This window comes from Lithobates pipiens, unplaced genomic scaffold (assembly GCF_037356315.1).
Source record: "Lithobates pipiens isolate NorthernLeopardFrog02 unplaced genomic scaffold, aLitPip1_a1.2 Scaffold_8, whole genome shotgun sequence".
Taxonomy (NCBI): Eukaryota; Metazoa; Chordata; class Amphibia; order Anura; family Ranidae; genus Lithobates; species Lithobates pipiens.
Genome location: NW_027507903.1, coordinates 480,546,922 through 480,619,010, shown reverse-complemented (window position 1 = coordinate 480,619,010; position 72,089 = coordinate 480,546,922). Strand labels below are relative to the sequence as shown.

At 44.7% G+C, this 72,089-nt stretch overlaps 2 protein-coding genes across 3 annotated transcripts in view; one reads left to right on the top strand and one right to left on the bottom strand.

Annotated features, from left to right (window-relative positions):
* Window positions 1-7,675, bottom strand: part of LOC143960341 (uncharacterized) — an 8,625-nt gene extending 950 nt beyond the window's left edge. Inside the window, exons 1-2 of one of the 2 annotated variants that reach the window (XM_077468818.1) lie at window positions 7,572-7,675; window positions 1-1,345 (exon numbers count right to left, since the gene is read on the bottom strand). The exon at window positions 1-1,345 is cut by the window's left edge and continues 950 nt beyond it. In XM_077468818.1, coding sequence (XP_077324944.1) covers window positions 238-1,197 — 960 coding nt within the window. In that variant the 5' untranslated portion in view covers window positions 1,198-1,345; window positions 7,572-7,675 and the 3' untranslated portion in view covers window positions 1-237. Of the gene's footprint in view, window positions 1,346-2,183; window positions 2,649-7,571 lie in introns of those variants that run through there. The other variant, XM_077468819.1, reaches the window with a different exon arrangement.
* Window positions 7,676-23,993: 16,318 nt separating this feature from the next.
* Window positions 23,994-52,398, top strand: GPR19 (G protein-coupled receptor 19). Its single transcript, XM_077468817.1, has 2 exons — window positions 23,994-24,145; window positions 47,095-52,398. The coding sequence occupies exon 2, from the start codon at window positions 47,117-47,119 to the stop codon at window positions 48,362-48,364; it is 1,248 nt and encodes a 415-aa protein (XP_077324943.1). The 5' UTR covers window positions 23,994-24,145; window positions 47,095-47,116; the 3' UTR covers window positions 48,365-52,398.
* The last annotated feature ends 19,691 nt before the right edge of the window (window positions 52,399-72,089 follow it).

Genomic DNA, 72,089 nt, shown 5'->3' with positions numbered 1-72,089 from the left:
TTTAAGTGCACTTACCTCTGAAAGATAATGTGATAGGGAGCAAAAATCCTGTGCTACAAGCCACAGATGGAAGCAGCCAGTCTCTAACTCCAAGTAATGCCACCAGCACTGACACTTAAATGGCCCAGCTGTAAGGCTGTGGAACTACTTTGAAACCAAAAAGTCAGAGGTTAACAGTTTTCATCTGAGGCTTCGTACACCTTTTCGAGAGATGGTCAGGCTTCCAGCTGCAGAGGCTTAGGTTTTATAGCTGAGGGAATGAGGCCCCAACCTCCTGGAATCAAGACCAGCTTCCTCCAGGGCAAACGTTAGCACCCGACTGAACTGGAACTGGGTGAGCGGCGTGCCGTTCTCGTGGATAAAGAAGTTTCTGCCGCCTTCTGGCCGGATCTCCAGATACTTCTTCATCCTGCTCACTGGGCACAGGAACTTGTCCTCCCGCTTCTTCACCTCAACCCACTGACTCTTATTTGAGCGTGATTTCTGCGTTTTGCAGAATACCGAATTGCGCTCCATGATCACATCCTTAAAGACTAGGCCTGTGCCATCTTCATCCTTGGACCTGGCCGCCAGCTCCTCCATGTCAAACTGTCCATAGAAGGCCAAGGTGAAGACGGCACAGAACAACCTGCTCTCGTTGTTGTCAAAGCAGACTTTCTTGGTGGCGTAGAGCACGGCGCCAAGCATTTCAGGAGTCAAGAGCTCCCCGGAGTCACCGTTACTCTCCGTCTCTGCATTGTCCTCCATCTCCTTATTCCTCCAGCTGGTTAACATTTGCTGGATGATGAACTGCTTTGTGACATCTTTCTTCTCCATCATCTGCAAGCAAAAAGAAATGCCAGCCAATGTGCTGACAACCTTTGCCCTGCTATGCCCATTGGCGATTAAATGCTCAAAGAAGTCCACCATGACTTTCTCAGCTTTGCACCAGCCTCTCTCCCGCACAGACTTCTTAAACTGTATCCAGCTTTTCCATGAGGAAAGGTATTTCTCCCAAGTCCGAGGGGACAGAATGGAATTCACCAGGTCCTGAGCTTCATGGTTGCACCCAGGCCTAAAATCCAATGTGCCTTCATCAGATATGGTGACAAGGTCCTTGTGCCCGCTGTAGTTTTCCGCTCGTTCTCTGGATGCTCTGGGATAATCGCTCGAACAGGATGCCCCCGAAGTGGACATGTCTCGGAGATCGCAGTTCATCAACTTCAAGAAGAACAAGGGTAGCTCCGATGCAGATGTTTGCCAGTTAACATACCAACTGCAGTGCTTGACAGTCCCATAAGCGTAGATGCTGCGACAATAGGTCCTTGGAATAGGGTGACAGACAGGGTTTTGTCTCAATTAATCCCTAAACGATTTGGAAGCAAATAACAGTATTTGGTTACAAGCTATAATGATGCAGATGGCAGCAAAGCCACAGGGATGCAACTATGATAATTGGAAAGATACAAAGGCACAAGGTAAAACAATGGATAGATATAATTAGATAGCTAGATCAAATAAAGCTGCCCATACATTATACACATTTTCTTATTCAATTTCCTTTAGATTTACCTTCAACTATGTAGTGCAAGGACCTGTCTGATTACATACAAATTAAAAGTGTTTAGTTGTGACCTCATATTATATGGTTTTGGTAAATCTAAAAAGGAAAACTGTACAAGAAAATTGTATAATGTACGATCAGCCTTAGAAAGATAGACTAAGATACGGTAGAGAGATAGACTAAGATACGGTAGAGAGATAGACTAAGATACGGTAGAGAGATAGACTAAGATACGGTAGAGAGATAGACTAAGATACGGTAGAGAGATAGACTAAGATACGGTAGAGAGATAGACTAAGATACGGTAGAGAGATAGACTAAGATACGGTAGAGAGATAGACTAAGATACGGTAGAGAGATAGGGGAATGGGAACATTTGTCATGGGAACAAATTGACATAATTCAGTAAATAAAAAGGTTTAGTCCACTTAAAGATATTTCTGCTATATGTGGAATATGGTAGGTAGTCCTGCGCCTCTTGTTGCATCCTCCATAGTACTCAGATGCAAACATTTAATCACAGAGGAATAGGATAATTCTTTAATGACATCTAAAATAATGATTTATCAGTTTTTGTCTCAGTAACCCTTAAAAAATTATTTTCTTGCAGCCATGTGACACTCCCTGGAGATGAACTTACATTATTGGTGCATGAGGTGAATCGCATTAGTCACAGTGAGCTTCGGACATCCCCTGTAAGGTTGTGTCCTGGGGTACACCAAGAACAGCTAGATTCCAGACTTTGTTGTGTGCTGCGCTCTGACAAAGCCTTATACTTACAACGTTCCTCTCAGTTCCATGAGGGCCCCCAGGGGCCACAGGTGGTGATGTACAAACAATACACTGACATATGGGAATTCAGAGCTTTAACCCTTGGCAGTCTGGCACAATTCTATCCCTTAATCACCCAACTAATTAACAATCAAAATAGGAGAAACACATCACCGCATGTTAAACTCTGAAAACCATTTATATCACACAGGAGACTTTAAAATTACTCAGCAGCTCGACCTTAACCCCTCGCTTACAAGGGTCTTCTTCACTGTGTATTGAAGTCAACATGTCACAGATGGGATTGCTGCAAACAGGGGTTAATCTGATATTAGCTAGAGACTGAAAACCTTCCATGGTGATCTGGCCCCTTACCTAGAATACACACATGCTTAAGCGTTTTAATAAACAGCTGTAAATATAACAGAGTTGAAATAAAGTCGGTCTGATTTAATAAAAGCAAAAAGAAGCAGCACGACGTGATAAAAATCATGCAGACATGATAATGGGCACAGAAGCTGGGCAGACTTGGGAAATTAGCACAAACATGGTGGGAACCCCTCATAATAGGCACAGCAGGTGCTTAGACCCAGGAACTCTGCACAGGGATGGTGGGAGCCTCTAATAATGGGTACAGCAGATATGTAGACCTGGAAACTCAGCACAGGGATGGTGGGAGACCCTCATAATGGGCAATACAGGTGTGCAGACTGAGGAACTTGGCACAGGAATGGTAAACCCCTCATAATAGGCTCAGCAGATTTGCAGATCCCCTAACTCAGCACAGGAATGGTGGGAGCACTTCATACTGGGTACAGCAGGTGTGTAGACACTGGAAATCAGCTCAGGGATGGTAAAAATGCCTCATAATGGGCACCTGTGAAATCAGTGCAGGGATGGTGAGAGTCCCTCATAATGGACACAGCCAGTGTACAGAGCTGCGGGTGCAGTGCAATGATGGGGGGGGGGGACCTCTCATAATGCTTACAGTAGGTGTGCAGAGCTGGGAACTTAGCACAGGGTGGTGAGAACCCCTTATAGCAGGCACAGTGGTTGTGAAAACCTCAGAATTCCGGACAGGAATGATAGGAGACCCGCATAATGGACAGCAGGTGTGCAAATCCAGGACCTCAGCATAGAGATCTGAACAACGGAGACCGGGTTAGAACATTTTAAAGGGAAAGTGAGTGTGAAGTATAAATTAAACATACACTAATGGAGTGACTCAGAGTATCATCCATAGGCGTGCACAGGGGGGTGTGCCTGGGCACACCCTAAATTCTACTTCGCAATCCCCCTATTGCTTGGGCTTCCCTCTTATCTCTCTCTGGCTGCTGCACAGGAAATTACAGGATGGAGAGTGGGGGAAGGGGCTAGTAAATATGTCATTTACCAGCCCTACCTTTTCTAAATGAACACACTGGCTCACTGTGTCCATTCATAACTGAGGCATAGTAAACAGTTTTTACTATGCTTCAGTTTGTGAATGAACAGGAAGCCGCTCAGCACAGAGCACTTCCCTTTCGTGGCAGGATCATCAGGGATTATTTTACTGAAAGCTTCAGATTTAAAAAGATTGGAAACCATTCTTGAATTGACATTAATCGTTAAGGATTATATGAGATTATAGTGGATTTTTTTTTTTTAATACAGTTTAAAAATGTTTTAGAGCTTTTATAATTGCTTCATATAAAATTTTGTAATTGAAAGGGAACACGGGGGTGGTTTACTAAAACTGGCACACACAGAATCTAGTGCAGCTGTGCATAGAAACCAAAGTGTCTAACTTCAGTTTGTTCAATTAAGCTTGGACAATAAGCCCTGGTTCACACTGATGCAGCTTTCAAATAGCACTACTTCAGCACAATTTCAAGGCCGCATATCAGTGCAATTTGCACTGCCGATTTAATTTCAGCTTGTGACTTCATTTAACAGAAGTCTATGCAAGTAGCAATGAAATCAGTAAAAAGTAGTGCCGCAACCTTTTTCATAATCGCCGCAACATGAGTCGCAGCGATATGAACGGTTCCATTGCTGGCAATGGGGTGCAACTTGTCATGCATTTTGGAACCATCAAATTGCATGACAAGTCACACTGGTGTAAATGGGGGCTTAAACCTAAAAGTCGATTGGTTTCTATATACAGCTGCACTATATTCTGTGTGCTTCAGTTTTAGTAAATCCCCCGATAGTGTTTTTGTATTTATTTTATTTATTATGTCTAGGAATACAAAACAAAATATGCAGGAAGGTAAAAAAAAAAAAAAAAAAAAACTTCTGTGTGCAGTAGTCCCCCTAATACTTACCTGAGCCCTCTTTCGATCCAGCAATGTCCACAAGAGCCTTGCCTCTCCGGGGACTCGCACTCCTGATTGGCCACTGTCTCCTGCTGCTGTCAATCACAGCCAGTAAGCGAATCAGGTGATGGAGGGGGCAGGACCAAGTTCCATGTGTGAATGGACACAGAGCCATGGCTTGGAAGCCCCAACAGTAAGCTGCTTGCTGTGGGGGCACCTGGCAGCAGGGAGGAGCCAGGAGCCCGACGTGGGACCTGAGAAGAGGAGGATCCTGGCTGCTCTGTGCAAAATCACTGCAAAGAGCAGGCAAGTATAACTTTTTTAAAAACCAAGGCTATAAATATTTTTAAGTATTTTATGTATTATTAGTTTCTATTTCATATTCATCCAATAGATGGAGCTATATGTTCACAATTTCATCTGGCAAAGGCTTTGAAGTCACACTTCTCTGGTGCAGAGTCACTCTGCTACTTTTTGTTCTGGCTTTACTACCGGCTAGATTTCCTCCCTGCCCTCGTTCATTGAATACGGCTTTGAAATCATGCGACATCTGAAATCGCACAATTTCAAAGCTGCATGTCAGTGCGACTTGGAAGATATCAGTGTGGTTTCATGCACAAATGTCTGCAAGTTGCACATGAAATTGCCAAAAGTAGCGCAGGAACTACTTTTTCCAAATCAATGCGGCACCGCAAAAAAAAAAATCGGTGCTGTGCCGATTTGAACAGTGCCACTGCCGACAATAGGGTGCAACTTGTCATGAGGTTTGAAATGTCGCTTGGGTGTGAATGGGGGTGATCCAGAGTTAAGCCTCATGCACATGTAGGTATATAGGCATAAAATATACATAGAGTAAAAAAAACTGCATCGGCATTTGCCCGCACATTCGTGAAGGACATGTTTTTAAAAAACATGTTTGAGAAAACATGCCATGCATGTGGGTAAACGCAGATGCACTGTACAGGGGTGTAAAGCTATTTACTTCTATGACGGGCTCTACACCCCACTTCCTGCTCCCCAGACACAGAAAAATAGAGCTTTTTTATGCTATCCATAGTTAAAAGAGAAGTATGGGTTCACAAAAAGCAAGCATACATGTTGATCCCAACATTATTGTTAGGATCCCTGCAGAGCTCTGCAACGTCAGCCGATGGAGGGCTTTAGCCCGCTGTTGGCTGGATCTGGGACACAGGAGTGAAGCCAGCCTTTTGAATGGAACAAGGGGCAGTGCTGAATAAATCAGGGCAGCCGATGAAGAATATTTGTTTTTCTGGGCATGAGATAAACCGGTGGCGTATTTGTTACCTTAATGCCTCGTACACACGATCGGACTTTCCGACAACAAAACCGTGGATTTTTGTTCAAAGGTTGCTGGCTCCAAGTAAGGATATGCTCAGGCGTGTTCGCATGATCCACACGCAGAGCCCGCCAGGAAGTCGGCGCAGCGCTAATCACAGGCAGCGAGACATTGCCCTGATGTGCGGCTGCAGAGATCAGGCAATGTCTCACTGCCTGTGATTAGCGCTGAGCCAACTTCCTGGCGGGCTCTGCACACGTGCTGTGCGAACATGAGCTCATCCTTGGCTCCAACTTGTCTTGCATACACACGGTCACACAAACGTTGGCCAACAATTACGAACGTAGTGACGGACGGCGCACCGATAAAAAGGAAGTTCAATAGTCATGCAATCTCTCCATTATGAACGCTAGTTTTACAAGACCGAGTGTTTTCGGCTTGTACTTGATTCCGAGCATTCGTGGACTTTTGTGCGACTGACTTGTGTACACATGATCAGAAAGTCCGACAACAAAGTTTTGTTGGTGGAAAAATTTGAGAACCTGCTAGCCAACATTTGTTGGCGGAAAGTCCGACAACAAAAGTTCAATGGAGCACACACAGTCGGACTGTCCGCCAACCTCTCATCAAACATTTGTTGGCGGAAACTCCAACAACAAACGTTCGATGGCGCATACACACGGTCGGACTGTCTGCCAACAACTTCACATCAAACATTTGTTGGTGGAAAGTCCAACAATAAACGTTCAAAGCAGCATACACACAGTCGGACTGTCTGCCAACAAGCTCACATCCAACATTTGTTGGCCGAAAGTCAGACAAACATTCAATGGAGCATACACACGGTTCACATCCAACATTTGTTGTTGGAAAGTCTGACAACAAACGTTCAATGGCGCATACAGACGGTCAGATTTTCTACCCACAAGCTCACATCCAACATTTGTTGCCGTAAAGTGCGACAAACGTTCGATGTAGCATACACACAGTTGGACTTTTCAGCAACAAGCTCACATCCAACATTTGTTTTCGGAAAATCGTACCGTGTGTATGCGGCATAACTCTCCCCAGCTTAGAGTTGCCGCCTCATCCCTTTAAACCCGAACACATATGAATTACACAGGTTCTGAGGCTAATGTCATGCAGATAAGACACCAAATGAGTTTAACTATCAACTTAATCAGCCACAGAAACTGTAATTAATGTGTTCGGTTTTAAAAGGATGAGGTGGCCACCCTACCCCCGCTGCACATGTTTCATCCACCAACCCGTACATCACTATAGGACTTAGCTGTAACATAAGGGGACAAAGGAAGGAGCTAAAGCATGGTGGGGGGTGCACCTGACACTCCCAGAAGTGTCCATTGTTAAAGCCTGCAGTGCTGGACAGAGGGGGAGGGAGTAAAGACAGCCTACAGGAAAGGTAAGTACAATCCCTCTGGTTGGAAAGCTGCTGCAGCTATGACTGTTACGATTTAAGATGGTGCTAGACACATGGTTGAGCCCTTCATGTTTTATTGAAAAACAAGCAGGAATACAGACACAGGAAGTTCCTTAAAGCCGACCTTCAGTCATTTTTCCATCTTCCCATCTAATAAATCTTTTGCCCTTGCTGGTTTAACTTTGGATAGTAAAACATTTTTTTTTTTCTGCCAGTAAATACCTTATACAGCCCACTACGTCTCTCTTGTCTGGTGATTTGCCTAGGCTAGAGACTTCCTGTTCATCTCTCTCTCTCATTAACTCTCGTGAGAGTTTGCCAGCGAGGGAGGTCCTGGATGTGGGAGGAGACTGCACAAATACATGTGTATTCATCAAGAGAGAGGAAATGTGCAGGAAGTGGCCGTCCGTCTCCAGGAAGTGAACAGACAGCAGCTTCAGCTGCCCACAGTCAACATGGCTGCAGCCAGGCTTAGTGGAGATTTCTGCAGCATATGTAGGAAGTACAGAATCGCAGTATGTATAAAATGATATGCAAAGTGGTTGGAGGGAAGCTTCAGAATGGCAAAGATGTTTTTATTAAAAATTATGTGAGCCAACTGCAGTTCCTCTTTAATAACCATGGAGTTTCACTAGGAAGAACATTCCGTTCAACTAAAATTAAACAACAGCACCACCTAGAGGCAGAACTAATAATCACACTATAATGTATCAGAATACGCATTGCTTCTATGTCTGTATAAACAGCATGCTAACCTGTTGATACAAAGACCTGATGCCCATTAAAGTGGTTGTAGGCCCGCTAAAAAAAAAAGAAAAAAAAAACCTGTAAGGCAAAGCCATAATGAGCTGGCATGCACCGCATACTAGCTTATTATGAAATACTTACCTTCAGGGCTGGTGCAAGGACTTTTGACACCCTGGGTCAGGGATATGTAATTAGCGGACCTCCAGCTGTTGCAAAACTACAAGTCCCATTTAGGGTTGCCACCTTTTCTTAAAGTCACAAACACTTTATCGGTGCACACCATTTTTTTTTATAGTATAAACTATCGATATATTTTGCTATTAAATAATATTTCTAATCATATGAAGTTAATAACAAGACAGAGTCCACGGAGTCCACCTTTTATATCTGAACTCACAGAGTTCCCGTTCACTGTAAGGGGGGACTCTGCAGACTCTGATGTAAGGGAGAACTCTGGGGACTCTAACATAAGGGATGCTCTGGGAACCCTGATTTAAGGGGGGGACACTGAGAACTCTGATGTATGGAGAGGACTCTGATGTAAGGGGAGAACACTGTGGCCTCTGTTGTAAAGGAGAACTCTGATGTAAGGGGTGCTCTGAGAACCCTGATTAACCTTAGTGTACTCTCTCAGAGGCAGGAGAGAGAAGGGGTAGACTTCAGTCACAGACACGGAGGGATGGTGAGTTCACTCACCCTTTGGCAGTCAGCACCTCTCATCCAAATGTATCTGAAGCTGCTGGGCTTCAAATTTTTGGCCCCCACTTTCCTTTTCTGAGGCACAGCACCAGGCATTGGAATGTGGGCAGACAAAGAGGGGTAGGGGTGGGGGGAAGAGGTGCAGATTGAGCCCTCTCTCCTCTCCTGTCTATGTGTGTTTTTTTGGGGGGAGAGGGAATTGTTAGTGCTACGCTTTGGGCTGTGTGAAAGAGAGTGTTACAGACACTCTCAGCTTAGATAACTGTAGCCAGCAACCCTGCTGGGAGGCCATAGTCCAGTTTAAATAATGTGTCTGGGTCTCAGACAGTCTGAAACCTGATTCCAAACCCGAACTGTCTGGGCGAATCCTGGACAGGTGGCAACCCTAGTTCCATCATGCTTGTGGCTGTCAGAGTCTTGCTGTGCCTCATGGGACTTGTAGTTCTGCAACAGCTGGAGGTCCGCTAATTGCATATCCCTGCCCTAGGTGAAACCTCATTTTGCCACCTCCCTCCTCTTGGCTCCACCCCTGACTTCACCCCCTTTGCCCTGCCCATGTATAACCCACTTTTTAATGATGCACCCATCAAATGCAGCCTCACCAGAGGCCATCAAATGCAGCCTCACCAGAGCCCATCAATGCAGCCTACCAGCTCCTATCAAATGCAGCCTCACCAGCGCCCATCGATGAATGTTTGCTTGCTTCCATTCATTTGGTATTCGGGACACAGACACAGTCCTCCGCCGCTGCTGCACCTCTGACACTATGTGCGAACAGAGTGGCGGCTGCCTGCTGATGCTGAGACTTAGTTGCTTGCTGCAGAGAGAAGAGAGTAGGAACACCAAAGGCTGGGCACCCTAGGCAGCAGTGTGCCCTAGGCAGCTGGCTTGTTTGACTAGTGGTAGCACTGTCCCTGCTTACCTTAGAACGAAGCGCCGGGATCACCTCCCAGACACCAGTGAGGGTGCTGACATGTTCCCTCTGCATTTATTCTGGGTTCGTGGCTCTGGCGCTGTGAGTGGTCAGAGTCATGATGATGTCACTCCCACGCATGTGCGAGAAAGTCCTCTTTCTGGCAAGGAGCTCTGATTTTCTGATCTGCCGGACCTTCAGAGTACATGCGCTACTGATGTCAGCAGCTGCATGCAAAGTGATAATCTCCTAAACCGTACAGGTTTAGGAGATATTCATTTTACCTACAGGTAAGCCTTATTATAGGCTTTACTGTAGGTAAAAATGTGAAAGCGAGGTATACAACCACTTTAACAGAATTTCGCCGAACACCCTTGATAATGATAGTGAGGGAAAAAAGTATTTGCTTTCCTGCTGATTTTGTACGTTTGCACACTCAAAAAGAAATGATCAGTCTATCATTTTAATGGTAGGTTTATTTTAAGAGTGAGAGACAGAATAACAAAAGAAGATATCCAGAAAAACGCATTTAAAAAAAAAGTTATCAATTGATTTGCATTTTAATGAGTGAAATAAGCATTTGACCCCTTCACAAAACATGACTTAGTACTTGGTGGCAAAACCCTTGTTAGCAATCACAGAGGTCAAACGTTTCTTGTAGTTGGCCTCCAGGTTTGCACACATCTCAGGAGGAAATTTGTCCCACTCCTCTTTGCCGATCCTCTCCAAGTGATTAAGGTTTCGGGGCTGATGTTTGGTAACTCGAACCTTCAGCTCCCTTCACATATTTTCTATGGGATTAAGGTCTGGAGACTTACTAGGCCACTCCAGGACCTTAATGCGCTTCTTCTTGAGTTTCTCCTTTGTTGCCTTGGCTGTGTGTTTTGGGTGATTGTCATGCTGGAATACCCATCCACGAACCCATTTTCAATGCCCTGGCTGAGTGAAGGAGGTACTCACCCAAGATTTGACGGTAAATGACCCCATCCATCCTCCCTTTGATGCAGTGAAGTTGTCCTTCCTCCTCCTCCAAACAGGGCGAGTTGAGTTGATGCCAAAGAGCTTGATTTAGGCCTCATCTGACCACAGCACTTTCACCCATTTCTCCTCTGAATCATTCAGATGCTCATTAGTGTCCCTGTACATGTGCTTTCTTGAGCAGGGGGACCTTGCGGGCGCTGCAGGATTTCAGTCCTTCAAGTGTAGTGTGTTACCAATTGTTTTTTTGGTGACTATGGTTCCAGCTGCCTTGAGATCATTGACAAGATTCTCCTGTGTAATTCTGGGCTGATTCCCCACCGTTCTCATTATTAAAACACCACAAGGTGAAATCTTGCATGGAGCCCCAGACCGAGGGAGATTGACTTTTATTTTTTGTTTCTTCCATTTGCGAATAATTGCACCAACTGTTGTCACCCCCTCTCCAAGCTGCTTGACGATGGTCCATTAAAGCCTTGTGTACAATCTTGTCCCTGACATCCTTGGACAGCTCTTTGGTCTTGGCCATGGTGGAGAGAATCTGATTGATTAATTGATTGCTTCTGTGCACAGGTGTCTTCTATAAGGTTAACAAGCTGAGATTAGTATGAAGTATTAAATCAATTTAAGTTAGTGTGTTCAAAATGTATGTATGTATGTATGTATATATATATATATATATATATATATATATATATATATAGGTATATATAAAATAATTTTAAAAAATCCTCCATTATTTTTTTTGTATGAAAATTCAGGCTACTCAATCTAAAATCATGCTCCTTTTAACTACCCTGTTCTTGACAAAAAAACTAAAAATCATGGGCCCTAGTTTTAGGACAACTCTAGGGTCCAGGACAGTTAAAAGGAGCTTACATAACCCCAGGGGGCATTACAAGTCAATTGAATCCCAAAAAAACACTAAATCTCACTTTTTCTATTGACTCCTATGCATTTCACCAAAATAGTGAATGCAGCTGAAATGTGCTGATTTTTCTCTGAAATTTGCAAGCAATTGTTCTCAGTTTTACTTGTTCCTACATGCCATAAATGTGTGTTAGTGCAATGTGTATGGATTGGAAGGGGCCCAAGTCCTCAGTGCAGCTTCAAAGGCTAGCATCTACCTTGGTCATGGGCTGCTGTGGTCATCAGCTGTGCTGCATTCACATACCTCCAAACATTTTGAGATGGGAATGAGGGAAACCTATCAGCAAAAGTATGCAGGCATAGGACCTTGCCATGCTCCCTTACAGGAGAATTGTACAAAAATACAAAATTGGTTAAACTCGCAAGTGTTTTTTTTTTTTACCACTACTATTCCTTTATATTGGCTTTTGGAATTTACAAATGCAGCAATTTAGAAATCAAATGAAAGGTTTAGCGCTGGAAAACACTTTTTGATAGATAAAAAGTGCATTTTATATACATCTATAATAGATCAGACCAAAATGAGGGACAAATGAGGAGGAATGAGGGACAGAGGGACATTGCTACAAATCAGGGACAGTTGGGAGCTATGCATTCACTATACATATTTTTTCATCTGAGATCTGTTTGTAAGCAGGTTGAAAAAGTCAGTTAGGTGCTGTCCTGGATTGGAGGGTAGACAAGCCTCAGCCAAAGACCCCATTTGTTCCTAAGCCCACGCTCTCCCAGAATCATCCACGAAGGATTCCTTAGGAGAGACTGATCTTTGACCTAGAGGAGGAGTTGCTCCCATGTCCAAAGCCTGAGGTCCCTCATCCATGTTCCTCTCTCCCACAGGAACCTCAGACTGCTATTTCAGCCCTTATAGAGCGTACTTGATACAAATATTACCGGCCACCTCATGCCTATCTGCCGCAAGGGTCACTTCACTATAATACTCATATTACCGGCCTCGCTCAGTTACTGCATTATATGGAGAAATATGCGAGTGCCTGATACCGCAGAACATTTCTCTATGTTCCAGAACAATTGTTATTACAGTTGTAGGGTGAGAAGCCTAATATCTATAATAGCGCTGTGTGGGAGAAAATGTTTGTTCCCAAACACATGCGGTGGTTTTCCCAACAAAACCAATACGGTATGTGGAGGCAGAGTTCCACAGGCTCTATAAGTACTACAAAACCGGACACCATCTCTACGTGGACCGGGTGAAGATCGTGAAACCTGATGGTCATGCATCATGTCCAAGAATTTCACACCACCTCGGGAGCACCAGTTTTCTTACCAGAGCCCGACTATTATGTTTAGACTGTTGCCATTGTTATGTGTATGTTAAAGCACTTTATTATGTTACTGTAATTGTGTTGTGATTTCTTTCAGGCTTTGAAATAGCCAGTTAGGTGCTGATCTGATTGGGGGGGGGGGGGAAGTAGGAGTTAATGCCCTCCCAGTTCTATGTTATCTTGGTGGGTTTTTCTGGGTCTGGCCCACTGGTTCTGTGTAAAATAAAAGGGACAGGATACACGGACACTAACTTTGCAGGTATGCCGGGGCAGCACATAGCATGTAGATAGGATTAGGGAAGTAGAGAAGATGTATGGTTTTGAACGCTGGACTTTGTAATTGCCTTTCTGAAACGTTGTCCTTGTCTGATCTGAAGTTACTCAAAGTGGTGTAATGCAAGTAACCGACACTCATAGGCTACAGAGTGGGTATTCAACACACTGGGGTATAAAGACATCAGTGTAGAGTTGAAGCGGTGTCAAGAAAGACGCAAGATTTTAGTCTTGTCAAGGCATTTGGTATACTTAGTGAACACCAGAAGAGATGTATGGGTGTATGTGGGTCCCAATGTAAGAACCCGTCAATGAATTATCATCAAAATCCCCAACGATAAAAAAAGAAAAGGTAAGAAGAGTCCTCATCATTCTTGCTACAGCTCATAATAAGGAAGATTTGTAATTGACTGGATAGGGGCAGTATTGTACTCCAAACCACGCTATCCAGGGGTCAGCAAAACATCAGTAAAACTATTGGGCCTCATGTACACATTGTGTTAAAAACACTGCTTTTAGGGGCACCAGGCATTTTTTTCTGCCTCTACATGCATCTAAATCCCACTGTCTTGCATCTAGGAGTAGCAGCAATTTGGCAGAAAAAACACTTAACGTGTGTAAACGTACATTGACACTGGGAAGTGTCAAATGCTTGAGCATTAAATCATTTCAATGGCCAGAATAAATTATTATTCTGTCCAATGAAATGAATCAATGTCCAAGTGCTTGATGTGCCTAAATGCATCTAGGTGCATTTACATGCATTGTGCATTTTGTTTGCTAAACACTTCTGCCAGGAGGAAAGGCGTTTAGGAGAGCTGATCAAAAGCCTTCTTCATGAGGCCTTGTGATGTAGGGGGACTAGACAATCTGCATTGTGTAAAATTGGCTATACACGGCTCCGTTTTTTTCCTTCGGCCAGTCGGCTGAAGGAACACATTGAAGGTGGCTGGGGTAATCTTCCCGCTGTGTCATTGTATTCTGACAGCAGGACTCCTCTGACATCAGAATACACTAATCAGTGCTGCAGCTGACTAGCTGCATGCACTGATCGCATGAAATTAAACTGACAGGCCCGTTCATGAAAGGTGATTCAATACATTGACTTCTCATGAACAGGAATGGCCATACATGGATCAAAATTTAGTTGGTTCCCCATGAACCAGATGAATTTCGATCCATGTATGGCCAGCGCAGGGACAGTCTATAGTATATGGAAAAAGACAGAGCCTGGATGAGACCCCCACTATGTAGTGGGGAGTCTATATACTGTATAATGTAAAGGCAATCTATTGTGAATGAGAAGGGCAGCACCTAGATGAGGACTCCTCCAAGTAATATGGAGGCAGTCTATAGTGTATAGAGAGAGGCAGAGCTTGGATGAGACCCAGTAGCTGTAGTGGGGAGACAGTCTATATATAGTGTAAAGGCAATCCATGATGGATGGAGGTGGGCAGAGCCTGGATGAGACTCCTCCATGCAATATGGAGACAGTCTATAGTGTATAGAGAGGGGCATATCCCCCCATGTAATATGATGCAGTCTATATAGTAGAGCCTGGGTGACACCCCCACAATGTAGTGCTCAGATAGAGAGCCTAAACGAGCCCCCTCCGTTAAGTCTAGAGACAATCTATTGCAGGGTTTCTTAACTAGGGTTCTTCTGGAGGTTCCTAGGGGTTCCTTGAGCAATTTTTGCCTCTCAGATAAGTTCTCACAAACACCATTGATATTTTTAGCTATCGTTAGGGGGGTAAATCTTCCCAGTGACCACAAGTGTAAGGAGCATTACTCTCACTGGCCATCACACTAATGTATCATGAGTTGATATAGTAATTTTTAGCAATGGTTTTCTGGGACCGGAAAGGGGCAGAGCCTGCATGAGACCCCTCTTTATGGCATTGAGGCAGCCCATTGTGTACAGAGAGGAGCAGAGTCTGGATGAGACCCCTCCATACATATAGTGTCGAGACATTTTATAGTGTATAGAAAGGGGTAGATTCTGGATGAGACCCCTCCATATGTTTGGGCACTGCATACTGCATATAGAGAAGAAAAGGGCCTGGAAGGGTCCTCCTTCTTGTAGTGTGGAGACAGTCTATAGCAGGTTTTTCTCAACCAGGGTTACATGGAACCCTAGGGTTCCTTCAGAGGCTGCTATGGATTCCTTGAGCAATGAGAAATTTCTGCCTCTTCAATAAGTTCCCACTGACACCATTGATCGTTTTAGCCATATGTAAGGGGGTAACTCTTCCCAATGACCACAAGTGTAAGCAGCAGTCTTCCCACTGACTGTCACACTAATTTATCACAAGTTGTAGATATAGTAATTTTTATCAGTGGTTCCCTGAGACGGAAAAATTTATTTAAGGGTTCCTCTGTGTTGAAAAGGTTGAGAAAGCCTGGTCTGTAGCAATCTTTCTCAATCTTTTTACTTCAGAGGAACCCTAAAAATTAATTTCCTTTACTTTGGTGATCAATTGGAAAATTACGTCCCTTACAGCTAAAAATGTCTCTGTTGTCATGCCATTGGCTCTGCCATGTGGCATAGGTTTTGAAACTATACAGACACCAATAGGTGACAGGTCTATACCCTTTGAGAGACAGTCTATAGTGTATAGAGAGAAGGACTGAGCCTAGATTAGACCCCTCCTTTGGTGTGGAGACAGTCTATAGTGTATAGAGAGGGCAAACCTCCATGTAGTGTGGGTACATTTTATAAGTTATTTAGAGGGATACAGAGCCTGGATGAGACCCCTCCATGTAATGTGAAGGTGAAAGCACTCTATAGTGCATTAAGAGAGGGGAAAAGCCTGGACAAGTGATGTGGAGACAATCTATGGCAAAATTTCTCAATTTCTCAACCCCAGAAGAGTCATTCCATTTTTTTGCAGGTGTCTAAGAACCCTTGCTAAAACTATTGGTGGTCAGTTGGAAGAAAAAAAAGGGTTCCTGCCATCCTGCTGCTGGCTCAGTGTGCCACCCTTTGGGCTCCTTCCGCTAATCTCATGTTAGTAGAAGTCTGGTGACAGACGATTTGCGCTTTTCAACCTCCTGCTTTTCCGATCGTTACCGCTCTTCAGTTTGTGTTTGTGGGTTCGTATTTCTATTATGTATTTGATTTTCAGTGCGTTCTTGTCCGCTCGTATCCGATTTTCAGCTCTGGCCTTTGTTTTTCAGTGCTTTTTGTTAGTTTGTTCTGACCAGCCGACTGTTTTGAAGCCATGAGGACCCTCACACCAGATCAGAGGGTTTATAACTACCGTCTGGCCAGAGCCAAAAGAGTGGTGGAGAACGCTTTTGGGATAATGGTCAGCTGGTTCCGCCTATTTCTTATGCCAATCAACATGGCGGAATATAAACCTAACCATATAATCCTAGCATGCTGCATTCTACACAACTATTTAACCACTACAATACAGGGCACTTTCGCCCCCTTCCTTCCCAGCCTAATTTTCAGCTTTCATCGCTCTCGCGCTTTCAGTGACAATTGCGCGGTCATGCTACACTGTACCCAAATGAAATTTTTATCATTTTGTTCGCACAAATAGAGCTTTATTTTGGTGGTATTTATTCACGACTCCGTTTTTAATTTTTTGCGATATAAGCGCAAAAAAGCGGAAATTTGGAAAAAAAAACAATATTTTCTTTTTTCTATTTTAAAAGAAATCCAATAAAATCAAATTTTGTCATAAATTTAAGCCAAAATGTATTCTGCTACATGTTTTTGGTAAAAAAAATTCCGTTAAGTGTATAATAATTGGTTTGTGTGATCAGGGACATATGTACGCAAATGATCATGTACATATGTGTGCAGGTGATCACGTACATATGTGTGCACATAATCATTGGGACAAGTGATTTCCAAATTAATGATGTTAAATATATGTTAGTTTTGATCACTAATTTCTGATTTTACAAAGTGTTTTACATATCAATAGAGAGTAGTGGCCACAAATGATTGGGACAAGACTGAAAAATGCTCGGGTCAGAATGATAGTCTTTTCTATTTATTAAGATTCAATTTGCAACAGTCATGAGCTGCAAATTGTGTGTGATTGATGAGCCAAAAAATAAAACTATGTCTTTTTTTCATACACAGGAAAGTCTCAGCCAGGAGGAGGCCGTGGAAAGTGGGAGCCAGGATGTGGCGGGGGTAATTGGCAGCCAGGAGGTGGCCGGACCCAGTAGCCTGCCTGAATCCCATTTCCCTGACCTCAGCCTTCCACAAAAAAGTGCCAGGAAGAGGAGTAACCTGGAGGAGGCAGCACTTGGCCTAAGTCTGAAGGCTACTGCGGCCCTCAGAAATCCCCCCAGTCTTCAAGAGGACTATGCCTACATGACAGCCTGCAAAATGCTGGAAATGGAGGAGGGCCAACACCTCTTATGTGAGGAAGTGATCTTGCAAGCCCTAAATAGGGGGTTCAGGGGCAAACTCACAAGCCAAAGCCACGTTTTTGAATTGAACCATGGTCCTCCTCCTCCACCTCCTGCCACAACTCCAACACCAGAGCCACAGCCTGGAAGGAAGCGTGTAAGGAAGACAAGATAGTGATGGCCTGGGTTCAGTCTGGTCTGACAAAAGATGCAGGCCTGGGGACATATATGTCGTTTGCTGCTGTTCTTGATCTCTTGTGGTCCTGGACCGGATTGTGCTCACTATTATATGGACTCCTCAGGCCACCAATTTTGGCTGGCAAATAGTTGATGTGTGCTCTGGGGTACAAAGGCTTTGCCAATTTCAGCAGTTTCTCCGTTTCTCCAGCATTGCCTTTCTCTTTATTTTGTTATGACCCTGAATAAATGGCTATTTATTTTTCACAAATACTTGCCTATGTGTTTTACTTCAAAAAGGACAGTTTGTTTGTGAGTAGGCAGGTACAATTCCTAAATACAATGTCAAATTAACAAGGGACACCAACACCAACCAACCTGCTTGAGGTTAAAAAATACAAGATAATAATGGAGTTGTGGCAACTTGAAACACAAAACGAGAAATAATATTATGGAGAGCATTAGAAAATTAAATAAAAATGTAGATCTTGATAAAAAAAAAGAAGAAGAAACAAAAATTATAAACATTATTATGGAGATCTGACGAAAATAAATAAATAATATTAGTCATGAGATCAAGAGAAATAATAAAGAAATTTGTTTGTGAAAACTCTGCGTGAATATGAGCAGCAAAACAACTTCATTCTTCTAGCATTCTAGCATTCTAAAGAAGAAGAGAATATGCTGCATTAAACTATTTAAAAAATTGCAGCATGACGAATGTACTATCTCCATTACGAACGCTAGTTTTACCAGACCGAGCGCTTCTTCTTCTCGTAATTTATTCTGAGCATGCGTGGCAATTTGTGCGTCGGAATTGTATACACATGATTGGAATTTACACAAATGGATTTTGTTGTCGGAAAATTTGAGAACCAGATCTCAAATTTTGTGTGACGGAAATTCCGATGGAAACTGTCCGATGGAGCCTACACACAATTAGAACTTCTGAAAAAGGGCTTCCATCAAACATTTTCCATAGGAAAATCCAACTATGTGTACGTGGTATTAGAATGGCACCCCTATAGCCTGGGAGAGATCCCCCTCAATGTGGTGTTGAGAATGTCTATCGTAGATAGAGAGATGCAGAGCACAGATAATACCTCTCTTTGTAAGTGTGAGTACAGTCTACAGAGTAAATAGAGAAGGGCAGAGCCAGGGAAAGACTCCCTCAATGCAATTTTGAGTCTATAGTGTATAGAGAGAGGCATGGCCCGGACAAGACCCCTCTATGTAGTGTGCAGAGTCTGGAGGGGACCCCCCCCTTATGTAGTATGAAGACAGTCTATAGTGCATGGAGAGGGGCCGGTGCTACCACTAGGCATACTAGGCAGCCACATAGGGCGCACTGCTACCTAGGGAGCCCGACCACTAATGTTCCTACTCTCTTCTCTCTGCAACAGGCAACTAAGTCTCAGCATCAGCAGGCAGCCGCCGCTCCATTTGCACATTGTGTCAGAGGCGCAGCGGCAGTAGAGGACTGTGTCTGTGTCCTGACTCCTGAATGAAAGGAAAAAAGCAAACATTCATTGATGGGCGCTGGTGTGGCTGCATTGATGGGCACTAGTAGGCTGCATTGATGGGCACTGGTAGGCTGCATTGATGGGCGCTGTTAATTCTGCATTTGACGGGGCTGGCGGGCTGCATTTGATGGGCACTTCATTAAAAAGGTGGGGTATGCATGAGCAGGGCAAAGGGGTGGAGACAAGGGGGGGGGCGGCAAAATGAGGTTTCACTTAAGGTGTCAAAAATCCTAGCACCAGCCCTGCCTGTATGAGACCCCTCCATGTAATATGAAGACATTCTATAGTATATAGAGAGTCTGGATGAGACCCCCTACATTTAACAGGCTATAACAGGCTACAACTGGTAGATCGTGGACAGGTGACTGGTAGATCGCGGTCTGGGTTTGCTGACCAGCCATTCCAGAGCATCAAACAGAGGTCAATGCAGAGGGACTACTTGTGAAATTGGAGCTGTAGAAGGGAGCAAGAGCGGCATAAGCCGATGCCTCCTCTGTAGTGCTGGCTCCTGTGCCTTGCAGAGTGATGCCAACTGTACTCTACCTCTTATCCCGGCTAGGGGTTTGCAAAGTGGTGCCAGCAGCAGAAAAGAGGAGATCTTCAGGTCAGTGTGAAGCAATACATCGGGCATAATAGTATAGGGCTGCTTTCACACTGTCAGGAAAGGCTGGCTGGGGACAGTGGTCCGTCACCTGTCTGTGCACGCCTGCGGGTGCCTGGTGTGCGTGTTTGCGGTCGCGCGGTTGCGCACGTTCGCGGACGCGCGGGTGCGCGCGCGCACGGTTACTGGCGCCAGGCGGGCTATTTAAACCCAGTTCTCCCTTCAGATCTTGCTGCTTGATCTACAGCGTTCCTGAGACTATTACCTGAATCTGATCTGTTTGTGTTTTGACCCGGCCTGACCTGTGACCTTCCCTGCCTGCCTCTGACCTCCGGCTTGTCTACGACTCTGCACCTGTCTCATCCTCTGGTTCATCCGTGACCGACCCGGCCTGTTCCACGTTCCTGCCTCTGCCTGCTGCATCTGTTCCTGTATTGACTGTTTGGTTTGACCCGGCTTGCCTGACTCTTCTGCGTGCCTGCCCCTGAGTGATCCACCTGTTCCTGTTGATCTCCTGCTGTCTACTGGTTCCTGTCCGCTGCCACTGGGGCCTGCTTGTCCAGCTACAGTTCCTGAAGTCAGCCTGATCCATCCACCGGCTGTTGATCCTGCCAGGCACTCGTGCTACCTTTGACTCCCGTGCCTCCTGTCACCATCATCAGGGGCCGTGAGTCGGGACGCAAGAGAGGTCTCCTTCTGCATTCTGGGCTCACCACTAGGTACGTGACACACACTGATGTGCTGCGGTTTCCCCACACTGCTGGTGCAGGGCAGTATACCTGTAGCTTTCCTGTAGGCTTGCTGTACTAGACTTCCATTATTCCATTATATTATTCTTCTATTATTGGGGGGTGGTAAAACCCCAAAGTTAAGATGTGTTTTTATCACACCTGCCCAAACCACATCCCCTTTAGCTGCAGTGGCCAGGGGTGTGTACATGTCGCAGCAGGAGTTATACTCCCTGTCATGGTTGGTGGGTGTAGCACCTGACAAGCATGACCCATTCAAGTGAATGAGGCTGCTCTGCAAGTGCCTGCAACCTTGTGCAGTACAGCAAACAAGGGGTTAAAGCTGGCAGTGTTGTGTTGCTTTCTCACCCTCTGCTTTAAACCCTTGGACGCCACAGAAGCATGCAGCTGCAAAGCGCTTTCAGAGTGGCCCCATTAACTTGAATGGGTCACGATTGGTAGGCGGTAGCACCCACCAAAAGCAACAGGGGGATTAATTCCTGCATCGGCATGTGTACACCTATGGTTGCTGCCTCGGCAGCTAAAGGGGGTGGGGACTGGGGGTGGTAGAACCGCAACTCAACCTCAGGGTTTTACCAACCCCCACCCCCAACTGTACATGTGAACGAGCCCTAAAGGCGCCACTGCTGAATGCGACTAAGGTCTTATTCACAAGTGCAGCAGGCACTGCTGCTCCTCTAAAAAGCGATCCTTGTATGTTTGACAGGTGGTGAGGAGGTGATATGTTGCCTCCTCACCACCTGATTTAAACCCATGATTGCCATGCAATGCATGCAATTGGTGACATGCTAGTAAGGCAATTAATTTAAATCGGGTGTGTGTAGACAACACTGCGTGACACTGTGCCTGGCAATCTTTGACTTCTCCCATGTTGCTCAGGTAGATCTCCACCTCTGTAAGATTGCCTGGTCTATAGAGTATAGAGAAGGGCAGAGCCTGGATGAGACCCCTCTATATAGTATGAAGACAGTCTATAGTGTATAAAGAGGAACAAAATCTGGGTGGGTCCCCCTCTTTGTAGGATGGAGGCAGCTTATACTGTAGAGAGAGGGGCAAAGCCTGAATGAGACCCCCATGTAGTATACAGTCTATAGTGTATAAAGAGGGACAAAGTCTGGGTGGTCCCCCCTCTTTGTAGGATGGAGGCAGCCTACACTGTAGAGAGAGGGGCAAAGCCTGAATGAGACCCCCATGTAGTATACAGTCTATAGTGTATAAAGAAGTCTGTGGGGAGACAGTCTATATATAGTGTAAAGGCAATTCATTGTGAATGGAGAGGGGCAGCACCTAGATGAGGACTCCTCCAAGTAATATGGAGACAGTCTATAGTGTCTAGTAAGGGACAAAGTCTGGGTGGTTCCCCCTCTTTGTAGGATGGAGGCAGCCTATACTGTAAAGAGAGGGGCAAAGCCTGAATGAGACCCCCATGTAGTATACAGTCTATAGTGTATAAAGAAGTTTGTGGGGAGACAGTCTATATATAGTGTAAAGGCAATTCATTGTGAATGGAGAGGGGCAGCACCTAGATGAGGACTCCTCCAAGTAATATGGAGACAGTCTATAGTAGTGATGGCGAACCTTGGCACCCCAGATGTTTTGGAACTACATTTCCCATGATGCTCATGAACTCTGCAGTGTAGTCGAGCATCATGGGAAATGTAGTTCCAAAACATCTGGGGTGCCAAGGTTCGCCATCACTGGTCTATAGTGTCTAGTAAGGGACAAAGTCTGGGTGGGTCCCCCTCTTTGTAGGATGGAGGCAGCCTATACTGTAAAGAGAGGGGCAAAGCCTGAATGAGACCCCTGTGTGGTATGCAGTCTATAGTGTATAGAAAGGGGCAGAGTCTGGATGAGACCCCCCTTTTATTTTGCAGACAGGCAGTCTATAATTTATAGAGAGGGACAGAGCCTGGGTGAGAACCCCCCCCCCCCTATGTGGTGTGGGGACAGTCTATAGAGTATAGAGAGGGGCAGAGCCTGGATGAGACCCCTCTCCATAGTATGGAGACTGTCTATAGTGTATAAAGGACAAAGTCTGGGTGGGTCCCCTCTCTGTAGGTTGGAGGCAGCCTATACTGTACAGAGAGGGGCAAAGCCTGAATGAGACCCCCATGTGGTATGCAGACAGTTCATAGTGTATAGCGAGGGCAGAGTCCGGACTCTGGATGAGACCCCCCATTTAGCTTGCAGACAGGCAGTCTATAGTTTAGAAGAGAGGGACAGAGCCTGGGTGAGACCCCCCCCCCTCCCCTTATGTGGTGTAGTGACAGTCTATAGTGTATAGAGAGGGGCAGAACCTGAATAAGACCCCCCCCCATGTAGCATGAAGTCAGTCTACAGTGTATAGAAAAGGCAGAGCCTAGATGAGACCCCCAATGTAGTGTGGGGACAGTTTATAATGTATAGAGAGGGGCAAAGCCGGTGTTGTGCCATATAGTGTCCGGCCATCATATAGTGTCCGTGCCGTACTGCGCATGCAGATGAAGCTTCGGAAAATCTTCGAAGCTGAACTGCGCCTGCGCCGTGAGTGGAGGTGGTAGCCCCACCATCCAAGCGGACATAGGGTTGTGAATATTAGAGGGCCCCTCGCGGGCGAGCTTCGCTCGCCACGCTTCACGCTCGGCTCTTTTATATTCCTACTCTATGTCCACTTGGATAGTGGGGATAGAACCTGGACTCACGGCGCAGGCGCCGTTCAATCTCTGCAATTTTCGGAATCTGTGTTGCTGCGTACTGCGCATGCGCAGTACGCAGCGGACACTATCGGATGGAGGACCTTATATGATAAGACACCGGCATTCAACCCCCATGTAATATGGAGAGAGTCTATCGTATACAGAAAAGCGCAGAGTCTGGATAAGACCCCCACCCCCCATGTAGTATGAAGACAGTCTATAGTGTATAGAGAGGGGCAAAGCCCGAATGAGACCCCTCCATGTAATATGGAGACAGTCTATAGTGTATAGAGAGGAAGAGCCTGGATAAAACTTTCATGAAGTATGAAGACATTCTGAAGTGTACAATGCGGGTCAGTGCCTGAATAAGACCCCCTATATAGTATGAAGACAGTGTATACTGTACAGAGAGGGGCAGAGTCTGGATGAGACCCCCATGGAGTAATAAGACAATATATAGTATATAGAGAGGGGCAGTGCTTGGATGAGACCCTACACCCTTCAAGTAGTATGAAGGCAGTCTATAGTGCACAGAGAGGGGCAGATCCTGAATGAAACCCCCACATGAAGCATGAAGCCAGTATACAGGGTATATAGAGGGGCATTGCATGGCTGAGACCCCCCATGTAGAATGAAGACAGTGTATAGTGTATGGAGAGGGGCAGAGCCTGGATGAGACCCCCTCCCTGTAGTATGGAGGGGTAGGAGGGTCCCTATGTTGGGTCAGCCCTGATCTTTGTTGCAGTCAGCTCAGTGTGCAGATTCAGGTCTCGGTGGCTGTGTGATGGATCATCGCAGAGGAGGGGGGGATGCAGTTGCAGGGGTTAATCCCACATCAGGAGGAGGATGAAATGATACATTGTATCACACTGGTGAGTCTAACTCTTTATCTTTTATTATTGTTATTAGCAAGACATCAGGCGATGTATCTTACTATACAGAGGAAATACTCACAATGAAAGTGTTCTGATCAGGGAATCCTTTAATTATTGTGTTTTGGTACAGAGGGGATCCAATAAATAGTAATCTGTGATTGTTATTATACAGAGTATCAGTCACTGTGCATTATCATAGAATACAGTAATTGTGAGTAATCTTTAAGGGAGATCCTAGCAACACTCTATATTACATTATGAATATATGCATGTGTGTGTATATAATATGTACATGTATGTGTATCATGTGTGATAAATATTATAGTGTATATATATATATATATATATATATATATATATATATATGTGTGTATCATGTGTGAGAAATATGAAATGTTTATACTGTGTATATATATATATATATATATATATAGATAGATAGATAGATAGATAGATAGATCTAATGTCACCGTTGATGGGAACCCCATCCATAATTGTTGCTGCAATAATGACAGAATATTGGAGCTGAAGGCCATCTATTTATACACCGGGATGGAGATCTAAAAATATATATATATATCTATCTAGCATGGGGGATGCGCTGTGTATAAAAGAGAGGGACCCCATGTTAGGTGGGGGGTGTCGATGTCACACATGTAGCGTAGCCTGGATTGTACACAGTCCCTCTGTAAGGGGCAGTGATGCCAGGCCTAGTCCTATCGGGGGGGACACACATGGAGATCCAGGGTTCTCAGGGTGGTACCGGGGCTGAGGACAATCTATGTTCGCACTTTACAGGCGCACAATGGAGTTTAAGAGGCCTGCAGGATTCTGCAAATAATTCTGATACTGGTCCCTGCTTCAGATGAGATGCTGCATACACAAGGGGGCACAACGTGATCCCAACAGACTGCCGCCTTAATTGATTGTAGGAATATATAAGGAATTACTAGGCCAGATTTCCCTACATACAGATAGTGGAAAGTGCTGGGTACTATTCATTGAGAAAAGACCAGTGTCAAAGTGTATTTTATTCCAAGATAAACATTTTTATATATTGCAGCTTAACAGACCTTGGATGTAGTGGTGGACTTTTGTACTTTATTGTTACCTGGTGATCCTGGCAGCAACAGACTTCCTGTCCTAGGGGGACAACACTCTCTCTCTCTCTCTCTATACTGTATCATTGGAGGAGCAGCATTGTTACCATAGGACATGACAAAACATCTCAGACTCTTCTCATCACCATAACATAGGTTAGAGCTGTTTAGTGCACATAAAGTTAAAGAAAATTTCTAGTCATCTGTATGTTATACGTAACTACATTGGTTCACCTTGGACCAATGTAATTAAACTATGTATAACCCCATGATTAAGCTCCGTGGGGCGGATCAAAATGCGTTGGGGCAGGACCAGGAGGGAGTCCAGGCTGAGGTTGCCACTAACCATCGATCCAAGGGAAGTAGTGAGTGTACAGCTTGTATAACAGTATAAATTTGCTGTTCCCTCAAAATAACTCAACACACAGCCAATAATGTCTAAACCACTGGCAACAAAAGTGGATGCAAAATGTTCAAATTGTGCCCAAAGTGTCAATATTTTGTGTGGCAACCATTATTTTCCAGCACTGCCTTAACCCTCTTGGGCATGGACTTCACCAGAGCTTCACAGGTTGCCACTGGAGTCCTCCTCCACTCCTCCATGATGAAATCATAGAGCTGGTGAATGTTAAAGACTTTGCGCTCTTCCACCTTACATTTGAGGATGCCCCAAAGATGCTCAATAGGGTTTAGGCCTGGAGACATGCTTGACCAGTACATCACCTTTACCCTCTTTAGCAAGGAATGGTTGTCTTGGAGGTGTGTATGGGGTCGTTATCATGTTGGAATACTGCCCTGCAGCCCAGTTTCCAAAGGGAGGGGCTCATGCTCTGCTTCAGTATTTCACAGTACATGTTGGCATTCATGGTTCCCTCAATGAACTGTAGCTCCCCAGTTTCGGCAGCACTCATGCAGCCCCAGACCATGACGCTCCCACCACCATGCATGACTGTAGGCAAGACACACTTGTCTTTGTACTCCTCACCTGGTTGCCGCCACACACGCTTGACACCATCCGAACCACAAAAGTTTATCTTGGTCTCATCAGAGCACAAGCCATGGTTCTAGTAATCCATGTCCTTAGTCTGCTTGTCTTCAGTAAACTGTTTGCGGTCTTTCTTGTGAATCATCTTTAGAAGAAGCTTCCTTCTAGGATGACAACCAATTTGACGCAGTGTGTAGCATATGGTCTGAGCACTGACAGGCTGACCCCCCACCCCTTCAACCTCTGCAGCAATAATGGCAGCAATCTTCTTATAGCCTAGGCCATCTTTATATAGAGCAGCAATTCTTTTTTTCAGATCCTCAGAGTTCTTTGCCATGAGGTGCCATGTTGAACTTCCAGTGACCAGTATGAGAGAGTGAGAGCGATAACACCAAATTTAACACACCTGCTCCCCATTCACACCTGAGATCTTGTAACACTAACAAGTCAAATAACATCGGTGAGGAAAATGACTAATTGGGCCCAATTTGGACATTTTCACTTAAGGGTGTACTCACTTTTGTTGCCAGCAGGTTAGACTTTAATGGCTTTGTTTTGAGTTATTTTGAAGGGACAGCAAATTGACATTGTTATACAAGCTGTACACTCACTACTTTACATTGTAGCAAAGTGTCATTTCTTTTTTCACATGAAAATATATAATAAAATATTTACAAAAATGTGAGGGGTGTACTCACTTTTGGGAGATACTGTATATATACCACACCTGGCCAATGCCCCTAGAAGCCGGAAATCACTAAAGTAGACACCGCTAGAAAATGGAAGGATTATCTACTATGATGCCGCTACTTCTGTTATCTCCACTTGCTTCCAGGCCCTGCGATGGCAGCCAGGCTGATGCCTTGTGAATTAGGAAGGTCAGTTGCTCGGTACGGGTGCCATTCAGAGAATGCTTTGCAATTTCAGAATGAAGGCAAACCATTCTCTGATTGATTGGATGAGGTGTGCAGGTGATGTCACGCTCTTCACCCTGTCCAATCAAAGAAGGCTTTGCATTTATTCAGAAAAAGCAAAGCATTCTCTGAATGGCACCCGTGCCGATCAACCGACCTTCTGCATTCACAAGACATCAGTCTGGCTGCTAGCACGGGACCTGGAAGCAAGTGGAGATAACTGGAGTAGAGGTCTCTAAAGGCCCATACACACTCTTTGATTTTTGGATGTCAATTGTGTTACAAGTGGTGTAGTGGTTAGCACTTTCACCTAACAGCCATATGGTTGCTGGTTCAAATCCTGACCACGACACTATCTGCCTGGAGTTTGCATGTTCTCCTTGTGCCTGCGTGGGCTTCCTCTGGGTACTTCGGTTTCCTCCCACACTCTAAAGACATGCTGGTAGGTTAATTAGACCTTGTCTAAAAAAAAATTGGCCTTAATATGTGTATGTCAATGTTGTATGTGTTTGTAAGCATGTCAGGACCTTACGGGGTAAAAGGACAGCGCAAAAGCCACAGATGGTGGCAAGAAAAAGCGCCCTAAGGCGATTCAGTTCGCATAGGTGGTGCTATACAAGTCACTTACTCACTTACGACGACCAATTGTCCGCAAATCTTAACGTTAGTACTGTGCTTTCGACAGCCGGTTTCACTTTTTCGTCAAACAAAAGCTGCATGTGCAGACTATAACATTTTTGTTGGATGTGAACTCAACATCTGATTTACATTTCACTAGTCCGTTTTTTGTACGAAAAAATCGTAAGAGCAAGACTACGCTCAGAAATGAAACAATACATACAAAACTATTTAACACGTTACGTCACTTCTGGCGTTGTATTCTGTCAAATGAAAGTTCTCATATTGTTAGTAACCTCTACACTATCGACATGAGACTAGCATGCCACAAAAATCAGATGTTCTGTCATCCAAAAATCAAATCGTGTGTATGAGGCTTAAGGCTGGCCATACATGATACAATTTTCTTATTCAATTTCCATTAGATTTACCTTCAACTATTTAGTGCCTGATTGCATACACATTGAAATTGTTTATGTCTGACCTCATATTATGAGGTTTTGGTAAATCTAAAGGAAAATTGTACAAGGAAATTGTATAATGTATGGCCAGCCTTTGGAAAATATCTTTTTGACCGGTAGATAATCCTTCCCTTTTCTATGAAGAAAAGAGAGCAAATAATTTACCCCCTGTGTATGCCGTAACCATTGCCCTATCAGACCAATGAGGAAGATGAGAAATATCCCAAAAGTGAACAAGTGAGCGAGCCCCCTGTTCATTTAGGGCTGTCCTTATAGTGGGGTTTATGGTTAAAAAAAAACCCACATATTTTGCGTGTGTGTGTGTATGTATATGTATGTGTATATATATATATATATATATATATATATATATATATATATATATATAGATAGATAGATAGATAGATAGATAGATAGATAGATAGATAGATAGATAGATAGATAGATAGTAGTTTGGTGTGGGGCTTCAGGCAAAAACAAGTAAAGAATCTGCAGAAAACCTAAGACCTTTTTCGCACTGGGGCTGGCAGGCCGCGTTGATGGTAAAACGCTGCTAATTTTAGCAGAGTTTTACCGTCATTTTAGCAGTGCTATTCGGCCACCAGTGGGGTGCTTTTAACCCCCGCTAACGGCCGAATAAAGGGTTAAATGCGCCCGTGTAGCGCCACTGTGGAGTCGCTTTGCAGGTGCCTTGGCAGCGGTGCCCATTCATTTAGATGGCCAGGAGCGGTGGAGGAGCGGTGTATACACTGCTCCTTCACCGCCCCAAAGATGCTGCTTTCAGGACATTTTTTAACATCCTGCCAGCGCAACGGCCCAGTGTGAAAGCACTCCGGCTTTCACACTGGGACTGCAGGGGAGGTGTTTTTCAGGCGCTTTAAAGGTGCTATTTTTAGGCCAAAAGTGCCTGAAAAACACCCCAATATGAAACGGGTCTAACAGTCTGTAAAAAAATGTAACCCCTTAGCAAGTCCTCACTTAACCCTAAGGCCCCTTTTGCATTTAGTGATTTGGGATCTTAGGCGAAATCGCTGTGATTCTGCCTGCAATTTCAAATCGCACTGGAATGCTGGCAAAATGCAGCAAGCGTGTTCAGACGCGATTCATTTTTAATGGCAGCTAATTGTGGTTAAATTTTGCTGCAATTGTGGTGTGATAAATCGCTCTGCAATTGTGGCAAAACCGCATTGTGCAAAGCAGGAGCTTCTTCTGGGTGACAAGCTTATGCAATGCAGTTAGCCGGGAGCACAGCAAAACCACACCACGTTTACACATGCTTGCTGCATTTTGCCAGCATTGCAATTTGGAATAGTGGGGAGAATCGCTGCAGTTCTGCCCGCAATCTCAAATCCCTAGATATGAATGGGGCCTAAAGTGTATGTAAAACCAAAACATGTTTTTCTTTAGATTTAAATGGGGAGATTTTCCTTTACTATCTATCCTGGAGATGTAGCAGGAAATAAAAAGTAAATCTCTTCAAAGTGAATGAATTTCCATTTAGGAGGGTTGTCATAGGAACAAGGGTCCCCAATGGAAGATTTTTGGTTCTCCCGTCACTTTCTGTCTGGTTGACAATAGTAACCAGTGCATAGAGAGGGTTAATCCCTCTGGAGAAAACACAGCAATAAAACAGGGACTTTAAGCCTATGTTCACATTGGAGCCATTTGTCATGCAATTTGAGAGATTAAATAGCATGACAAGTCTCCGCCTATTGGAGGCAATGGCACTGTTCCAATCAGTGCAACGCCGATGTTGCGGCGCTGCACTAATTTGCAAAAGTAGTTCCTGCACTACTTTTGCCGATTTCAGGTGCGACTTCAATAGACATCTGTGTATGAAGCCACACAGATGTCTATCAAGTAGCAGCTGAAATCGCGCTGACCTTGCTACTTTTAAATCACACTACATTACAAGTGAAGTAGCGCGATTTCAAAGTAGCATCAATGCGAACCAGGGCTAAAGCTGGCCATAAACTATACAATCTCTACCAAAGTATAAGACTCCTTTCACACTGGGGCGCTTGGCAGGCGCTACAGCGCTAAAAATAGTGCCTGCAAATCGCCCTGAAAGAGCCGCTGCTGTGTCTCCAGTCCCCGAGGGCTTTCACACTGGAGCGGTGCGCTGGCAGGACGCTAAAAAAAGTCCTGCTAGCAGCATCTTTGGAGCGGTGTGTACACCACTCCTCCACCGCTCCTACCCATTGAAATCAATGGGCAGCGTGGCTATACCACCGGCAAAGTGCTGCTGCAGCTTTTACCACAGCAGTGGGTGGTTTTAAGCCTTTCTTGGCCGCTAGTGGCCGAATAGCGCCGCAAAATTGATGGTAAAGCACCGCTAAAATTAGCGGCGCATTAGCACCGACCCACACACTGCCCCAGTGTGAAAGGGGCCTAACTAAAGGTAAAACTTTGAGTGGAGAGGGATTAGAACACCTATCAGTTTTTCATGCTGTCTGTGCCCCTGTTTGGGAGATTCATCCTCTCTATTTGTCCTGTTTACCATTATCATTGAAAGTAAAATAAAATCCCACATTTTGGGTTTTTCCCTAGAAAAGTATGAGAGGGAAAATCTTCCAATAGGGACACTAGTTCTGGTAATCTGGGGGTCCCCAAGGAATTCCCTTAATTTGCAGGGATTTCTTCTCACTTCCTGTTTGGCTATGAGACAGGAAGTGAAGGGAAATCTCTGCAATGGAACACAGATGGCGAAAAAAAAATTGACGGGGGGTTATAACCCTCACTTGTTCTATCCAAAATGAAGGAAAACATTTTAGGCTGGGTTCACATATGAGCACGCAGCGGCTCACAGTAGGAGTCCGGTGCGTCCTCGTTTACCGTTTCAGGTCCGATTTTAGCCCAAATTTTTAGCTGAATAGCCACATACAATTCGCACTAGTGTGAACCCAGCCTTACCCATAGTTCTACTTTAATTAGCCCACACACCAGCAGGATGAAAGATCAAAAAATGACTTTATTCCTAGGGTTGCTACCTTTTCTTCAAGCCAAACCCGAACACTTTAGAAGCACAAGGCAATTTTTTTATTCATTTTTTTGCTGTAAACACTATAGGATTATAAAAGACCTGGGATACGTTTGGGTGCCCCAAGGAGAGAAGTAATGGAGCGCACAGAGCGTGCCTTGGAACGCAGTGGGTGTGGCCAAATCACTCAGCCACAGCCAGGTCTCAATAATGTGTCCAGGCTTCAGGTGGACTGAAATCCGAACACATGATTGAAAACCCGAACTGTCCGGGTGAATCCTGGACAGGTGGCAACACTATTTATTCCCCCATCCACACACTTGTGAATGGGAGAAATCCCCACTGCACTATTGTATTCAGACAGCAGGGAGACTTCTGACTAGCCAGCAACGTTGATCATATGGAAATTTTCCAGCAGGCTGGTTGTGTAGGAGTCGATCAGTAGATCGGTACATGGATCAAAATTTTGTTCAGTTCCTGTTGAAGCCGCTGAATTTTAATCTATGTGTAGCTGGTTTTACCAAAACTGTTTAATTTGAGGACACACCTAAACAATTCATTCCATTGTTTCCATCAAATCAGGCAGGCTCTTGCACTATATAGTTGATGGTAGATCTACAGGAGATTGTACAATCAGATTTTACAGTGTATGGTCACCTTAACCCTTCCCTACTCCATCAAAAACTAAGAAAAAATGCCTTTACACTTAAAGTGACACTGCCACTTTGTGTCTTCAAGGCGGCAACACTCTTTTCTGCACTGCCGCAGCATTTGCGCCTATCTAAGCTCTGGTGTCAACTGATATTGAAGCCATGGCACTCCCTCCTCCCTGCCATGTTCGGGCCTGGCGATTAGTCACTCAGGCTCAGGCACTGCTACATAAGAGATGTCACATGCCACCCCATATCTAAAAGACCTGCTCTGATAGCGGGGGCTCCAGTAGTGAGGGGAGTGTGGCTAGGTAGGTATATATTTCAAGGGAGGGTGGGCAATGTGCACCGAATGGGCAAAGTGTTTTTTTAACCCCTATAATGCTGAACCCCTAAGCCTACCATTACCCTAAACATAGCCTCTAAACGAAGCCCTAACACTAGCTAACCTCTGCTTTACTGCATACTTGCCTTGTCCTGCGGTGAGAACCCCTTCAGGTCATACTGCAATACTCATGTATCAGAGGAAAATTCCCTATGTGAGTTAACCTAAAGGCCCATACACACGATAAGAAAATCGCTGGTGACACCAGACCTTTCCCCTTTTTTCACTATACGAAAATCAGAAGTCAGATTTCAGATCATTAGTACGGTGCTTTCGATAGCCGATTCCAATTTTTCGTCCAACAAAAGCTGGATGTGCAGATTGCAGACTATAACATTTTTGTCGTACGTGAACCCAACGTCCGATTTTCGTTTAATCGGTGCAGTTTTCGTCTGAAAAAAATCGTAAGACTATGCATACTCAGAAACAAACATATACATACAAAACTATTCAACACGTGACATCACTTCTGAAGTTGAATTCTGTCATACTAGAATTTTCGTAAAAAACAGATGAATGGTTGTCCAAAAACTTGATTGCGTGTACGAGGCTTTAGTCTTCAGAGTTTATATCTTAAAGCTGAACTCCAGGCACAAACATTTTCACTTAAACACATTCCTTAACCACTTTAGCCCCAGAAGAATTTACCCCCTTCCTGAACAGAGCACGTTTTGGGATTCGCCATTGCGTCGCTTTAACTGCCAATTGCGTGCTCGTGCAACGTTGTACCCAAACAAAATTGATGTGCTTTTTTCCCCACAAATAGAGCTTTGTTTTGGTGGTATTTGATCATTTGATCATTATTATTTGTATTAATATCAATAATAATAAGTAAATGACCAGCAGTGGGAGATGTTTTACACATTTTAGGAAGATGAAGATAAAAGTTGTAATAAATTAGAACCTAAAGTGGAACTTCCGCTCATTGGAACCCTCCCCCCTCCTCCGGTGTCACAGTTGGCACCTTTCAGGAGGGAGGGGGGTGCAGATACCTGTCTAAGACAGGTATTTGCACCCACTTCCAGGCATAGACAACCACGGGAGTCTATGCCGTTTCCTGTCTCGGTGCGCTGTCTGCTGGGGGACACACAAGTCCCAGAGACAGCGCGGACCATTCCCATTGTGCTGCGTGACTCGCGCATGCGCAGTAGGGAATCGGGAAGTGAAGCCGCAACGCTTCACTTCCCGATTCCCTCACCGAGAATGGCAGCAGCCGAGAGCCGAGCGATCGATCGGTCTCGGCTGCTGACATCGCTGGACCCCGGGACAGGTGAGTGTCCATTTATTAAAAGTCAGCAGCTGTAGTATTTATAGCTGCTGGCTTTTGATATTTTTTTTGTAGGTGGAATCCCTCTTTAAGAAATGATGGAATAAGCAGTTATTGTCTAAATAAATGAGGAGTATGTATTATTACTTGTTTGTGTATTCCTTCTAGATCTGTGCAATAATCCAGTAAAATTTTGCCTCAGTGTAGGAGCTTCCTGTAATAAAGACCGATCACTGCTGCTCTCTCTTCTTGTACAGGGTGACTGGTCTTGTCTCCACCCCCTCCTGTAGTTTTCTGCAGGCAGCCTGTAGTGGGTGGGGTCTGCTGGGTTCCCCCCACAGCTCTGCTCTCTGCACAGGCTATGTTCAGCACATGATGATGTAACTGCTAGTAATTTTTGGGTTTGCAAAAGCATTTGGTACACACAAAGTAGATTTATATCCTTGGTTATGGAGAAGTATATTGTGCCCAGAGTAAAGATTTCCAAAGTGATGTTCTCCTAGTTCTAAATCACATTTGCAGAGTTAGAAAACATTCACTTGTTGACCCCTCTTATCACCTTCACTCTACACTGAATGGCCATCTGGGCAGGAGCTGCTTTTTGCCTATGAGGGAAGGGGGCATTAGTAAATTAATTCATTCATTCTGTTTAATGAAAATGGTAAAAACTCCTAAAAGACAACTGAGGTGGGTGTATGTCTTGGCCCATCTATTCCTTTTGGGGGCCCATGTAAAATTAATAGGCATGCAACACGACAGATAAGTGTGATGAGGCCCTTATGTAGATCTTAGAAAACTATAGTCTATGTACGCTCACTGGACCCTTTATTAGTTACACCTTGCTAGTACCAGGTTAGACCCACTTTTGCCTTCAGAACAGCCCTAATTCTTTGTGGCATAGATTCAATAAGGTGTTGGAAACATTCCTCTGAGATTTTGGTCTATATTGACATTATAACATCACACAGGTTCCTGCAGATTTGTCAGCTGCACATTCATGATGTGAATCTCCTGTTCCACCACATCCCAAAGATGCTCTATTGGACTGAGATCTGGTGACTGTGGAGATCATTGGAGTACAGTGATCTCGTTGTCATGTTCAAGAGACCAGTGGTGAGATGATTTGAGCTTTGTGACATGGTGCATTATCCTGCTGGAAGGAGCCATCAGAAGATGGGTACACTGTAGTCATAAAGGGATAGACATGGTCACCAACAAAGTTGGTACTAAGGGGCGCAACGTGTGCCAAGAAAATATCCCCCACACCATTACACCACCACCAGTCTGATCCATGCTTTCATGTTGTTTACGCCAAATTCTGACCCTACCATCTGAATGTGGCAGCTGAAATCGAGACTCGTCAGACCAGGCAACGTCTTTCCAATCTTCTGTTGTCCAATTTTGGTGAGCCTGTGCAAATTGTAGCCTCAGTTTCCTGTTCTTAGCTGACAGGAGTGGCACCCAGTATGGTCTTCTGTTGCTGTAGCCCATCTGCTTCAAGGTTCGATGTGTTGGGCGTTCCGAGATGGTATTCTGCATACCTTGGCTGTAACGTGTGGTTATTAGAGTTACTGTTTCTTTCTATCATCTCAAACCAGTCTGCCCATTATCTTCTTACCTCTGACATCAACAAGGCATTTTCCTCCACACAACTGCCACTCACTGGATACTTTCTCCTTTTCGGACCATTCTCTGTAAACCCTAGAGATGGTTGTGTGTGAAATTCCCAGACCAGCTGGTCTGGCACCAACAACCATGCCACGTTCAAAGTCACTTAAATCCCCTTTCTTCCCCATTCTTATGCTCTATTTGAACTTCAAGTCGTCTTCACCACATCTAGATGCCTAAATGCATTGAGTTGCTGCCATGTGATTGGCTGATTGGCAATTTGTGTTACCAAGCAGTTGAATAGGTGTACCTAATAAAGTGGCCGGTGAGTGTATATGTCTGCTGAAACATTCATATACTTATTTTTTACTCTGTTATTTTCTGTATTGCTTTTATCTCTATTTTACATCAAATTGCCATTGCTCCTGCACATTATAGCTGTTTTCAGTAAGGCTGAGAGTGGCAATGCCTGCATTGGCTACTGAAATGAGAGAACTTGTTTACTATCTGCAGTCAGTAAATGACATAGTGGATAGAACAGGAAAAAACTGATAACCCCAGCAGAGATGTTTACGGCCACCCTAAAGCTTCATGCACACAGCATTAAAAACACAGCTATTGGAAGCAGTTGGCATGTTTTTCTGCCTCTAAACACCATTCTATGTTAGCCTATGGGGGTTATTTACTAAAGGAAAATCCACTTTGCACTGCAAGTGCACTTGGAAGTAAAGTTGCTGTAGATCCGAGGGGGACATGCATAAAAAACTGTATTTTAGCTTGCACGATTGGATGATAAAATCAGCAGAGCTTCCCCTCATTTCAGATCTACCCCTTAGATTTAGAGCGAATGCACTTCCAAGTACACTTGCAGTGCAAAGTGGATTTGCCTTTTGTAAATATCCCCCTATGTGTCCTTGCACACATAGGTGCTTACAGTGGTTTAGATGCAGAAAAAAGCCCATCGCTTGTGTGTTCAGGAGAATGAGCATAAAGGAGTTTGCAAAATGCAGCTTTAGGTGCCTTTTTACGCTGCTTTATCCTCCCCTGGACACCTTTGCTCTTCCTGTGTGGATAAGGTTTAAATGCATTTTTTTCCCTTTAAAGCGGTTGTATACCCGCTGAATTTTTTTTTTTTTTAACTCACCTGCAAAGGAAAAGGCATAATGAGCTAGTATGCACCATACTAGCTCATTATGAAATACTTACCTTAGAATGAGGCCCCGACATCTGGCCCGATCCACGCCGAGGGAGCGGACATGTTCCCTCTGCGTTTCTTCCGGGTATCTCGGCTCCGGCGCTGTGAGTGGCCGGAGCCGCAATATCGTCACCCCTGCGCATGCGCACGGGAGATTTATTCCCGGCAGGGTCCGCAGTCAGACGGACTTCCAGCCGAGAATCCCCTCTGCACATGTGCCGCTGCAGTCAGCGGCGCATTGCGAGGGGAATATCTCCTAAACCGTACAGGTTTAGGAGATATTTTTTTCACCTACAGGTAAGCCTTATTATAGGCTTTCCTGTAGGTAAAAGTACCTAAATCGACTATACAACCACTTAAACTGTACTTTAGGGCCCATCCACACTAATGTGTTGTGGTAATTAATGCACAATAGAAACCTACACTTCTCAGCATGTTACCCAAATGCACATTAAGCCCTGGTTCAGGGCTACTTCAGCGCAATTTCAAAGCCGCACATCAGTGCCATTTGCACTGCCGATTTCATTTCCACTTGCGACTTCATTAAACAGAAGTCTATGCAAGTCGCAATGAAATCTGTAAAAAGTAGTGCAGGAACTTTTTTTATAATCGCTGCAACATGAATTGCGGTGATATGAATGGTACCATTGCCAGCAATGAGTTGCAACTTGTCATGTGGTTTGAAACTGTCAAATCGCATGACAGGTTGCACCGGTGTGAATGGGGGCTAAGGCATGGAATTATAGTGGTATTAAAGTGATTGTAAACCCAGTTCCACCACTTTAACCTAAAGGTAACCCTATAATAAGGCCTACCTGTAGGTACCGTGAATATCTCCTAAATTTGCACCATTTAAAAAGAGAACTATGGCGTCTTAAGAAATCACCAGTTCGGGCTATATGTGCAAGTGTTTAGTTAGTTAGAGTTGCTTATTGATAAAAATAAAATATGTTTATTCGTCATGGATTCAACTACAAGATTACTTGAATGAATATGTGCAGAATGTGATTAAGAGGAGCTGAGGGGAAATATGTAAACACACTTGCTACTGACGAATTGTTAAAAGGACACTGAATTCACTATGTACTATGTTTTTCAATGTATCTTGTATGTGACAAAGATTAATAAAAAACGCAGTTTAGGAGATATTCACTGTATCCGCATGTGCAGACGCCATCGGCACATGCACACCGAAGAAACGGCTTGCTGTTCCTGTTTTTTCAGGAGCTGTGTGGTGACATCAATGCGCTTCCGGCCAATCACAAGCCCACAAACCTGGAAATAACTTCAATCTAAGTTAAGTATTTCATAATGAGCTACTATGTGTTGCGATTTTTTTTTTATACAGAGTTTACAACCACTTTAAACAGAGTTTACAACCACTTTAAAGTGATTGTAAAAAAACAAAAACAAAGATGTCATACTTAGCTGCTCTCTGTGGAGTGGTTTTGCACAGAGCAGCCCCTCCATAGCAAGCCACTTGTGTGCGTACTCTCTCCTGAGCCTGCTCTCTGCTTCCATGAGGAAAAGAGAGCATGGCTCAGCCGTGCCTGCCCCAAACCCCCCCCCCACTGGCTGTTATTGACAGCAGTATCGTAGTAGTATAGTAAGCCAATCGAGAGGGAGAGAACCAGGAGAGCTTTGGGTCTTATGCACATCTCTGGATCGAGAAGGAGCTTAGGAAAGTATTAGGGGGGGGGGGGGTGGAAACTGAAGGTTTTTTACCTTCATGCATGGTAAAAACCTTCATCCTTTACAACCACTTTAAAGGCTTTTTTTTTTTAACCACTTAAGCCCCGGACCATTTGGCTGGCCAAAGACCAGAGCACTTTTTACGATTTGGCACTGCATCGCTTTAACCTACAATTGCGCGGCTGTGCGACATGGCTACGAAACAAAATCAACGTCCTTTTTTCCCCACAAATAGAGCTTTCTTTGAGTGGTATTTGATCACTTCTGCGTTTTTATTTTTTGCGCTATAAACAAAATAAGAGCGACAATTTTGAAAAAAACGCATAATATTTTATTTTTTGCTAAATAAATACCCCCAAAAAAGGATAAAAAATTTTTTTTTCCCTCAGTTCAGGCCGATACATATTCTTACGCATTCTGACGTATTCTACATATTTTTGGTAAAAAAGTGTATAATGATTGGTTTGCGCAAAAGTTATAGCATCTACAAAATATGGGTTATATTTATGGTATTTTTATTATTATTTTTTTAAATTGGTTAATTAGTAATGGCGGCGATCTGATTTTTATCGTGACTGTGACATTATGGCGGACACGTCGGACAATTTTGACATATTTTTGGGACCATTGACATTAATACAGCGATCAGTGCAAAAAAATGCACTGATTGCTGTAAAAATGTCACTGGCAGTGAAGGGGTTAACATTAAAGGGCAGTGAAGGGGTTAAGTGTGTCCTAGTTTATGTTCTAACTGAAGGGGGGTGGGGACTGTGCAGGGAAGATAACAGATCGTCTGTTCATATGCTGTATGAACAGACGATCTATCAGTTCTCCCCTCAGAGGCACACACAGTTCCGGGTTCTCCGTGTGCCCCGATCGATCGCAGGAGCCCGGTGGTGATCAAGACTGCCGGGCACTCGCATCGGCTCGGGGGGCAAGTGGGGGCCCGTTTATGGTACCAACGTACCATGATGGCAATTCGCACAGCCAAGCCATGTTGCCGCAGTATAACTGTGGTGGCTGGTCGGCATGTGGTTAAATAACAAACATATCATACTTACCTGCTCTGTGTAATGGTTTAGCACAGAGCAGCACCAATCCTCCTCTTCTGGGGTCCGCCGCTGACTCTCCTGGCTCCCACCTGCTGAGTGGACCCCATAGCAAGCAGCTTGCTATTATGGAACCTGAGCAGGCTCGTTCGCAAGCTGCTGCTCGGTGCGTCCATTCATACAGCACTTGGCCCCACCCATGCTCTCTCCTCATTGGCTCACTGACTGTCTTTGACAGTACCGGGAGGCAATGGCTACTACTGCTGTCTAAGCCCTGGGAGAGCCGAGGCTCTTGTGCACATTACTGGATCGGGATGGGGCTCAGGTAAGGGGGGGGGGGTGCTGGAGGCGCTGCTGAACACAGTTTTTTTTCCCTTCATGCATACAATTTATGAAGGTAAAAAACCTTTACAACTACTTTTAGGGCTATGCATTGCAACTCTAAGACACCCGAGGGCATTTAGGCAGCATAAGTCAATGCCCTTGTGATTTACGGCAGAATTGGACCATTTAAGCATTGGGGTGCGTTACACTGAAAAAAATATTTTCAGTGTTACATCATGCAGCCCATTCAAAATTCAATGCACAAAAACACGTGTGCATTACAGCAACACAATAGTGTAAATGGGCTCTTAAAGACATGGAAGGGACATGTGTACAAGTGGAGGAAGCCGGTAATCACAGTACAATAGGTGAACGCTGATCTCTCATACAGCTGTTTATACAAGAGATAAAATCCTCTATGTTTCTACAAACGCACAGTGATAGGTGACGTAGGTGCACACACAACAACAGATGTCTCTGGATATTGACAATCAGAGCAAAGGTGCTTACAGCACAGGTAAGATTTTGAAAGCAAGAATTTGCCTTTTTTATATACAGAACAGTAGCATATCACAAGGTGAGAGGTTGATCGGTGTTAGTGGCTGATCTGTGTCAGACATTTGTGAACAAAGGGAAGAACTGCACAGGCACCAGGATTGACATGACTGTGTCATCTCTGTGCTTGGATCTCAGTCCGGGAAGTAGATGGTAACTCTGGATGATGCCTGAGCAAAGATGGTGCTGTCCTTCTGGAGAGAAAAAAAAAAGGCATGAAGGTATTGTCAGCTGTAGTACTGTCATTTCTGTGGGAGGTAATAAATACCTGGTCATGTTACATTGCACCTTACTTAGCATGCTGCATTTCACATGAGAACATACCAAATATTTCATTCTAGCTCTTCTTTAAGCTATGTGAATATAGATAAGCTCAGTGTTCGACTCGAACATCGGCCGTTGTTCTCTGTACAGCACTGTGGAATATGTCAGAGATATTTCAATGCATAATAATAATAGTGTGACTGTGATGGGACATTAGAGTGTCAGCTCCACTGCAGCAGAGGCTGATGTGAATTGTTCAGTGTTCTCTGTACAGCACTGTGGAATATGTCAGAGCTATCTGTAGGGTTGGAGATCACTCTGGACTGACTCAGTTGGTTGTAAGTCGATGACTAGGTGATGGTAGTGGTAGGATGGAAGAGTTCTCTTCTCAATGCTTTCTGCTCCACCACACCTGGAAGATGATGGTGAGCCCTTTTTGGGGCCTGGGCTGCTGCCTTTGGGTACGTCCTTGAGGTAGTTACAGCATGTAAGGGGAAGGGGAGGAGGGAGCACCCAATATCCAAAGAAATGCAAAAAAAGGGTTATATTTTGTGGTCCTTTATTGAAAGAAGCATAAATGGTCAAGGCAACCTGTTTTGGGGGAAAGGACTACCCCTTCCTTAGGGCTACTACTGTTTGTAGGTTGGTGAACAGGGAAAATCCCACACGGGTGTGTTTGTAATACCAGAATCGGAATTGATCTAAGATCGTTGTGTTGGCAGTGGCAGCATCGACAGTCAATGCTTCCGCTGCCAACACAGTGATCTGTGTGGGATTTTCCCTGTTCCCCAGCCTACAAACAGTTGCAGCCCTGAGGAAGGGGAAGTCTTTTCTGCCGAAACGGGTTAGTTGACCATTTTATGCTTTTTTCAATAAATGACTACAAAATATAACCCTTTTTTTTTTACATTTCTTTGGATATTAGGTGCTCCCTCTTTCCCTACCCCTTACTGTACAGTACTATGGAATATGTTACTAATATATAGTGTGACGGGGTGGTGACATTAGAGTGTCAGCTCCCCTGGTGTAGAGACTGATGTGAATGGCTCAGTGTTCTCTGTATACCACTATGGAATATGTTATTAATATTTAAATGTATAATAATAATTAGGGATACACCGATACCAGTATCAGTGTCCATACTGAGTATTTTCACGAGTACTCATACTAATGAAAATGCTCCTGATACCAAAACCGATAATTTGCAGTGAGATATTCGTGCATGCAAAATTAATGATCGCAAATCACACTACAAAGAATCTCATGCAATATGAACAGGAATGCAGTGCGATGCCTGTCTGAATTGTATGCGTCATCACTCCTGTGTGATCCCAGGCCGAAATCGCTATATGACAAGCCTGGGATCACACAGGACTGGTGAGGAAACCGCATGCGATTCGGAGAGGAATCACACTGCATTTCTGTTCAAATCACAGTGCGATTTGCACTCCTTTTGTAAGAACGCAAATCGCACCACAAAATATCGGTACTTGTACTCGCCAATAAAAAAAACTGTATCAGTGCATCCCTAATAATGTTGGTGTGCCTGTAGTGTGACATTAGAGTGTCAGCTCCTCTGGTGCAGAGACTGATGTGAAGGACTCAGTTTTCTCTGTACAGCACAATGGAATATGTCAGAGCTATTTAAATATATAATAATTGTCTGACGGAGGGTGGGATATTAGACTGTAAGCTCCTCTGGTGCAGAGACTGATGTGACTGGCTCAGTGTTCTCTGTACAGTACTGCGGAATATGTCAGAGCTATTTAAATCTAAAATAAAGATGGTGCATGACTGTAGTGGGACATTAGAGTGTAAGCTCCTCTGATGCAGAGAATGATGTGACTGGCTCAGTGTTCTCTGTACAACACTGCAGAATATGTCAGCGCTATATAAGTTGATTCAGTAAACTTGTTGGGGGCTGAATGCTTTTCACATCTTTTGACCTTTTGGGCAGCGACTGACAAATGTTGGCCTAACCATTTTTTCGTTCCCTTTATACATGTGCCCCTAATTTACAGTATGGGTTCCTTGGTTTGCACCCGTCTCTGGCCCCCCTGCTTTTCTGTAAAGTGTGCTGAAAGCGGGAAAGGTTTGTTTTCGTTTATAGCTTCTGACAGTGATGTCACAGACACGCCTGGTCACATCTGCAGCACTACAGGGGTTAATGGGCACAATTTGGATGTGAAGGGCCTTTTAAGCTAATTAATTCAACCCATCTTCTCTATCTGCCCCCCCATTTCCTCATTATCTATACGGTCTCCAAGGTCGCATAATGACCATCGCACTGTGCTGCATTCAGACAGTGCCATGGAAACCCAGACGTCAGAGATGCTGGGCGTGTTGCATGAGAAGCACCACGCAGGACAGATTTTCCCCAGAATAGTAGTCTGCTCCCTCTCTCAAGTAGATTGTACTAATAGCCTTCTTACAGCAAATGATATCACTCCCCTCACAAACACATAAGCCAAGGAGTTCATGTCTTGTGTGTCCTTCCTATTAATACTGAATATTATTTTCCAGTGTCCAACTGTACATCGAGTGCCGCTGGTTTGTAGCCCTGATACACCTTAACTATAGAGCCATTTATCCAACTGTACATCCACACCTGCTGGTTTATAGCCCCAAAACACTAAATATAGAACCATTTATTCAATTGTGCACCAAACACTAATTTTTAGACAAAATACAGCCTAAATAAATATAAGCCATTTATCCAACTGTCCACTAATGAGATCTGCTGGTTTATAGCCCAAACAACACAAATATTGAGCCATTTACAGTATCTCACAAAAGTGAGTACACCCCTCACATTTTTGTAAATATTTTATTATATCTTTTCATGTGACAACACTGAAGAAATGACACTTTGCTACAATGTAAAGCACTGAGTGTACAGCTTGCATAACAGTGTAAATTTGCTGTCCCCTCAAAATGACTCAACTCACAGACAATAATGTCTAAACCGCTAGCAAACAAAGTGAGTACACCCCTAAGTGAAAATGTCCAAATTGGGCCCAAAGTGTCAATATTTTGTGTGTCCACTATTATTTTCCAGCACACCCTTAACCCTCATGGGCATGGAGTTCACCAGAGCGTTATAGGTTGTCACTGGAGTCCTTCCACTCCCCTATGACGACATTACAGAGCTGGTGGATGTTAGAGGCCTTGTGCTCCTCCACCTTCCATTTGAGGGTCCCCCACAGATGCTCAATAGGGTTTAGGTCTGGAGACTGGCTTGACCAGTCCATCACCTTTACCCTCAGCTTCTTTAGCAAGGCAGTGGTCATCTTTGAGGTGTGTTTGGGGTCGTTATCATGTTGGAATATTGCCCTGCGACCCAGTCTCCAAAGGGAGGGGATCATGCTCTGCTTCAGTATGTCACAGTAGATGTTGTCATTCATGGTTCCCTCAATGAACTGTAGCTCCCAGTGTCAGCAGCACTCATGCAGCCCCAAACCATGACACTCCCACCACCATGCTTGACTGTAGGCAAGACACACTTGTCTTTGTACTCCTCACCTGGTTGCCACCACACACGCTTGACACCATCTGAACCAAATAAGTTTATCTTGGTCTCATAAGACCACAGGACATGGTTCCAGTAATCCATGTCCTTAGTCTGCTTGTCTTCAGTAAACTGTTTGCAGGCTTTCTTGTGCATCATCTTTAGAAGAGGTTTCCTTCTGGGACGACAGCCAGGCAGCACTCATTCATCTATTTCCCAAAGACAATCTCTGGATATGACACTGAGCATGTGCACTCAACCTCTTTGGTCAACCATGGCGAGGCCTGTTCTGAGTGGAACCTGTACTGTTAAACCGCTGTATGGTCTTGGCCTCTGTGTTACAGCTCAGTTTCAGGGTCTTGGCAATCTTCTTATAGCCTAGGCTAGGCATCACTAATTGGCAGACCGCGGGCCGAATCCGTGCCCAGTAGCAGCCCTATGCAGCCTGCAGCCTCGCCAAATAGTTGCCTGAGTGTTCTCTCCCCTCTGCCGGCTCGCCCTGCCTGCCACTGCCACTAACATCCTTGATAATATGGTAGGGGCAGCAAGTCTCTACTTTACATCATTGCATCACTCCCCCTTCCACCCCTTCCCCACACTGCCCTAGCTTATTCACACAAGCCTGGAAGCGCTGCAGGTCCAGACAAAGGGCGGGAAATTTCAAGTTACAGAGCAGGTGATTGGTTGCTAGACAGTGGGACGGTCCCAGCAACCAATCACCCACCTTTAACTTGAAAACACCCGCCCTTTGAGTGGGGCCTGTGATGGAGTGGGGCCTGTGATGGAGTGGGGCCTGTGATGGAGTGGGGCCTGTGATGGAGGGGTCTGTAATGGAGTGGGGTGCATAATGGATGGGTCTGTAATGGGAGGGTCTATGATGGAGTGGGGTCTGTAATGGGGGTCTGTGATGGAGTGGGGTCTATGCTAGGGGGGTCTTAATGGGGGGTCTGTGATGGAGTGGGGTCTGTAATGGAGTGAGGTCTATAATGAAGGGATCTGTAATGGGGGGTCTGTGATGTAGTGGGATCTTTAATGGGGGGTCTGTGATGGAGTGGGGTCTGTGATGGGGGGGATCTGTGATGATGGGGGGATCTGTGATGATGGAGGGGAATCTGTGGTGGAGAGGGATCTGTGATGGGCGGGGATCTGTGATGATGGGGGGATCTGTGATGATGGGGCGGATCTGTGATGGAGTTGAAATCTGTGATCATGGGGGGGATCTGCACCTGCTCCCCATTCACACCTGAGACCGAGTCACATGACGGAGGAAAAAATGGCTAATTTGGCCCAATTTGGACATTTTCGCTTAGGTGTGTACTCACTGTCTCAATCAATGATCTAAGACATTGATGGCTGTTTGTTGAGTTATTTTGTGGGGACCGCAAATTTACACTGTTATACAAGCTGTACACTCACTAATTTACATAGAAAAGTAGAAAAAGTGTAATTTCTTCCGTGTTGTCACATGAAAGGATATAATAAAATATTTACAAAAATGTGAGGGGTGCACTCACTTTTGTGAGATATTGTGTTAGGTGTTCATGGTTACCATTTAGTTTTATTTTCATATGCATTTAAAAACAAATCATGAAAATATACAAAATGTTTGCATTAATTAATTATTTTCTTGTTTTTTTTCTATTTCTTATCATCAAATTCTTCTTCTTGCTATCTACTCATTTCAACAACTGTATATGTCAACTTCTAATGTGCTCTGTCCTCTTCCTCCTTTTCTTCAATATCTTCTATTAATTTGTATTCATCTCTGATGTCCTTATCCCCACCCATTCTCCAATGTCCTCTCTCCTTGTCCTCATCCCCACCCATTCTCCAATGTCCTCTCTCCTTGTCCCCACCCATTCTCCAATGCCCTCTCTCCTTGTCCTCATCGCCACCCATTCTCCAATGTCCTCTCTCTTTGTCCTAATCCCCATCCATTCTCCAATGTCCTCTCTCTTTGTCCTCATCCCCACCCATTCTCCAATGTCCTCTCTCCTTGTCCTCATCCCCACCCATTTTCTAATGTCCTCTCTCTTTGTCTTTATCTCCAACTATTTTCCAATGTCCTCTTTCTTTGTCCTCATCCCCACCCATCCTCCTCACTCCTTGTCCTCTTCCCCACCTATTCTCCAATATCCTCTCTCTTTGTCCACATCCCCACCTTTTCTCCAATGTCCTCTCTCCTGGTCCTCATCCCACCCATTCTCCAACGTCCCTTCTTTGTGTCCTAATCCCCATCTATTCTCTACTGTCTTCTATCCCTGTCCTCATCCCCACCCATTCTTCAATGTCCTCTCTCCTTGTCCTCATCCCATCCATTTTCCAATGTCCTCTCTCCTTGTTCTCTTCCCCAACCCATTCTCCAATATCCTCTCTTCTTGTCCTCATCCCATCCATTCTTCAATGTCCTCTCTCTCCATGTCCTCATCCCCACCCATTCTCCAATGTCCTCTCTCCTTGTCCTCATCTCATCCATTCTTCAATGTCCTCTCTCTTTGTCCTCTTCCCCACTCATTCTCCAACGTCCTCTCTCCTTGTCCTCATCCCCACCCATTCTCAAATGTCCTCTCTCCTTGTTCTTTTCCCCACCTATTCCCCAATGTCCTCTCTTCTTGTTCTCTTCCCCACCTATTCTTCAATGTCCTCTCTCCTTGTTCTCTTCCCCACCCATTCTCCAATGTCCTCTCTCCTTGTTCTCTTCCCCACCCATTCTCCAATGTTCTCTCTATTTGTCCTCATCCCCACCCATTTTCTAATGTCCTCTCTCTTTGTCTTCATCCTCACCCATTCACCGATGTCCTCTCTCTTTGTCTTCATCCTCACCCATTCACCGATGTCCTCTCTCTTTGTCTTCATCCTCACCCATTCACCGATGTCTTCTCTCTTTGTCTTCATCCTCACCCATTCTCCAATGTCCTCTCTCTTTGTCCTCATTCCCGCCCATTCTTCAATGTCCTCTCTGCTTTTCCTCATCCCCACCCATTCTCCAATGTCCTCTCTCTCCTTGTCCTAATTTCCACCAACTCTCGAATTTCCTTTCTACTTGTCTTTATTCTTTGTCTCCTTCCATGTTCTGATATCCACCTGCTTGTTGCGGTTTCTCTCCCATACCTTTATTTCCACCTTTTCTCTGATATTCTCATTCCATTTCCTTATTTTCACCCATTTTCTGATGCCCTCTCCCTTTTGCACCAAATTTTCTGATGCCATTGCTCCATTTTCACCCATTCTTTGATGACCTCTCTTCTTCTGTTTCCTCCTCTCCATTAATTTTCTAATGTCCTCCTCATAAACAACCTTCAATATCCTTTCTCTCTGTGTCCACATATAACTCTTCTTCCCATGCCCTCCTCATCTGTACCTTCACTTCCTCTATTATCATCTTTCCCAGGCTCCTCGAGTATCCTCTGAAGATGGTGTTTGCTCATGGAATGGATGCACAGAGATCTCATCCCCTTCTACCCACCATTCTCTATCCCATGCCAAATAACAGTGTAACCACCTGCCCCATGTCAGCTGGAGAGCCATGGATTCCTGGGATTTTTAAAGATGGCACTTCAGGAAAGAGGAATAGTACAGCACCTGGCCAGTTACTCCTTCCTGGTGAAATAGCAGCAGCTGGTCTAGCTTTTGGCCTTATATGGATCTTGTCTGTTTTTGGCAACGCTTTGGTGTGTCTCGTCATCCATCGAAGTCGACGGACTCAGTCAACGACAAATTATTTTGTTGTCTCTCTAGCATGTGCGGACCTACTTCTCAGCTTGGGCAGTGCCCCGTTTACATTGATACAAGTCAGCTCTGGTCGGTGGGCATTGGGCAGTGCCATGTGCAAGCTGGCACGATATTTTCACTACTTGACCCCTGGAGTACAGATTTATGTTCTCCTGTCTATCTGTCTTGACCGTTTCTATACCATCTTGTATCCTTTAAGCTTCAAAGTCTCAAGAGAAAAAGCCAAAAGGATGATTGTGGCTTCATGGATTTTTGATGCTGTCTTCGTCTTACCAGCTTTCTTCTTTTACGACAGCGTAGACGAGCACTGCAACTTTTTTCCTCCCCCATCCTGGGATGGTGCAGTTTATGGAGTGGCCCACCTCTTAGTGGGCTTCCTTGTGCCATCTGCCCTAATAATTCTCTTTTACCATAAGGTGGTTAAATATATTTGGCGTATCGGCACAGACAGGCTTAGTGTCAGACGGACCATGAACATTGTGCCCAGGACCAAAGTCAAAACCATCAAAATGTTCCTCATGCTCAATGCCATCTTCTTGGTGTCCTGGCTGCCGTTTTATGTGGTGCAGCTGTGGCACCCTGATGAGAGTGACCGGCGGCAGTGCTGCCTGGCATACTTGGCGGTCTCCTGGCTCTCTTTTGGATCTTCAGCTGCCAAACCAACACTGTACTCTGTATACAACGCCAACTTCAGGAGAGGCATGAAAGAGACTTTTTGCATGTCTTCCATGAAGTGTTATCGGAGCAACGCCTATACTATTACCACTTGCTCCCGCGTGGCTAAAAGGAATTATGTTGGCATCTGTGAAATGCCCATCCCGGGCAAAACTACCATAAAGGAATCAGTATACGACTCCTTTGACCGTGAAGCCAAGGAGAAAAAACTAGCCTGGCCAATCGACTCCAATCCTCCAAATACTTTTGTGTGATTGGATGCTGCACATTAAAAACTTAATAGTTTATCGGACACACCACCAATACATGGCAAAAGCCTCTGCCAAAAGAAAGGAGTTTGTTTTAAAGACTTAATGCTTTTTTCCACTCCTGTTTAGTTGGAAACAGACTAACTTTCGCAAAAACACTATAGGGATTATATTTTGTAAAGAAAATAAATAATTAAATAAATTAAGCAATATTTATTTTGTTGGAATCCCAAACACAACTCAAAGGGATAGTCTATTGTGTAAATAAAATGTGCAATTTTAGGAAGGGACTTCAAGTTTTGCTCTGACATTTCAGAAAGTCAGTACTTTGCTTTATAACACCTGTTACAGTGTTGCATATTTTTTTGTTATTTGTTTAAAATGTATTTGTTTTCCTGGACAACAATTTCTGAAAGGGACACTAAACCACTAGAATATTAATAGAAAATAGTTATTAAAGTATCAATCCATTTGAAATGTATATTTAAAGTATATCAAAACCTTTTTATAGTTTTGAATGGAGTGGAGATGGATTAGGACCCCAGTCAGGTTTTTTTTTTTTTTAATGCTGTGTCTCTTATGCAGAGATGAACCTTTTCTATGTGTCCTGATGACCCTTGTCACTAAAATATGGATAGATGGGAAATCTTCCAACAGGGAAAACTTTCTGGTGGCAATTAAGAGGGAGTTATGTCTTTGGGACAGGAAGGCAGGAAGTGAAAGGAAATCTCCCCAGTAGGGAAACAAAGAGCAAACAAAAAAAAAAACCTGAAGAGGTTCTAAACATTACCTAATCTAAACTATAAAATGTTTTGGCTTTACATAAACTTTATGTTATATAGATGGAGTCAAGAAGGCTGAATTACTCACTAGGTGTTTTTCCACCATTACGCTGACTTTGTTCCTGCCAAGTTTTGAAATGTTCCACCATGGGGTGTTCCTACTGTAGCTACATTCTCTATAATGTAAAAAAAGAGAGGGGAGAGTGGGAGCCCCTGATAATGGGCACACCAGGCCACATTCTAGCTGGTGCCAAAGCCAAAAACTATTGTGGGGAAATCTCACTACAGGCGATATGCAGAGGTGCAAGTGGTCCCAAAAAAAGCCCAAAACCTGTTACCTCACAAATTTCTTCTTTTCTACAATTTGTCATATTATGGCTTTACCAAACAACTGATATTTTTATTACAGATGATGGCCTGCATACGCCCCATTACTGGTGTCAGTGGGAGGAATAGTGTCAGTGTCAATGGCGTCAGTGGGAGGAATAGTCTGCCATCATTGGCGTTAGTGGGAAGAATAGTCTCCTATCATTGGTGTCAGTGGGAGGAATACTCTGCCAGCATTGGTGTCAGTAGGAGGAATAGTCCCCCATCACTGGTGTCCGTGAAAGGAATAGTCCCCAAGAGACGGTGTTTTGTCAAATACCGTCCCCCCGTCAGATAGGCTTGCGCAGTACGGAGGACAAGGTGACTCTGAAAGTCTCCGAAGATGAACGCCGCCTGAGTCCAGGTTCAAGCCCCACCATCCAAGTGGACATATGGTAGCACTTAGTAAGAGGGCCCCTCGCGGGCTCGCTACGATTCGGGCACGGCCTTGCTTAGCTCAGTGATTTTTTATTCAAACTCTATGTCCACTTCGATGGTGGGGCTTGAACCTGGACTCAGTGCGCAGGCGCCGTTCATCTTCGGAGTCTTTTGGTGTCTTCTTGTCCTCCGTACTGCGCAAGCGCAGTACAGGGCAGACACTATCCGACGGGGGACAGTAATTGACACTACACCGGATAAAGGCAAGCAAAGGCCACCCCCCCCCCCCCCCCCTGCAGTTTGGAGACCACTGTTTGATCAGATGTTTGACTGATTGTAGACTCTGCTTTGAATTGGATGAAGGGGGAGGGAGTGTTATATCTAGGATGGCAGCAGAATGAAAAGAACAGTTGGACAGGATATGTAAAAAAAGGTCCAGATGCACAATGCTTTAGCTATTACACTCCCTCCCTTTCCATATCATTCAAAGCAGGATCTGCTGTCAGTCATGTACCTGATCCACCAAGGTGACAGTGCACTCCATTCTGAATGGCCTGGAAGGGAGGGCATTGATTAGCTAAAGTGACGTCACATAACATGTTACATGCTGCTATTTAGCTCTGCCCCAACCCAGGCCATGCTGCGGGGGAGGAATACAGAGATCACATGACCTAGTAATTAAGTCATGCATAGTAATGCACAGCCTATTTAGTTAGGGAGAATGTGCACTGTGGTGGCAACGATCTGCAGACTCTATGAGCCTGTAAATCGTTGCCACCAAGAAAGAGGAAAGAATTAGAATAGCAGGATCACCAGGTACTTTTTAATACAGGAAACATTTATATTAAAATTGGCACAGATAGTTAAATAGGAGCTCCAGGCTCCTCCCCAAAAAGATTAAATTCAGTAGCTACAAATTCTGTAGCTGCTGACTTTTAATATCAGGGCACTTACCTGTTCAGTCATCGAGATGTGTCCCCACCCGAGCCGATTCTTAAATCGCTGCACTTTGTGAATGGGCCACAGTCTTCTGGCACCTGTGATGTGTCCCAGTAGGCTGTGGGCAAAGGGGGGTGTTGAACTTTAAAACTAGGTACCTGCCTCCCCAAAAGTGCCAACTGTGGCACCAGAGGGGAGAGAAGGCAGGCAAGTAGAGCTTCCCCTTTTGAGTGGAGCCAGCTGTAAAAAAAAATAATTGGGAAGGTTTATATATATATTTTTGGGGGTTTAGAGTCAATTTAAATTTCCCTGCAGTAGTTTGTGTCTCTGCTCCTCCCCCAATGGGGTTTTTCCTTGCAGTAGTTTGTGTCTCTGCCCCTCACACAATGCTGAGATTTCCTCAAAGCAGTATAAAGATATAATGAAGGTGTAAGTTTTTAACACATTGACTCCACAAAATCTGTCTATTCTCCTTAATGTTGAGCATGGCACCATCATTTGGCTTGGTGATAGTTTCAGCCATTGAGTACGTCCTATAATCCTGTTAAGAGGATCATAACTACTACAATCCTTGCAAGATACAAGAAACCATCTTGCAATTTAACTTGCCAGTGACTGCACAAATCTAAATGATAATTTTTGGTGAACTGCCCTCAGAATATCCAAGACCTTGTAATGGTGGGAATTGGGGAACATAGGCTCCCAATAATATCTTAAAGGGGAGGATTTCAGTGATATAATGTAGCCCAAAAAAGAGAGACCCCCTTGAGAGTTCCGCTGCCTATCACAGACTCATATTTTGCTAGCAACGTCGTAGCCTTTTAATTTGCAGCTATCTATGGACATCACCAACTGGATGCCACTAAATCCCAGTGTGTATCCTACAAAATTAAGCTCCAGCCCACAAAACAGCAGCCTCCATTTAACATTCTGTGCAGATACTTTCAAGTAAATCTAAACCCAAAATTTAACTCTGCAACTTTCATTAAAATAATACTTGTCATGGGGGTTTTAATTCTCAGACTTTCTGTCTCCCAAATGTGCTCCTGTGTTGTCACACTGTCACATACCCCCCCCAGGTGGGATACACATTGCCAGGGCATAGTCCACTGTCACTACGAGGAAGCATGAACTAGAACGATGATGTGCAGGAGTGAATGGATGTAGACATGAAGTGGCCGAAGGAGGCTGCAGGAGATCAGCAGTGATTAGATAGAAAAATATGGGGGGGAAAAGGTGAAAACAGGATTTTAGGTAAAAAATTATAATTGTTTATGATATACTGTATAATGCACAGAGCAAACTAAATGTTGTCCAGTTGAAGTTTACATCTAATGTCATTTTTCTAATGTGAATTTATGTTTATGTTCTCAGAGAAATACGAGTGTCACATATTATATTTCTCTCCTCATTCCTATCATTGTAACAGAATTTTGCACAAGAGATGAGATATACAGCAGAGCTGTAAAGAGGATTTTTTTTGCAATTTTAAGCTGAATATTGTCTTGTGACTCGATCACATCATTGATGAAGAAAGGGCTAAACTTCAATAAAACCATCCAAATTTCTCTCTGAGATGGTCTCACATGCCTCCATTCTGTGACTCTGGGGTGCAGCAGGCTGTTGGGGTGGGATAGTGGCAGCAAGGTGTTTGGGGTGTCTGGAGGTCCCAGAGTCTTGGGGCAACAGGGTATTTGGGGTATGTGGAGGATTGTCTTGGGGCAGCAGGGTGTTTAGGGTGTGCAGAGTTCCCATGGTCTTTGGGCAGCAGAGTGTTTGGAGTGTGTGGAGGTCCCAACAGGGTATTTGGGGTATGTGGAGGATGGCCTTGGGGCAGCAGGGTGTTCAGAAATGTGGAGTTCCCATGGTCTTGGGGCAGCAGGGTCTGTGGGGTGTGTAGTGGTCCCAGGGTCTTGGGGCAGCAGGGTGTTTGGGGTGTGTAGATTTCCCATGGTCTTGGGGCATCAGGGTGTTTGGAGTGTGTGGAGGTCCCGTTGTCTTGGGGCAGCAGGGTGTTTGGAGTTTGTGGCGGTCCTTGGGTCTTGGAGCAGCGGGGAGTTTGGAGTGTGTGGTGGTCTCGGGGTCTTGGGGCAGCAGGAGTGTGTGGAGGTCACAGGGTCTTTGGGCAGCAGTGTACTTGGAGTGTGTGGAGGTCCCTGGGTCTTGGACCAGCAGGATATTTGGGTGTGCAGAGGTTCCAGGGTCTTGGGGCAGCAGGAGTGTGTGAAGGTCCCAGGATCTTGGGCAGCAGGGTGTTTGGAGTGTGTGGAGGTCCCAGGGTATTGGGGAAGCAGGGTGTTTGGAGTGTGTGGGGGTCATGGTCTTGAGGCAGCAGGGTGTTTGGGGTATGTAGAGGTCCCATGGACTTGGGCCAGCAGGGTGTTTGGAGTGTGTGGAGGTCCCAGGGACTTGGGGCAGCAGGGTGGTTGGGTGTGTGGTGGTCCTATGGTCTTGGGGCAGCAGGAGTGTGTGGAAGTCCCAGGGTCTTTGGGCAGCAGCATGTTTGGAGTGTGTGGAGGTCCCAGGGTCTTGGGGCAACAGGGTGTTTGGACTGTGTGGTAGTCCCAGGGTTTTGTGACAGAAAGGTGCTTGGAGGGTGTGGAGGTCCCAGGGTTTTTGGACAGCAGGGTGTTAGGAGTGTGTTGAGGTCCCAGGATCTTGGAACAGTAGGGTGTGCAGGGGTGTGCAGGGGTAGCAGGGTGTTGGAACTATGTGGGGGCAACAGGATGTTTGGGGCAGCAGGGCGCTGCGATGTTCAGGGCATGAGGGTGTTGGAATTATGTGTGGGCAGCAGGATTTTCAGGGTTGCAGGGTGCTGGGCAGAAGGGCACTCAGGGAAGCAAGTGTTTGGGGTGCATGGAGTCAGCAGAATGTTGGGGGTTTTGAGGGCAACAAGATTTCAGGGGATGCATCAGGCAGCAGGGTTTTGGGGTTTTAGGGACAGCAAGGTGTTGGGAACAGCAGGCGTTTAGGTGTGTTGAGGGGAGCAGTATGATGTTGGGGGTGGGTGGGGGTGTCTATTTTTGTCTCTTTCTCCAGTGGAGGAAGGTGTGAATCCTGTGACGGGGCAGCGTTTGGTGACAGCTGCACTGTGTAGGTGGGGTTCTATGGTAATCTATATATCTCAAATCTATTTTTATACGCAGAGGAATGCAAATTAAATTTGGAGTAGAAAATTCACTGGAAAAGAGAGTTCCTTTCTGAATTGAGAAATAATTGAATGCTTAATGGTTTTGAATGTTTGGTGACTATTGCATTCCTTTTTTGGTTCTTTCTTTAAAGTGAACCTGTGCTTTGTCCATGCTGGGCAAAGTGACATGGTCACTTTAAAGCAGAGACCTAAAGTGGACCTGTCATCAGATTAAATTTATAAGTGTAGCAAGCTAAGTAATGTGTGAGTGTAACACTTTCATGCATTTATTTCCTCTCACAGATATGGATGGCACCACAATAATTAAAATCCTGGTGCATGTGCAGTTCCTGGCTGTGTTTACAAATGTCTGACACAGATCAGCCTCTTACCTTGTCACTGGCTATAATGTTGCATTTTGGTTATTGGGGGTGGGGAGACTGAGGAAATGCTTCATCCTGCCCGCAACAGACTAATGACATCATCTCAGCCTAGGCACAATCACTGACTGCAGCTTCAAGTGCTAGTAAACACCCATTGGACACTTGTACCTACAGGTAAGCTTGTAATAAAGGTGCATGTTTAGGAGATATTCAGTGTTTCTGCAGCCAGTGACGTCACCGTGCATGCCCTCTTAAGGAACTGCATAATCGTGCTGTTCCTTAAGATCTTTGTGCCGTGGGCGAGACGTCATCGCAGCTCGGCCATTCAAGTGGCCAGAACCCGTGAACTCAGAAGGAAGACCTGGTGAAGATGGAAGACCTGTCAGCGGTGACATTGTGCCTCTGGAGGACTTTGTTTCAAGGTAAATCTTTCATAATGTGCTAGTATGCGATGCACACTAGCACATTATGACTTTGCTTGGCAGGGAGAAGATTATTTCTTTATTTACAACCGCTTCAAGGATGGCTTTGGATGACAAAATGAGGAGACATTTGGCCTCATGTACACTCCTGCTGGTAAACAGACTTTCAGAGGCAGTTGGCTGTTTTATAACATGCTCCCTGAACTCATCCAATGTTATCTTATGTGTACATGTACACAGGTTCGTTTAATGTAGTTTTTAGGCAGTTGTGTTTTTAGGCTTTTCTTTGAAGGCAAGAAAATGAGTTCAGACGCAAGTTTCTGATGTTTCAGATGCAAAATGCACTGGCGTTTAGCCGCGTTTTCGTTTAGAAGCGTTTTTACAGGTGCCCTATTTTTCAACATTACAAGACTTAAAAATGATAGCAAATTATGAAAAAACACACGTTTTTTTTTTAACCAGTTCCCGACCAGCGCACGCCGATGTACGTCGGCAGAATGGCACGGGCAGGCATATTGGCGTACAGGTACGTCCAATCTTTAATGCCACCCTGCCATCGCGAGCGTGCCACCGGGCATGCTGGTCGGGACCCCCGTGAGTCCGGTCTCACGGGGCAGCGGAATGGAGAGATGCCGTTGTAAACAGCATCTCCCCGTTCTGCCTAGCAACAAGTGACGCTGATCTCTGCTCCATGTGATTGGAGCAGAGATCAGTGTTCACTAAATGAAAGCCCAGCCCCCAACAGTTAGTAACACACCCCTAGGAACACTTAACCCCTACACTGCCACCCACTGGTTAACCCTTCACTGCCAGTGTCATTTACACAGGAATCACTGCATTTGTATAGCAGTGATTGCTGTATAAATGACAATGATCCCAAAAATGTGTCAAAAATGTCCGATGTGTCTGCCATAATGTCGCAGTCACAATAAAAATCGCTGATCGCCGCCATTACTAGTAAAAAAAAAAATTATTAATAAAAATGCCATAAAACTATCCCCTATTTTGTAAACACTATAACTTTTGCGCAAACCAATCAATAATCACTTACTGCGATTTTTTTTACCAAAAATATGTAGAAGAATACGTATCAGCCTAAACTGAGGGAAAAAAAAGTTTTTTTATATATTTTTGGGGGATATTTATTATAACAAAAAATAAAAAATAATGTGTTTTTTTTCAAAACTGTCGCTCTTTTTGTTTATAGCACAAAAAATAAAAACCGCAGGGGTGATCAAATACCACCAAAAGAAAGCGCTATTTGTGGGAAAAAAAGGAGGTCAATTTTGTTTGGGAGCCAAGGCGCATTACCGCGCAATTGTCAGTTAAAGCAACGCAGTGCCGAATCACAAAAAGTGGTCTCGTCTTTGGCCAGCAAAATGGTCCGGAGCTGAAGTGGTAAACTTGTAATTGCTTGCTATGCTTCATAGACCATTTATATACCCCTAATGAGTATGATCCAATCCAATATACCTCTAGCTTTGCTGTTAGCCAAAGTATAATTGGAATTTGACCTATAAGTTGTTAGATTTCAACCAGATGACCCCACCATTGAGCTTCACCCCTGACTTGATCAAACATAGTTGCATGAAATTTAGGGTTACGGTTAAACCCCTTTCACACCAAACCGTCCATAGTGTGGGTGGTAAAACGCCGCTATTTTTAGCGGCGTTTTACCACCGGATTTGCGTCAGATTTGCGGCGCATTTCAGCCGCTAGCGGGGGTGCTTTTACCCCCCGCTAGCAGCCGAGAAAGGGTTAAAACCGCCGGCAATACGCTGCAATAGCGGCGTTTTGCCGGCGGTATTACAGCGCTGCCCCATTGTTTTCAATGGGAGCAGCGGTGGAGGAGCAGTAAACACACCGCTACTTCACTGCTCCAAAGAAGCTGCTGGCAGGACTTTTCCCTGACGTCCTGCCAGCGCACCGCTGTAGTGTGAAAGCCCTCGGGCTTTCACACTACAAACAATGGTGCAGCTTTTTTAGGCCAGATTGCAGGCGCTATTTCTAAGCTGCTATAGCGCCTGCAAAATGCCCTGGTGTGAAAGGGGTCTTAGGGTTTCCGGTTATGGTTTCCCATTAGGGTTAGGGTTAGGATTTCCGGTTAGGGTTTCCCATTAAGGTTAGGGTTAGGGTTTTCCACTTGAAGAACAAGTTAGGGTTAGGGTTTCCGGTTAGGGGATTATGGTTAGGGTTTTCCCCTTGAAGAACAAGTTAGGGTTTAGGATTTCCGGTTAGGGGTTAGGGTTTCCCATTAGGTTTAGGGGGTTATGGGTAGGGTTTTCTCTTGAAGAACAAGTTAGAATTAGGGTTTCCGGTTAGGGTTTCACATTAGGGTTAGGGGGTTATGGTTAGGGTTTTCTTCTTGAAGAACAAGTTAGGGTTTCGGTTAGGGTTAGGGTTTCCTATTAGGGTTAGGGGGTTAGGGTTATAGTTTTCCCCTTGAAGAACAAGTTAGGGTTAGGGTTTCCGGTTAGGATTAATTAAAAATATTTAAAAAATAGCAAATAAAATTTGCATTAAAAAGTCTTAATACATTTATTTATAAAAATAAAATTACACATACAGCTTTAAAAAAAAAAATTTAACAAAAAATTCTAATAGTCAAAAATGAAAATGAAATATATTTAAAAAATTGCAATTAAATTTTGCATAAAAAAGACAAAATACATAAAAAAAATTAAATGACATATACAGCTTATAATAAAAAATAAACAAAAAATATACTAATCAATTGCAATTCAAAAATGAAATATATTTAAAACATTGCAATTAAATTTTGCATAAAAAAGACAAAATAAATAAAAAAAATGAAATTACATATACACCTTATTAAAAAAAAATAAACAAAAAATATACGAATCAATTGCAATTTAAAAATGTAATATATTAAAAAAATTGAATTTTCTTCCTCACATATGCTCATTATGGGATCCATATATACAAGTACACTGCTGCTCTCTCAGCTGCTGCTACTCACTCTGGTCTCAGAGAATGGCTGAAATAGTTAAATAATATTGTTTTTTAGAGTTTGAGAGGGTCCTAAGATGTTATCTTAAATAAACGCTCCTAGACGCAAATGCAGCATGCAAACGCGGCAAAACTGTGTTTTTAAATGCCGTTTTGAAGCTGTCAAAAACAATTTCCACAGGAGGTTGCCTCAACGTCCCGTGTACATTAAGCCTTAATGTTCAGTGATGACATCATGTCTGTGCTCTGCTCCCCCTGCAATCATGTGTTAGATGGACAGTGCTGTGTAAAGCAATATATCCCTGATTGTCTGACACTTCTAGATCATTTTATGCCAGTTTGAGTGCTCCTTCACAGTGCACAGGGGGTTACAGGAAACAGATATTAAGACAGATTTGAGGTACTTACAATAGCTGATCTATGGTTACAGCATAATCTTTCTTGAAAAATTATGACGTCTCCTCCCCTTCAGCAGCCAATAGGATTGCTTCTCTTTTTGGCTAATCGGGTGACGAGTCTCAGGACCCGCTTCCTGATTGGGCGGGAGGAGAATCAGGAAGACAATAGTGAACATTATTTTGCTGTTGTCACCCAACTGGACGGGCTCGGGGCGCAGTGTCCTGCGCCCGAGCCTAACCTTTTCTGAAGTCAATTGGAGCCTCAGGCTCTAATCATGTGTTTAAAAAAAAAAAACATTGGAATCTATGTGTCCGGCACCCTGCATGTAGATTAGGGGCAGGTGCATGGATTAGGGGGCTGCGCCCCTGTGCCCATATGGATGGGTCGTCATTGCCCAAAATGTATGAATACCTGCACTAGACGCCCATAATAATAGTACAGTAGTAAAGTTACAAGTCTAAGAGCTGAAACGCAGCTCTGAGACACATGCATTATAGGACACCACAATGCACAGAAATGCGCTACCTTACGTTGTGGAAAGTTGTCGCTCAGGACAAGTATAAACAGACAAGTATAAATGGGCCTTCACATTTTTGTAATGTTACTTGTTTTTAACCCCCCACATAATCATTTGTTTTTAGTTTTGAGTGCACATGAGAAGGGTTAGAACCTCTTCCAGGTCTTTATTGCTATCTGCGTACCTGCTGAGAAGACCACTCACTTCCTGTCCCAGTGACACCCACGACCAGGTCAGGGAATTAAAGAAAATATTTTTTATGGGGACACAGGTGGCAAAAAAAAAAAAAAAAAATGAAAGCGAAAGGTTTAGTCAGGGTGGAGTCGCATGACTGCTTAGAAATTGGTATCATAAGGGAGGAGATCGCCATCTACATGTTCAGGCCTGAAGTACATCAGTTTGTGATAAACACATTGAGAGAATTTATCAAAGCTGGACCAGACAGAAACTGGAGCAGCTGTGCATGGCAACCAATCAGCTTCTAGCTTTCTGTTTTAGCCCTCGTTCACACCAAAGGAAATCATGCGAGTTCAGTTGAATTTCAAAACCGCATTTAAGTGCGAGTTCGGGGGCGAAGTAAAAGACATCTGTGTCGGTTCATGCACAGAAGTCTATTGAAATCACCCCCCAAAGTTGCCAAAAATAGTGCAGGATCTACTTTTGGGATTTGGTGCAGCGCCGCAAAATTGGACGGTGCTGTTGTTGGCAGTAGGCTGCGATTTGGCATGCAATTTGACATGTCAAATTGCCACAATGGTGAATGGGAGGTAAAAGCTTAACTGAATAAGTTGAAGATAGAAACTAATTGGTTACAATGCAAAGCCACAACAGTTTTATTGAATTCCCCTTTTGGGGTTGATTTACTGCAAGAGCAGAGACAGTCAAACTAGCTTAGTAAATAAGGTGAAGCTGTGTTCAGTTCAAGTGGTATTACACCAAAAAAACAAAAATGGAATATATTGCAGCTTACCAATCATTAGATGTGTTGGCTGCATTCGTTTTTTTTTTTTCTTTTAGGCCTTTTTCCTCTGTGTTCACCTAGTGATCAGGCCAGTAACACACCTCCCGGTGTTCTGTCAGATTAGCGAACCTGTGAGATCAGCGAACAGAAGTGATGTTCCCTCAGCTGACTGACCAAGAATACTTTGTATGCGTTCCACCACTAGCAGGTTTGCTAATGTGACAGAACACCTGCAGTCAGAAGACGGCAGCAGACATCTTGTTCCACCTAGCCAAGTCTTGAATTTCACACTCATTATAGCAATAATGTGAGCATGTATGCTTGTATACAGTATTTTGAAACCCCTGGGACTGTTTTGATGTTACATTTTTAACCACTTCAGCCCTGGACCATTTGGAAAAGACCAGAGCACTTTTTGCGATTCGGCACTGCGTCGCTTTAACTGACAATTGCGCGGTCATGCATTAAAAAAACTAAACAGTAAAGCTAGCCCAATTTTTTTGTATAATGTGAAAGATGATGTAAAGCCAAGTAAATATATACCCAACATGTCACGCTTTAACTACGCGTTGACCGACCGATATACGTCAGCAGAATGGCACGGCTGCGCAAAACAACGTATGGGTACATTGTTCCCTTTAAGAGCTGCCAGAGGCACGCACCTGCAGCATGGCGGGGGACCTGATGCCTGTGGCTGGCAGGCACGAGAGCCAGCACGGGGATTTGTGTGTGTAAACACACAAATCCCTGTTTTATCAGGAGAGAGGAGACTTATCGTGTGTTCCTAATAAGTAGGAATAACAATATTTCTTCTCCCCTAGTCAGTCCTATCCCTATACAGTTAGACTTTCACACTGAGGCGCTTTACAGGTGCTACAGCACTAAAAATAGCGCCTGCATAGCACCTGTAAAGTGCCTCTGTCTCTCCAGTGTGAAAGCCCGAGGAAGGAGCGGTGTATGCACCGCTCCTAAACCGCTCCTACCCACTGAACTGAATGGGCACCACTGCTAAACCGCCGGCAAAGCGCTGCTGCGGGTTATCTTAACCCTTTTTCGGCCGCTAGCGGGGCCCGCTATTGGCCAAAAGCCCCTGCAAAAACAGCTTTACGCTTTACCGCCATTTTTGTGGGGCCTTTCAGCCGCTAGCGGGGCGGTTTTGGCACAGACGCCCCAGTGTGAAAGGGGCCTTAGAAACTCTAACTAGGGAACACATTTAACCCCTTGATCGCCCCCTAGGTTAAACCCCTTCCCTGTCAGTGACATTTACACAGTAATTAGTGCATTTTTACAGCACTGTGTCAAAAATGTCCCATCCATCTGCTGCAATGTCGTAGTACCACTAAAAATTGCAAATCGCCACCATTACTAGTAAAAAAAAAAAAAATGTAAAAATAAAAATGCCATAAAAATTCTATTAATCTTTCCCATAGTTTGTAGACGCTATAACTTTTGTGTAAACCAATAAATATACGCTTATTGCCATTTTTTATTTTTTTTTTACCAAAAATTTGTAGAAGAATATATATTGGCCTAAAATGATGAAGAAATTTGTTTTTTAAAAACATTTTTGGGGATATTTATTATAGCAAAAGGTTGCTCTTTTTTTGTTTATAGCGCAAAAAAAAAAACTGCAGATGTGATCAAATGCCACCAAAAGAAAGCTCTATTTGTGGAAAAAAAAAGGACGCAAATTTCGTATGGGTACACTGTCGCAATTGTCGCAATTGTCAAGTAAAGTGACGCAGTGACAAATTGTAAAAAGGGCTCTAGGCAGGAAGGGGGTAAAATCTTCCGGGGCTAAAGCAGTTAAAATTGCACACACTCGTGGAATGGCGACAAAATACAATACTTAAAAATCTCCATAGGCGATGCTTTAAAAAATGTTAACAGTTACCTGTTTAGCGTTACAGAGGAGGTCTTGTGATAGCATTATTTTTCTCACTCTAACAATCACGGCGATACCTCACATGTGTGATTTGAACACCGTTTACATTTGCAGCCGCAACTTAGGTATGCGTTTTCTTTGGCGCACGAGCGCAGAGGGATGGGGCTCTTTAAAAAAAAAAATCTGACTACTTTTATTGCTGTCACAAAGAATGTAAACATCCCTTGTGACAATAATAGTCAGTAACAGGTACTCTTTATGGAGGGATCTGGGATCTAAAAGACCCCAAACCCCTCCTTTGCACTTCAGAAATGGTATCTTCCTCAAATGTCCCCCTCGCTTCTCTGCTGGGTCCCTAGCTTGGCACTCCAGATACTTCTCAAGCTTCACCCCTGCTAACCGGCTCGGTCCCTGGCTTGACTCACAAGACTGCTCTGCAAGCGTCACCTCCGCTGGTTGGGTCCCTGACTTGATCACCGTCTGAACGTGCACATTCGGTGAGAATGCTGATGCGGTAATTGCTTCAGTTACTCACTGTGGTGCCTGGTAAATGTGGATGGTCCCTTTATGGGTGACAGCTTTCCTTCTACCCCGGACCACGTCAGGTCCTCCGGCAAGCTGAACCGTCACTTATGGTTAGACTGTAAGCCACAATCCCAACCCTGCTGCCTTCTTACTTCTAGATAGGCCCTCACACAGCCTGGCAGCCAGATGCCCCAGGGATATGCCCAATCTCCGGCCTAGCAGCCCGGGGCGTACAACACATGTACACCCAGACAGCCGTAAATTTGTGAGGAGCCACCTGACTAAAACCCAGGGCGCTACACAAGAAAGCCAACCGTCGGCTCTAAAAAAACGGTACAGCTGCACCCATGCGATCCGATTCCGATCCTATTCATACCCATGAATACGATTCCGATACCATTTCATAGTTCGCACTGCGATCTGCAAACCAATTTGGGGGTGTCATTAATTTTACATTGACACCTCCAGTGGTTTGCAGATGTCAGTGTGAACCACTGTGCGATTCAGGTGTGATGCGGAAACCCACACTGGAATCGCAGGGTTTCTGCATCACGCGTGCGTTCCATTTGTTTCATAAGCTCAGTCACTTTTAAAAAGAAACTAAAAAAAAAATAACTGATTTGTTTACACCAGTTTCTCATCAGTTTCTTATCAGTTTTTCATCAGTTTTTTTTACATCCACTATTAGGCCGGGTTCACACCGCTGCGATGCGGGAACGCCGCGAATCCGCGGCGTTTTCCCGCATCGCATTACTCCCGCCGGCAGTTCACACTGCCCTATGCGGACGGCTGGGAGTGTCAATGATATGTTAATGACACCCCCAGATCCGTCCGCATATCGCAGTGCGATCTGCCGACTCGCACAGGAATCGGATCGCATGGTGTGAACCCCCATGCGATCCAATTCTGTTGCGGACCAAAAAAAGGGTCCCGTGCGAGTTTGCTGCGGGACCGATGCGAATTCAGCCATACTATCTGTATGGCTGTACTCGCATCGCTACGGAGATCGGATGTGATTTGCGGTGCGAATCACATCCGGATCTCCCCCCGCAGCAGTGTGAACCCGGCCTTAATGTAAAATCAGTTGCAAAACAAACTATTTGTCCATTTACATTTGTTTTTCATTTATTCCATTTTTTTAACCAGAAGAAAAATAGGGCTTTGATCCGTTCAAAAAAACGGATGCTGACGGAAGAAGATGTAAATGGTTTTTCCATAGAGATGCATTGATGTCCGTTTTTCATCCATCAATGGATGGCTGAAAAACAAACGGAACGCCCGCATGAAAGGGGCCTTAGAACGGATCCCTCCAGCGGTGCCCTGTCACCGCTAAACAGGGCCATAGATAAAAAAAAATTGGGGGGGGGGGGGGTTGGGGTGGTTCAACAGCAGGTACTATGTAAAAGTTTTTTTAAATAAAACAAATTACACCAAATTCATTAAGACTTAAGACTTGAAAAGGAAAAACGATGTGTTGCTCATAGTAAGCAATCAATCACACACTTAATTCTATTTTCTCAGATCAAATTGAACACAATTTCAGTTTTGCTTTCTTCCAGTTTTTATGAAGATTGAAGTGAGGTTAGCTACTGTCCAGTCTAAGGCCTGGTACACACTGTCACATGCTGGGCTGAACTAAAAAAAACCTGACAGATCACTGTACTAACACATGCAGTGTTAGTACAGCGATCTCCCAAGCTGTGCGTGCTATTGTGTTCTGACAGGGGACGCCCCACCAGAATACAGCTGTCAGTGCTCTTAGCCATTGGAGTGGCTATCACTGGATGGTGCACTGTAATAGCCAATCTTACTGGGAAGGTGCAAAGGGCACCATCTTGTGGAAGGCAGCACAATCACAATTTTTTTGTTATCCCGGTATACCAGACAAGAAAAATGGTACTGTGCACAGTTCATACATGTAAAACATACCTTTGAACTTGAGAAAAAAAGTAGGACCTGCGGCCCGCGTAGCGTGTCGGGAAAAAATTGTGTGTGGCCAAAATTATTGTGGGAGGGGCTTAAAGGCAGTGGGGGAAAGACTGTGGATGGATTACAGGAGATTATCAAAAACTGCAGACGGACAACAGGAGATAACCAGAGGCTGCGGACTGACTACAGGAGATAAGCAAAGACTGCGGACTGACTACAGGAAATAATCAAAGACTGCGAACTTACTACAGGAGATAAGTAGAGACTGCGGACTGACTACAGGAGATAATTAGAGACTGCGGACTGACTACAGGAGATAATTAGAGACTGTGGACTGACTACAGGAGATAGTCAGAGACTGCGGACTGACCACAGGAGATAATCAGAGACTGCGAACTGACCACAGGAGATAATCAGAGACTGCGGACTGACCAAAGGAGATAATCAGAGACTGCGGACTGACTACAGGAGATAATCAGAGACTGTGGACTGACTACAGGAGATAATCAGAGACTGCGGACTGACAACAGGAGATAATCAGAGACTGCTGACTGACTACAGGAAATAATCAGAGACTGCGGGCTGACTACAGGAGATAATCAGAGACTTCGGACTGACTACAGGAGATAATTAGAGACTGTGGACTGACTACAGGAGATAAGTAGAGACAGTGGACTGACTACAGGAAATAATCAGAGACTGCGGACTGACTACAGGAGATAATCAGAGACTGCGGACTGACTACAGGAGATCATCAGAGACTGCGGACTGACTACACGAGATAATCAGAGACTGCGGACTGACTACAGGAGATAATCAGAGACTGCGGACTGACAACAGGAGATAATTAGAGACTGCGGACTGACTACAGGAGATAATTAGAGACTGCGGACTGACTACAGGATATAATCAGAGACTGGGGACTGACTACAGGAGATAGTCAGAGACTGCGGACTGACCACAGGAGATAATCAGAGACTGCGGACTGACCACAGGAGATAATCAGAGACTGCGGACTGACCAAAGGAGATAATCAGAGACTGCGGACTGACTACAGGAGATAATCAGAGACTGCGGACTGACAACAGGAGATAATCAGAGACTGCTGACTGACTACAGGAAATAATCAGAGACTGCGGGCTGACTACAGGAGATAATCAGAGACTTCGGACTGACTACAGGAGATAATTAGAGACTGCGGACTGACTACAGGAGATAGTCAGAGACTGCGGACTGACTACAGAAGATAATCAGGGACTGCGGACTGACTACAGGAGATAATCAGAGACTGCGGACTGACGACAGGAGATAATCAGAGACTGTGGACTGACTACAGGAGATAAGTAGAGACAGTGGACTGACTACAGGAAATAATCAGAGACTGCAGACATACTACAGGAGATAATCAGAGACTGCGGACTGACTACAGGAGATAATCAGAGACTGCGGACTGACAACAGGAGATAATCAGAGACTGCGGACTGACTACAGGAGATAATTAGAGACTGCAGACTGACTACAGGAGATAATTAGAGACTGTGGACTGACTGCAGGAGATAATTAGAGACTGCATATGGATTACCCTCATCCTAGGGTCCTTACTCCCTCAGTGACCACCTGCAGATTCTTTTTGGAGCTGTCATGACTGTCCTTAATATTCTGGTGGAGGCCAGACACTAAGGGCAGGAATTGGTCTTCTCCTCCTGCTCCCCCTCCTTGCAGTACATTTGAAATTTGTGCACTGCACACAGGGTTCACTGAGTCAGTGGACTGCCCCACCCCCTGCCCGAGCTGAGCCATCAGTGGCCCCACCCCCCCGCCCGAGCTGTCAGCGGCCCTGCCTCCCGCCAGAGCGGGGGTGTCACCGGACCGCTCCACCCCCTGCTCCAGCCGACCATAAATATCAGTGGAGCGCCCCGCCCCCCCCCCCCCGCCTCAGCCAAGCTGTTAGTGGCCCTGCCCCTATCCAAGCTGAGCTGGAGTGTCAGCGGACTGCCCCGCCCTCTGCCCGAGCCGACCATAGATGTCAGTGGAGCGCCCCACCTGAGCCATTCTGAGCCGAGCTGTTAGCGGCCCCTTACCTTAAGATAGGCCCATTTAAAAAAAAAAAAACACAAAAAACAAAACAAACAAAAAGATCGACTTCGAGGGTTGTGGCTCGGCGACCAGGGGTCACATAGAGCCCACATTTTGGGGGTAGATCTACTCACCCATTGGTCAAAATTTGGCACTCCTATCATCTATGGTTCTACAGAAGCTACATACAGAGCAGCCAGGTAAATACAAGCTGGCAAATTCTGTTTGCAGCAGACTGAGAGGATGAGCTCACAGTGCCTTTCCTCACTTGTTGTCAGAGGCACTGAGTTCATTGGACAGCTTGGAGTCTGCAGAGTTTGATAGGCAGCACCATCTGTCAAACTCACCTATTTATTTTCATGGGGCCACTCTGCAACTGCAAGCCAAACTCACTCGCAGTAGCAGCATAGTCCAACAATGTAAAACTACTATTCAGCAATGTAAAAAAAAACAAGGAGGCGGCAGTAGCATCTCATGAATGCCTGTCGGCTGCTGCTATACCATATACCACTCATTGAAAAGCAATACACCACAGATCACTTTTAAGAGGGCAGTAAGCATTACCGCAAATGTGAAAGAAACTTGGAACACATCATCCATTTCACACTCACCACCAATCAGGTCACTCCCCAGTCACTTCCCATGTTAGCCATCTCCCTTCAACTTATATCACAGGTGACCATTTCCCAACCTGCAGATGACAGACCCTGCTCCAAAAGATATAACTCCCAATTACTCCCCCCCCCCCCCCACCTGCTGATTGATATCCCTCCACAAGACTGGACTGGGACAGAAATTTGGCCCTGGACTTCATCCAGACCGGCCCCCTTACATCAGAGTGTCCCATCACCAGCCCCCTTACATCAGAGTGTCCCATCAGCACCCCCTTACATCAGAGTGTCCCATCATCAGCCCCCTTACATAAGAGTGTCCCATCAGAGTGTCCCATCACCAGCCCCCTTACATCAGAGTGTCCCATCACCAGCCCCCTTACATCAGAGTGTCCCATCAGCACCCCCTTACATCAGAGTGTCCCATCACCAGCCCTCTTACATCAGAGTGTCCCATCAGCATCCCCCTTACATCAGAGTGTCCCATCACCAACCCTTTTACATCAGAGTGACCCATCACCAGCCCCCTTACATCAGAGTCTCCCATCAGCATCCCCCTTACATCAGAGTGTCCCATCACCAACCCTCTTACATCAGAGTGTCCCATCAGCACCCCTTACATCAGAGTGTCCCATCAGCACCCCCTTACATCAGAGTGTCCCATCATCAGCCCCCTTACATCAGAGTGTCCCATCATCAGCCCCCTTCCATCAGAGTGTCCCATCACCAACCCCCTTCCATCAGAGTGTCCCATCACCAGCCCCCTTACATCAGAGTCTCCCATCAGCATCCCCCTTACATCAGAGTGTCACATCACCAACCCTCTTACATCAGAGTGTCCCATCAGCACCCCCTTACATATCAGAGAGTCCCATCATCAGCCCCTTACATCAGAGTGTCCCATCACCAACCCCCTTACATCAGAGTGTCCCATCAGCATCCCCCTTACATATCAGAGTGTCCCATCATCAGCCCCCTTACATCAGAGTGTCCCATCATCAGCCCCCTTACATCAGAGTGACCCATCATCAGCCCCCTTACATCAGAGTGTCCCAACATCAGCCCCCTTCCATCAGAGTGTCCCATCAGCACCTCCTTCCATCAGAGTGTCCCATCACCAGCCCCCTTACATCAGAGTGTCCCATCATAAGCCCCCTTCCATCAGAGTGTCCCATCACCAGCCCCCTTACATCAGGGTGTCCCATCACCAGCCCCCTTACATCAGAGTGTCCCATCATAAGCCCCCTTCCATCAGAGTGTCCCATCAGCAGCCCCCTTACATCAGAGTGTCCCATCAGCAGTCCCCTTACATCAGAGTGTCCCATCATCAGCCCCCTTACATCAGAGTGTCCCATCAGCACCCCCTTACATCAGAGTGTCCCATCATCAGCCCCCTTACATCAGAGTGTCCCATCAGCAGCCCCCTTACATCAGAGTGTCCCATCACCAACCCCCTTACATCAGAGTGGCCCACTGAGCCATCGGCCCACCGGGAAACTCCCGGAAGTCCCCGATGGCCAGTACATGCCTGTCCCTCCATGACCACCTCACATCCCCCCTGCGGACAGACCTCTCTCCCCAGCCTATCCCCACACACCCTCGCACCTGGTGTCCTGTGGATGGGGCAATCACTCCCGCAGTGTTATTGTGTTCTGCCAGTGGAGAGCCTTACCAACCCACAGAATACAATGATCAGTGTTGCTAACTATAGCTGGCAGTACTGATTGTTTTGGGAAAAACCTGACAGGCTGGTTGTACTCAAGTTGATTAATAGATTCACTTGTGTACAACCAGCTAGCCCATACATAGATTGACTATGGCTGGTCTCTGCTTAATTGGCTTAATTTCAATTCATGTATGGCCAGCTTAACCACTACACAATCCCTAAACACCCTTCCACAAACCTTTAAATTTTTCCTTCCTAGATTCCTTCATCCTCCTCACCTGTACATAGTGCTCACTGTCAAACCCTCCACACTTCTCACCTGTACATACTGCTCACTGTCATACCCTCCACACTCCTCTCCTGTACATATCGCCCACTGTCATACCTTCCACACTCCTCTATGGTACATAGTGCCCACTGTCAACCCTCAACACTCCTCTGCTGTGCATACTGCCCACTGTCATACCCCCCACACTTCTCTCCTGTACATAGTGTCCACTGTTATACGCTCCATATTCCTCTCCCTCACCTGCACATACTTCCCACTTTTATACTACCCATACTCCTCCCCTATGCCTCTTACCCACAAAAACAGTTCTTTAAAATTATATTGAATATCCTCAATGTTACCAGCTCTAGAATGGGCACACCTTTGTTAGTTCAACTAAAGGAAATCTTTTCAGTCCTTATATTTGTTTTGCCCATTGTTAGTACTCTATTCATTTTGTGATTACTACTGTGTTATATAGAGGAGCATAGGGAATGTCAGCTTTTACCACTGGTAAAAAAAAGTGTCCCTGAAAATATTTTGAAATGTTGGCAACTATGCACTTGGGAACTGCTCAAGGGCCACCGGGTCAGTAGGCGACCCCATGATATTAAAGTGTTAGTAAATTTTGCTAACATTACTACTTTTTAGAGGCTCTGAGGTAGGTTATGCCATAATGTACTAGTATGCTCAGCATATTAACACATTAGGGTACACTTACTTGTCAGACTGAGCCCTCCAGTTCTGCACTGAGATCAATCCGGTGGGTCCCAGTCGCTTCCATCTTCACCTGGTCTTCCTTCCGTGTTCTGTGCCTTCGGTCACTTGCCTTGGCCGGGCTGTGTTGCTGTCACTTCCACACATGCTCATGCGCATCCTCTTTCATCCTCACTTTTTTTGACAAGCATAACTCTACTCTGGGGGGGTTCAGACACCCCAAACCCCCTCTTATCTATGTCCATGCTGCTGACATAGATTCCATCTTCACCCAGTCTTCTTCCAGGTTTGTGGGCTCCAGCCATCTGTGATGCATGCACGTGGGAGCCCTGGGCACAAAGCTCTGAAGAAACAGCGCGGGTATGGCGTTCCTTCAGAGCGCATGCGTCGGTGACATCACCGGCTGCTGCTTGCTGAAATATCTCCTAAACCAGGGGTAGGGAACGTTGGCTCCTGTCCTAAACGGTGCACGTCTAGAATATATTCATTTTACCAACAGGTAAGCTTTATTATAAGCCTACCTGTAGGTAAAAATGGCAAAAAAAAGTTTACTAGCACTTTAAAGGTTTTACATAAATAAATAAAAGCTGATCATTGCAAGCACTCTCCCTCAATGGTAAATGGTTTGTCTCAACACTCTAACTGCTACATTTGCAGGAGAGAACTTGTTCTATTGAAAAACAGCAGACTTACTGGCAGGATCACCAGGTGAATATAAAGGTAAAAAAGACAAAAAAAAAAGCTAATGCAGCCACCACATCTAAGAATTGGTAAGCAGCAATATAATAGGGTGTTTGCTCTGGGGTTTAATACTACTTTAACCCCCCTGACGGTATTCCCGAGTCTGGCTCGGGGTGGAATTTTCATACCAAAAGCGGTATCCCCGAGCCAGACTCGGGACAGCATCGCTGGATCCAGGAGGATGTTTACTCACCTTCTCCCTCCCTGCACTCTCCCTCCCTGCCTCCCTGCGTTGTCTCCCCGCTGTACGAGCGAGCCGTGTCTCGCTCGATGCATCACATCGCCGATCTTCGTGCCCTGCGAGCGTTGCGACGCACGGGGACGGAGATCGGCGCCAAATTCAAAAAGTGAAACAAACAGTAAACATACAGTATAATGTAATCTTACAGATTACATTGCTGTATGTAAATATTTCACATCCCCGTTGTCCCTAGTGGTCTGTCCAGTGTCCTGCATGCAGTTTTATGTAATAAAACCTGTTCTTTATGCCTGGAAACTGGAGATTGTCCATAGCAACCAAAACTGTCCTTTTACATCAAAAATGGTTTTAGACCAGCTAGAAAACAGCGATAATAAATTAGAATCACTCGCAGAATTGAGCGATAGTGATTTGTGGGGAGATCCGTCATCAAATACTGAAAAGTAATGACAGTGACAATTCTGCAACTAAGCAAATTTCAGTGTTTTTGATGTGATTACATTATTGAATAATTTTTATTATTGTTATATTATTATTTGGTACAATTATTTATAATTATTTATTATATTATAATTTATGATTTTATTTTTCAAACTTTATTATACCCGGGATGTCTGCTAGACTCTGGTTTGGACAGATTTAAGTGAGTTATTCCTAAGAATTGCAGGACTACAATATAAAACGCCAAATTTTCATGCAAAATAATGGTACCGCTTTTAGCACCTAAAATCCGAAATAATCGTACCGCCAGGGAGGTTAAGCAACCCAGTCCTGTGCAGTGTGTCATTTTTTAGCAATGTTTTTTACCCACTCCTTTCAAAATGAAACACCTTGAGCAGTGTATTTAGTAAATCAGCCCCTGATGATCAAACAGATGACAGAAACATTTAGATCTTACGGCGTTTTCTAGCAGATGTCGCTGACAGTGTCAACCAATCTGCTAAAAAAAATGTTTGCACCCCTCTATCTTCTTGCAGAACTTGTCTGGTTTATTTCTGTCTCCTGGCTTTCTGTAGATGTTTAATCATTGACTTGGGTTTATTCTACATCCTGGCAACCGACTGCTTTGTGAATGAATGGTTCCATATCCTAGTGACAATCTACTCTCACCTGCTCTATCCCAAATCAAATGGGTCATTTCATGTATTTTAAATATAATGGGGTTAGGATTTAAAGAGATACTGCTAGCGGCTCATTTTGAATCCAAAAGAAGAAATATAGCGTAAAGACCGTCAAAACACGAATAAGTCTAAGCCCTTGTACACACGGTCGGAGAATCCGTCCGGACCGCGTTGTCGGATAATCCGACTGTGTGTGGTATGCATTGGACTGTTTCCGTCAGAATATCCGTCGGACCAAATTTTCCAACTTGCGGGAAATATTTTCCGACAAACTGGTCCGATAGGACATAGTCCGATCATGTGTAGAGAATTCCGATCGGACAAAGTGCCACGCATGCTCAGATCAAATTCCTACATCAAAGCTATTGGCTACTAGCCTGAACGTAGTTCCATCGTAACGAAACTAAGTCATCACGTTCTGAAAGATCTGATTTTTCGACAACTTTGTCCGACCGTGTGTATGCAACAGTTTCGGACAAGATCCGACGGACAAAATCCGACGGACAAAATCAGACGGATTTGGTTGTCAGAATCTCATACAAGGGCTTAGAATATTTTATTCATTCAACAAATAAGTGAATAGAATCCAACACGTTTCGGCGGTCTAAACATACATTTATCAGGGCCACAAGAATACAAGTAAAAACAAAAAATACATTCCCTAGAATTCTTAAAGACTGGCGCTGGCGGATTTGAAGAAAGTGTCTTTCATGCATTCTAAAAGCGGTGAAAAATGCACCAAATTC

Coding starts and splice junctions, on each gene's coding strand:
- GPR19 (XM_077468817.1), top strand. CDS start 47,117: ATGGTGTTTGCTCATGGAATGGATGCACAGAGATCTCATCCCCTTCTA.